The 68,514-nt window shown below is 32.4% G+C and overlaps 3 protein-coding genes across 3 annotated transcripts; all 3 read left to right on the forward strand.

The window, feature by feature from the left end:
* Positions 1-42: 42 nt before the first annotated feature.
* LOC134244128 (serine/threonine-protein phosphatase 6 regulatory ankyrin repeat subunit A-like) lies at positions 43-19,728 on the forward strand. The gene is made up of 9 exons (XM_062726403.1): positions 43-359; positions 924-1,253; positions 3,844-4,155; positions 4,448-4,672; positions 4,972-5,211; positions 8,698-9,024; positions 9,252-9,602; positions 9,823-10,194; positions 19,703-19,728. Exons 1-9 carry the CDS (start codon positions 194-196, stop codon positions 19,726-19,728), a joined length of 2,349 nt encoding a protein of 782 aa, XP_062582387.1. The 5' UTR covers positions 43-193.
* Positions 19,729-20,606: 878 nt separating this feature from the next.
* On the forward strand, positions 20,607-30,766 carry LOC134244127 (putative ankyrin repeat protein RF_0381). The gene is made up of 6 exons (XM_062726402.1): positions 20,607-20,948; positions 23,462-23,689; positions 25,316-25,627; positions 26,014-26,257; positions 29,795-30,205; positions 30,327-30,766. Exons 1-6 carry the CDS (start codon positions 20,627-20,629, stop codon positions 30,505-30,507), a joined length of 1,698 nt encoding a protein of 565 aa, XP_062582386.1. The 5' UTR covers positions 20,607-20,626; the 3' UTR covers positions 30,508-30,766.
* A 24,298-nt stretch (positions 30,767-55,064) lies between these two features.
* Positions 55,065-67,037, forward strand: LOC134244126 (putative ankyrin repeat protein RF_0381). The gene is made up of 9 exons (XM_062726401.1): positions 55,065-56,178; positions 58,145-58,453; positions 62,723-63,067; positions 63,300-63,722; positions 64,352-64,660; positions 64,741-64,878; positions 65,246-65,376; positions 66,321-66,413; positions 66,747-67,037. The coding sequence occupies exons 1-9, from the start codon at positions 55,122-55,124 to the stop codon at positions 66,810-66,812; spliced, it is 2,871 nt and encodes a 956-aa protein (XP_062582385.1). The 5' UTR covers positions 55,065-55,121; the 3' UTR covers positions 66,813-67,037.
* The last annotated feature ends 1,477 nt before the right edge of the window (positions 67,038-68,514 follow it).

Raw genomic sequence — 68,514 nt, forward strand, 5'->3', positions numbered from 1 at the left:
ATCAATGGGGAATATTTTCATTCTTTTTTTTAAAGATCAAGATGAACTGAACAACATTAATGTTGACGATTCGAAGTCAAGTATTCTTAATCTACTTTTGATTTCGGGGGCTTCTGTAAATATCCAAGCAATAAATGGGGAGACGCCTGTGCACGTTGCAATTAGACAAAGATGTGGACACTATGTGACAGAAATGTTAAAACGGGACTTTGAAATTAATACGAAGGATACTGTAGGCCTTACATGCCTTATGGTTTGCATGAAATGGGCTGAAGATACAGTTGTTAAAGAGTTGTTGAAATTTGGTGCAGATGTAGCGTTAGAAGACAAGAATGGGAATACTGCATTACATTACTTATGTAAGTGTGTATATTGTATATACATGTAGATTTTTATCCTTTGATATGTAAAGAGGGATTCTTGTCTGGTTTTTGACTAAATGAAATTATAAAAGTATAATTGCTTATATGTCATATATTTAGATGTAAGAGATTTAAAAGGTCATAAATTTCCTCGTCATAATTGAACAAGTTTATAAAGGAATGGTAAAATGAGTGTGAAATTTAGCAGGAACTTTTTTTTTGACAAATGGTGGCGTATTAAAAAAATCTTTTCTCTCTCTTAAAACTATTATAAAACACTGAATTTAGTTATGATTTTTACACGAGACTTAAACTTTTCAAATGTAAGTCTAATTAATAGTAAGTGATTAAATAGTAAAATCATTTAAAATAAATATGTTTTCCATAGAAACTGCAATAATGTTAGCTTTTTAAGAGCTTCCAATCTACGAGTATAGATTTGAGCCCAAAACCAGAAAACGTGTGGCTTTCTCTCTGTGTGAAATATGAGAAGAATCCCACCTTAAACGTTTCCTGAAACAATGTCGTGTTTCCGTTGCAAATGTTTCAAAATCATTTTAGGTTCTGAGGGGCCAAATTTGAACCTTCTCAATATTTTAATCGAATGTGGAGCCAATGTTAACGCTTGCAACAAGGAGGGGTACAGTCCATTAAATGCACTTATTAAAAAGCGTGATATATTCCACCCAGAAGATGTTTCCATTTTGATATCAAAAGGCGCAGATCCAAGCTGTTGTTCAGAGGGATGCGAGTCTCCTTTGACTAATGCACTGACCAGATTGAAGTTTGATACTGCAAAACTCCTTGTGAAGAATGGAGCAGACGTGAATTATGTCAGTAAATCAGGGAAAACCGCACTATATGCTGTTTTGGCAACTTATGGAGATGAAGGTATAAATGATAAGTTTAAAAGAACTTTTAGTTCAATGCTCCTGGATAACTGAATAGTTCTTGATTTACATTCTTTGTCTTCTTTTTAGGTCACCTGAGTAAACTCAGAATTGTGAATTCCAAGGCCCCAGGGTCAGTGGTACCATAGAGGGGGGGGGGGGGCTGTACTTATATACAAAAATGAATGGTTTGAAATCTGCTCCATGGTATTAATCAAATAGTTTTGAAAGCAAGGATGCCTTTTCAAAAATTATGCAATGTGTGGATCTAGGCCTAAGGGTCAGGGGTTCATGTGTCGTAGGGGCACTACTGATTATAGCTGAATATATTGAAACGCATTTTTTGTTCCCCTACCCTGCCTATGTGTATTAAGTAACCAAACTAAGCAACTGCTAAGTGTATAGTTATGATGATCAATGATGCCTCTTTCAAAATTTTGAATGCCATAGCATCTGGCTTAAAAACATGAATCAAATTCAATCACTGGAAAGTTGTTGCATAATGCTCGGGTGACCTATAAGGCCCATGGGCCTCTTGTTGATTTAAATGAAGAAACTGAACTTGAACCTTAGAGTCGATCGTATTACAATTAACTCCAACATTTGACGTCTTAGAAATACAAACTTAGACATTATTTTTGTTCATAATATCTCTGGAAACGATGGCTAGTAGAGAAATCACCTGATACATGTACGTCCGACAGGCTTTATTTCAGTCCATGGATACTCAAAAATTCCAAAGAATTTTTGGACAATTTTAATTCACACGATTTTATAAAACCAACAGCTTAAAAACTTACGATTTTTCAACTTTATACACAACCATTCCCCCTCGATAAATTAAATTCAAGGCTTTTTAATATTATGGACAACTGCTTTTTTAATAAAAATTGAACTCGTAAATTTACTTACCTGGGCACTGGTCATTTGCAAAATTATTTTGTTAAAACACATTCTGGTTGCACATACAAGTACTCTGAAGTTGACATCAAAAAGATTCTTGAGTTTCTGATTGACAAACTATGTGGTTTTTGGAGACCAGGTCTTCCAACAATTTATTTGAATTCCCATTGAAACCAACTGCGCTCCGTTATTAGCAGACCTATTTTTGTATTCATATGAAGCAGAATTTATTCAAAATATTATGCGTGAAAAGAAGAAAACATTTGTGTGGCCTTCAATTCGACATTTAGATACATTTAGATATATCGACAACGTATTGTCAATCAACAATTGTAATTTCCATTCCTATGTCGATACGATGTATTCTGGTGTGCTTGCGATAAAAGATACCACAGAGTCTAACACATTTGTGTCATACTTGGATATTTTACCTGAAAAAGATGCTAAAGGTAATCTAGCAACCAAGCTCTAAGATAAACGTGAATACTTTAACTTTTCTATCGTCAACTTCCCTTACTTATGCAGCAATATTCCTTAATCACCTGCATATGGAGTTTATCTCTCTCAGTTGATTCGATACGCAAGAGCATGCCCTAATTTTCATATTGACCTAAATTATTGACAAACAAGTTGATGAAATAAGAATATCAGCAGTCTCGTTTAAGTCATCATTTCATAATTTCTATAGTCGATACAATGACCTTGTCAGCAAATACAATTTATCATTGAGTCAAATGCTGACTGGAGTTGTTCATACTAATTGTTAGTCCATAATTTATGCACTGAATTGACATTGGATTTTTCCGTTATTTTCCTATGATGACAAGGAGCATACGGCGGGAATGACCGGTCGGCAGGGGATGCTTACTCCTCCACGGTACCTGATCCAACCTCTGATGTTTTGGAGGTCCGTGTTTGCTTTGCTGCTATTTTGTATTGTTTTATGGACTCTGATATTGAATACTGTTCGTTATCTCCATATTCTCCATGTTTCCGTTTTGTCCGGCTCGTGTATCTATACTGGAGAAAAATAAATAGCTTATATTAAAGAAATAAAAGGTGTCATGAATTCGCCTATTGTCACCGAGCAGAAGAAGAACACAGCTCGGATCAAAGTTATTTCTAGATAGGAAATCAATACATGTTAGGCCTATAACATTATAAGTTGTGAAAAAATATAAGTATTACAAAAAATATCTATATGGACAGCAAGTCCATCAGGTGTTGTGATCTTGAAATTGGCTGGCGGGACAAGTAATTCTAATCGCGCCTGTGTATTTATATCCAGATCTACTGCGCAAGTGGATTGAATTGATTTTAAGAATACGCAAATTGAGTATAATATTGTAAAAGACGGTTCCACAAAAGCCTTTACAAAATGTTAAAATGCCTCTAGGACTTTTTATACTAGTACCAAAGACATAAAATGATTTTAGTGAATGATGTTAGAATGGTATCTGAAATAAAAATTTATGTGAAATACTTTCAAACTGCTCCTCCTCCTACAGTTTTAGTCTGATTGCAATCTTGCAACAAAATAAGACTTAATCAGGGATAATTTTTTACTGTTTGCTTTTGCTCTCGCTACATGTAGCTCTTACTCTCAAAATTGTTTCAGAAATCGGTATGGTATTCAGTATATTCAAAATTCTTTGTAACCATTCTAATTTTTTTTTACTTTGTTGTAGAATCCATTTCAAGGCGAGGAGAAGTAGTGGAGTGCCTTTTAGAGGCTGGAGCTGATACCAATATTTTACTAGAGGGCATTTCACCACTTTCTTTTCTTTTATCTGTTCCGATAGAAAGAGATACTCTCAATATTCTTTCAAATCTTTTGCAATATCAAGCTGATCCCAATATTGGTTTGAAAAATCCTATTTCTTTGGCTGCAAAATATTCAGTTGATGCTGTAAAATTACTCTTGAAAGCACGCGGTGATGTAAACAGAAAGGACACAGACGAAGAAACACCATTGGTTAATTGCTTATCTTCCTCCGTGTGTGAGTAAATTATAAATTTTTGTTTGTTTACCGTTTGCATGGTAAATTCAAACAAAATCTTTCCCAAACAAAGCCAAAAATATAAAATACAAATTAAGGAAATGTCGAAATATTCTCATATTTTTCGCGAAACAAGGAAATGTTCTGTTTACAACATATTACTTCAAAGTATTTCTAGCAAACATAGAATTTTTTTTTCAATGCTGTTGCATTTTAAATAAAATATTTTAGGATGGCATGGATGTAAATACCAGATTTCATATCAAAAGAATAATTAATTTTCTTTTTTAAGGTGACAAGCTTGAAATTTTGAGAGTTTTGATAGAAGCTGGTGCAGACACAAATGTTGCAAGTAATTCCGGAAAAAATCCAATAGAAATTGCTCTTGAGTCTGCTATTTTGCACGAAAATACAAGTTCCATTGTGTTTATAAATTCTGTCAACTCAAACTCTGAGTGTGAAGAAATTGTAAATTTATTACTGGACAATGAAGCTAGATGTAATGTCAGTGAAACAGGTAAAGAATCCCCTCTACATCTTGCAGTATCAGCAAATATCCCAAACGTTATAAAGCTGCTACTTGTAAAAGGTGCTGATGTGAATCATAAGGGAAAATACCAACAGACACCTTTACATCGATGTTTTACGACAAGTAACGTATACTTTATTATCTTGCATATATTGTTTTAAGGGCTTATATCACGAATAATTAAATTGAGAATTATTTGAACTAGTTATAAAGTGGCCTATGAAAATATTTAATATTGTATTTCATGTGGTGAAGTTAATTCATATTTGGTTCAATAAATTAAACAGGTGGAAATTCAAAGAAAATACATTGCATGTACATGAATTATTCATATCCAAATGTCAAGGAAACTACACTGGATCTTTTACTGTCCACTGATGCTATGGTGAACATTGAAGATGAAAATGGGTTAACGCCATTACATTATGCTCTAGAAGGAAATGCTGAGGAATTTCGAAAGTTACTAGAAGTAGGAGCGGATCCCTTTTTTGAAGGAGCAAATATTTTTAAAAACTGTTTTGCCCTTGGTAAAGTATACATTTTAATTCATTTTTATTCAGAAGTAAATATACATATAGGAATGACTCGATTGCAGGAATCTCATTTTCAAAAATTTAATAACGTCTTTCTTTTTGCATTCAATTAATCTCATATGTCTGTGAATTTATATACTGTATACAGGGAAATTTTCGCCCCCGGGGCGAATTCAAAGAAAAAAGGTATGATTTCTTAAACAGAACTGTGACTGGACGAATTTAAGACGGGACGAAATTGATTGCAATTGTAAAAGGGCGAAATAACAGGGACGAAAATAACCCTGTATACAATAATTGAGTATACTTGTTTTTTATATATTTATATTTCCAATGTCTTTGTTCGAGAAAAAATTACAAATAATCAATGTACTTTATTTCTCCATCAATGTACTGGTTCATCGATAGGCGCGGCTAAAACAATCACGTGCAGAACGGGACAAATAAGAGACAAGAAGCGGGGCTTGTAGCACGTGGATTGGCAAAATCAAGGAATAACAAAATAAAGGAATAACTGTCAGATTTTTCAATTTCATGACGATGATTAATTAATTGGCTTGTGTGATAATTTTATGCATAAACGCCTTCGGCGGTTATGCAAATTATCACGCAAGCCAATCGATTGATCACATCATGAAATCGAAAAATAAGACAATTATTCCTTAAATAGAATATTAATAGGCAAACAAATCACGTCAAGGCACTGAATTGTAATTGCTACAAACTGAATTTATTGCTGATTAAAAGTATTAAAATTGCTTTATCAGTACCGAAACCTTTCATTAAGATAAAATAATAGTAAACCAAAAAAATCTTAGTAACAGGACAAGGCAAGTGAAACTTAAAAAAAAAATGAATTCAGAATGTATATCTGCTTATATTTATGTCCACTGTACATTATTCTAAGCACTACTTTGCTGTTTATCTCTACAGATTTTTAAGCGATGGCTTTTTCATTTAAAAAACCTTCAATGACGTTCATATCAATATTGCAATATTTCATCCAGTAATCCTATTTTAAATATTTTTATGCAGATATAAATGTAAACAATTAAAAACTTTTCTTTGTTTGATACCATTAACGATAATTAATTTTTCAGTTTTTCGTCAGAAAAATCACATTGCAGGTTATACATTTATTCTGAAAAAGCTTCAAGATTACTAAATTTTAAACCATCTTGAAAAAAAAGTATTTGCTTGTACTATCGACCGACTGGTTAAAAATGGATCTAAACAAAAAAAAATGACCCCAGGAAGCAAATGTTTATTATTTTTATTACTTTTTTCCTTAACAACGTTGAAACCCTGTTTTAAACTTTTTTGCCAAGTATATTTTTAGTTTCTACATACGTAGTTTAATTAAAAACTTGTCAACAACTGGGGGTCAATATGCTTCTTTTGGCGCTACAGTACATTTAATATGACCTTTTTGCACTAAAATTTGTGTCTTAATTAAAAATTACATCTTCGACGTTTTCCCTCCAATATTTTTATCAAATGAATGCATAAAACAAAATGAACTCTAAGTTTGTTTTAAAAAAGACACTTTAAAATTGTGACTAAGAAAAAGTTTCAAATTGCTTCTCATAAGCAATTATTTGACCTTTCTGCACTAATAAAATGTTATATATCTGGCATTAAAAATTTAATAAGCAAGAAAATCATTTTGAAGGCTTAAACTTTATCTGAATTTAAGTAAATAGGTCAAAGTTACGTTAAATATTTAGATAAGAACATCAGAAGTGGGGGTATATGATGTTAATTTTCAGATATTACGATATAAGTGTCATTTTTACGTTAAAATTGGCTTAATTTTTTCCCGGATTTTCAGATTATATTAATTTACTATATTTGTCACACTTTGTTGAGAGAATTCATAAGAAATAATTTAATAGATATTTCAGAACCAGCATAACACATTTCACCGCAAAAAAACACCTTTTGTGCAACCTGTATGGAAAAATAGAAATCTACAATTAACAGTACTGTTATAGTTCAAAACGGAAAAAATGATCATTTTCTTTTAAAAAAAAAAACCTTCCACCACAAAATTTAGTTCCTGGCTGAATTCTACGTAAATGGAATTTAATCGCGGTTATGTTATTGAATATAGTTCAATTTGCATTGTAGAATTTAGATTTAATGTTAGATCTAAGAAATGATGCAGAATTTTGTAAATAAAGGACAGGACCAAAATGCAGTCAAAAGCGCAGGATCGAACATCCTTATATTATGTCTGGAATTATGTTGATATTTTCTTGATAAAAATACCACCTAGATACCGATCTAATATTTTTACTCTGAGTAGGGAAAGGGCAGGCACACATTATTTTTAGATGGCCTCATTGTTTAAATCAATGCAATTATAAGCCTGTGAGCTTTAAAGAAATATATAGAGATATGTAAGCTGAAGCTCAAAAATCTTTTTAATAATACAAATCAGAGCAGAGCAAGCACGAAACTCTTAAATATGTGAGCTTCCCCTGGTCACACTTCTGTGTGGTTCTTGGCATTAATTTCCGGAATTAACGGAAATATTCATTGACCATTCAGTGTGTAAAAACAAAATGGCCTAACGATTAGTATGAAAAACGTCGTTCAGCATTTGACTTAATGATAAATTGTATTTTTCCCACGTAGAATACCCTCTTGCGTATCGAATCAGCTTAATTATACGTGTAAACCCGGTATACAGGTGACCTACATATCAGTGAAAAATTCTCGAGAGGGGAGTTAAACAATATACAATTAATTAATCAATCAATTAAATGCATAAGTAAGGGACGTTAATGATGGAAACGTTAGTCATCACGTTTATCACAAAGTTTTCTTCGCGTTGTTAGATAGCATTGGTGTCTTTTCTAGTAAAATATCTAAAAATGAAACAGATGATTCAGACTCTATATAATCCTTATAAGAACAAATTATTTGTTTCCCTTGGATATTATCAATCGGCTGACTCCGCTACGCTCCATTCAAACCTCGGACGTGATAGGTGGAGGAATACGCATCAGATCAATACATTTCTCCGCCGGAAACTGCCTTGTCACTCGTTTCATATTTCTCTCTGCAGAAAGTTCTTGGAAAAGGTATCTTAATTTTTCGAATTCTTCATTGTATATTGCTCTTAATTGCAACCATATGTAGGCCGCTAATTTGTAGAACATAATGTTAAGCATGTCACAAAGTAACCCCGATTTCAAAAGTTTATCATTTGAATGAAATTTAAATAAGGATCACATGACTGAATCAGCAAGATGGAAGAACGCCTTTGACGTCCGAGGTTAGTATGCGAGGTACGAGCCACCCGAGGAGCTACTAGTGGGATTTTATAGAGAATCTTATTTTGTGAATTTAGTCGAATCCTAATACAAAAGTTAACTTTAAGTTTGCAAATATAAAAGGGTTTACGAATAAAGAAAGACAATGTATATCATTTGGATCCTTCGCATTCTCTTTAATTGGCATTTTTGCTTCCAGATGATTTATCATTTCTTCATACTATCCTGGAATGTAAAGGATCGTCGCATGTAAGTGATTCACTGTTTTGCACCTTTTGGTCGCGACAAAACGACGAAATAGGCCATGGAAACGGAGAATTGCTTGCAAAAGTAATAATACAAATTTTAGCTTCTCCCCACAAAATCAACGTAAACATTAAGAATCGCTCTGGAAATACCCCACTTACCTTCTTTTGTGGACACACTGAACCAGTTATCGTAGAAAAATTGTTAGAGAGGGGGGCAGATGTCAACATGGTCTGCAGAAGAGGTCAGACAGCGTTACATGCTTTATATTACTCTTCGGGTAATTTTTGTTTTAGTTTTCTCTACGTTATTGAATAAATAATTCAACTCAATATTCTTCTTTGATGCTTAAAGTTTCCCAATCTTTTCTAAGTTTTTCTTTTCAGTCTTGATGTATTTACTGAATATCAATACACCAGTCCGTTATTGTAGATTGTAATTTTTTTCTACTTCATACGCAAAAAAAATGTAAATTCTAACATAATTGTTTTTTTTTTACGATTTTAGACTCAGGTATCAATCGGAAAATTCAGATTCTTTCATCATTAATGCAGATGAGTCCTGATGTTGAAATATTGGATGACTCCTGCATGACTCTGATTGAAAAAGCCAGAGAGGAATATAACGAGCCAATGTACCTTATGTTTGGGAAATGTTATTTTTTGTCAGTATTGATTAGGGAGATATTACTTGCAGGAGGGAAGTGCGAAAAAAATCAACTCCCTATGCTCCTGCAATCAGCATCAAAGCGACAACACTTCAGTTTGATGACCACGCTAATAGAAAGAGGTGTAGATTTAAACATTGGAAAAACCGTTCTACACTCATGCTTTCAGAGGGACAACACCTGTTGTAGAGGTAATATTCTATTTACAGTGAACGACGAAATGTCATCGGTTCAGTCGTAAACGACGCCCCATAAAATTTTTAGTAAAATTTCTACATGCATATTAATATTTTCAAATTAGTACTCAATATTGTAACAAGGTCATCATTTTATAATGATATGGAGGACCCTGTATTTTTTTTTCAAAATCATTCATTGAAATATTTCTTTAGAAAACATTGCAATTTGCAGGAAATGAAAAAGGGTCACGAAAGGAATGTCTGGATTTTTTACTGGTGTATATAAAACATGGAGGACATTTGAATGAAGTGGACTCCCAAGGAAACACGCCTCTCATGTTGTATTTGATGTCCGAAATGTACGACGAACCAAAACAGGAAGACTTAAAAGATTTGACAGATGAAATTGTTTCAGTTCTTGCTTGCGATAAGTATGTTGTAGCAAGAAGAAATAATTCAGGTCTTTCACCTATACATCTCGCTTCATGGAAAGGACGATTGAGCACAATGGAGCTTTTAGAGTGCAAAGGGGCGAATTTCTGCGACAAAGATGGGAAAGGAAATACATGCCTCCACCTTTTGTTATCTAAAGGTAAAATGGCAGGTAATGCTACTTTAATTTACTAAGTCAACACTTGGTCTACACTTTTTTTTTAGTCATGAAATTTAATTTTCCTGTAGGGGCCTAATCTATGAAGCCTGTAAAATTATTTTACATGACTGTTTCCATGTTTTCGCGAGAACGGACCATCTTCTGACTGCGCAAGAGATGGGAGTAATTTTTGTCGACTACGTTTTGTATAATGAAATAATATAGGATTCCCATGTGTAAATAAAAATCAAACTGTACGAAAATTGAAGCGTAGATTTTTAATAAATATCATTTTTAGCTCTACTGGTCAGAGACCAGAAGAGGTTATGCGATAGTGATGCGTCCGGCGTCCGTTCATACGTCTGTCTGTAAACAATTTTTCAAATTGCTACTCCTCCTACATATTTGGTCTGATTTCAATATAACTTAGCACACGAGTAGACTACACTAAGATACACAATTCTGTGTATCGGTTTTTGATTTCGATGAACAATGTTGCCGTGGTTACTAAAAATAGAAATTTCTGTGAAATTGTTTCAAAATGCTACTCCCCTTCCAGTTTTGGTCTGATTTCAATATTACTTAATACACAAGTAGGGTACACTAAGAAACATAATTCTATGTATCAGGTTTGATTTCGATGAAGTGTTGCCGTGGTTACTAAAAATAGAAATTTCTGTGAAATTGTTTCAAAATGCTACTCCTTCTACAGCTTTGGTCTGATATCAGTATAACTTGGCACAGAAGAAGACTACACTAACATACATAATTCTGTATATCGGTTTTTGATTTCGATGAACAGTGTTGCCATGGTTACTAAAAATAGAAATTTCTGTGAAATTGTTTCAAAATGCTACTTGGGCTGATTTCAATATTCTGACTTGGCACAGAAGTAGACTACACTTAGATACACAATTCTATTTATCATTTTTTGATTTCGATGAACATTATTGCCTTGGTTACTAAAGATAGAAATTTCTGTAAAATACTATCAAAATGCTATCCCAAATACAGTTTTAGTCTGATTATAATATATAATGTGACATGCAAGTACACTACACTAAAGAACATAAAGAGACTTTTTTAAAATAATTCTTTATTTTTGTTTTACACATTCTGTTATTTAATACAATAAATGATTAATAACAAATACAGAAGGTGTAATTTTTTCATTTTAGAAAGAGAGGGAAAGAGAGAGAGGGAGGAGGGGGGAAGAAGAGAGGAGTGCATGCATTCACAATATTTATATCAGTCTAAAAATTCATTGAAATAAAAGCTTCCAGTAGTTCCAGCAGGTATCAAACATATCCTTTTCACCATTTTTGTATGCAATATATTTTTGAGTTTCATAAAATGAATTCATAAGCGATATCACAGCAGGTACATTAAGTGTCTTCCCTGTGCACCTCATGTGTAGATATAATATTTAAGCCATAGAAAAAGATTATTTTGTATCTTTTTCCTTTTATCTAAGAATCCAAAAAAGAAATTATTTTTTGTTACTGATAGCTGAAGATTTGTTTTATTTTCAAGGTTCTCAAATTATTCTCAAATTCTCTTAAAAAATCTTGTACATGATCACACTCCCAAAGCAAATGTTCGATTGTTTCTTCTTCTACTTGACAGAAGGTACAATATTTGTTGTCTATGATTTTGATTTTGAATAGATATGAGTTTGAGGCCAAAATTTTGTTCAAGATTCGATACTGGAACCATTGCAGTTTGCAATTGTTTGTAAATTGAAAAGGCAATTTAAAAATCATTTTCCATTCTTTGTCATTTAGTTCAAATATTTCATTCCACTTTCTTTTACCGGTAGGTTCTGTGCTATTTTGGTTGAGAAGATTATAAAATCCTTGATTTTTTGCACTCTAAAAGGGTATTTATATTTTACATAACCAGAGGGTTTTGTCATTTAGTTACATTTCCATCAAAATTTACTTTTTTCATCCATGCTTTAATAGCACTTATAACACTCATGTATTCTAGAAAATTAATTTTCACTTGTGAATATATATCACAAACAGATTCATAAGTCAAGAAAACACCTTCTTCATTTATAACATCATTAAGGTGTCGGATATTAGCATCAAACATGGATTTATTGAAAAATACTTTCCCCCCAACAATGATGTTGGGATTATAAAAAAAGTGGAGCATTTGCTGTAACTGCAGTTGGGTTTTGCTTATGATGTAGCTCAATCCATGAGTCAAATACATCAACCCAAAATTTGTTTTTAGTGATTTTTTAATATTTTTAATATATTTAATTCCACATGTTGTAACTTTATTTACATCTAACATTGGTATAAAATCGTGTATATCTCTATTTGACAGTAGGAGTTTTCGCATCCAAAATAATTTTAAAGAAGATGTAAAAGCCTTTACATTTATCATCTTTAATCCCCCATCTTCATATGTTTTAACAATTACATCCTTTTTTATTCTATGTTGAGAGTGGTTCCAAAGGAAGGAAAAGAATACTTTATCCAACTCTTTATAAAAATTGTCATCCTGGTTTGGAATTGCCATAAAAATATGATTTGATAAAGGCAGAACCAAAGTTTTGATAACAGTGATTTTTCCTATTGGTGTTAAGTGTCTTTTCTCCCACTGATGCAAGATTGAGTTTATTCTGCTTAACTTTGGCTGATAATTCAATTTAGACATATTTTGAAGTTCTACATCAAAATTAATTCCAAGTAAAGTGAATCTATTAGTCCCCCATTTCAGATTAAAATCTCTATAAAGGATATCTTGACTATATTTTTTGGATCCAATCCATACTGTATTAGTTTTCGAAAAATTAACTCTTAGTCCCGATATATCTGAAAAAAGTTCTAATACTTTGATTGTTTCTAACAGTGATTCCTTGCTACCATCAAGGATAATTGAGGTATCATCAGCTAGTTGCGAAATTTTCTTTTCATTATCTGCACAAAATAGAAAAATATATGGTGATAACGGGTCCCCTTGTCTGCAGCCTCTATGGATATTGAAGGATGCTGAGAGATTGCCACCTTGATTAATAGCAGAAGTTATATTATGGTAGAATAATTTCACCCATTTGTGTATATCAGGTCCAAATTGAAAATATGTTAAGGTTTTTTGTATAAATTTCCATGAAACAGTATCAAAGGCTTTTTCAAAATCAATAAGAAGTAGAAGACCAGGAATTTCTTCCTCCTCAGTGTACTGCATTATATCATAGATAAGCCGAGTGTTTTCCCCTATATATCTGTTAGAAATAAAACCTGTTTGATCAGGATTGATAAGTTTATCCAAATAAGTCTTTAATCTATTTGCAATAGCGCCAGAGGCTATTTTATTTAAAAGTGTAATTGGACGCCAGTTTTTCAAATATTGCCTTGGTTTTTCTCCTTCAGGCAAAAGTGTAATGATTCCATGTCTCTGTGTGACTGAAAGACTATTATTTTCATAAGCATAATTAATTGACCTAATAACAAAAACTCCGAGAAATCGCCAAAAGACCTTAAAAAACTCTGCTGAAAACCCATCAGAACCAGGTGATTTATTTGCTTTCATTTTGCTAAGTGTATTAGAAGCCTCCTGTAATGTAATTTTACCCTCCAAAGATGCACATTCATCTAATGATAACTTGGGTATATTTTTGAAATTTAATTCAGAATTTAAGTCATATTTTTTAAACTCTTTGTTAGGTGTAATGTATAAATTTTCATAAAATTGCTTTGTTTTATCCAAAATTTCAAATTGGTTTTGAATTATCTCCCCATTGTTTTTAACAAGTTTGGGAATTATTTTACTAATAAAATTTCTTGATTCTAGACCACAAAAATAGTGAGATGGTTTTTCCCATTCTTCCACCCATTTCTCTACTTCTTATATATGTACCTTGAAGTTTGTGTTTTTCTAAGTTTTTCTAAATTTTGCTTTTTTTCATTTATTTCCTCCACATTGTGTTCAGAAATATTTTCTTCTAATGTCTTTATTTCTTCGAGTAATGCTTTCTCTTCATTAACTTGTTTCTTTTTTAGATATGCAGAGTATGATATGTTTTTCCATCTTATTTCCATAAGTAGAGTTTCTAGAAATAATTGATCGTCAATGGTAAAATAGATGTTTTCATCTAGAAAAGTATCAATATTATGATGATCATAGACAGGAAGTGCATATTGCTTTTTCACCTTTGAGATAACATCTCTGATACAATCTAAGTATTGCTTATCACTAAGTAGGGAGTTGTTAAATTTCCAAAGACCCCTTCCTTTTTTAAAATCATTAAAAGTTAAAACCATAGACATCATAGAGTGATCAGACCTGTAACTTGGTTCAACTGTACATGCATTAAGACAAGGTAGCAATGACTCAATGCTACTCCTTCTACAGCTTTGGTCTGATATCAGTATAACTTGGCACAGAAGAAGACTACACTAACATACATAATTCTGTATATCGGTTTTTGTTTTCGATGAACAGTGTTGCCGTGGTTACTAAAAATAGAAATTTCTGTGAAATTGTTTCAGAATGCTACTCCTCCTACAGTTTTGGTCTGATTTCAATATAACTTGGCACAGAAGTAGACTACACATAGATACACAATTCTATTTATCATTTTTTGATTTCGATGAACATTATTGCCTTGGTTACTAAAGATAGAAATTTCTGTAAAATACTATCAAAATGCTATCCCAAATACAGTTTTAGTCTGATTATAATATATAATGTGACATGCAAGTACACTACACTAAAGAACATAAAGAGACTTAATCAAGGATCATTATTCTATTTATTGCTGTTGTAAAGTTTTAATTCCCAACTACTACTTTTTTCTTTCTTTGCTACATTGTATAAGTAAAAACCAGTAGAGCTTCAGTCTCGAAAGAGACTTCTGATTACTATCCAGTACTAACTTGTAAATTTACTATATCTTAAAACATATTTTCATGAAGCGCTAACACCTACGTGACATGTATTAAACATTCCTTAAATATTTAAAAACATTTTTTAATTTTAGAATCCTTGCGGAAATTTGTATATTCGTTATAACCAAATTCTTGAATTGGTTATAACGAATTCAACAAATCTGTAATAACAGATTAAATTCGTTATAACGAATTCAATCAATCTGAAATAACAAATTCAATTCGTTATAACGAATTCAATAAATCTGTAATAACAGATTAAATTCGTTATAACGAATTCAATAAATTTGTAATAACAAATTAAATTTGTTATAACGAATTCAATGAATCTCTTATAACAAATAAAATTCGTTACAACGAATTCTAAAAATCGTTATAACGAATTCAAAAATATTTTTTGATAGGTCCTAAATGGGCTTCCGTATGTTTCTGTTATCAAGATTTGTATGAGAAAAACATATGAGAAATTTTAAGTTTATGAACGAACGTGATTTCAGTTCACCTGCATCACTGGGTTAACTGATTGCGATCTGTTTTAGTCTGCGTCACACATAGTTCGTCGATGGAAAACTCTGAACATCTTCAGCTTCTTTTCTTGAACTACTGAACAAAATTTAATACCGGATGATGGTGGGGTAAAAAATTGAATTCATTTACAACTGTTCCCCTGAGGCTTTATGAGATAAAACCATCAAAATATATCATGTGACCATTGTTGAAAAATTATGTATATATGTAGTGTCTCAAAGAATAAATTACAAATAATGAAAGAGTCAAAATCGTTTTATATATGAATGCAAATAAGCATGAAAATGTTTTATCCAAATGCATCCTCCTTTTTGTTTATTGAAATTTAAGACAAAATGTTGCTAATTGTAACGCTAATGATGCATCATACATACCAAATGGACCGGTATCATAGTAAGTGCCTTGACACTTGTACTTACGACGATGTAATTTTTATGGACTGTTTAATACCCATTCTCTGTAAGCACTTAAACTTTTGTTGCATGCATAGTCACAGATTTTGTTCTCCAAATTTGGCTTGAATGAAAGTACCACCTCATAAACTATTTCAAAAATTATTATTAAAACACATGGATGTTGAGTAGTTACCATAGAAACAGTGTTTAAAGTTTGTTTTTTTGTTGTTGTTTTTTTTTTTTTTGTTTTGTTTTTTTTTTTTAATTGCAATGGTTGGGAATGTTTTAATGAAATGCGGCTACTCCAATTCATGTTACATAAATAAGAAATAGATCTATGACATCTATTTTTTAAAAGGCATTTTAAGAACTTGTTGGTATTTAGTCTATAAATATAAGATATCTTTGATTACAATAGCAGACATTCACTTTAAAATTGAATTATATCCTTTTAATAATTGTTAGCTCTTCAGTGAGAGAGATAAAAAATCATTGGACAAAACTGACTGGAAGTTGTTTACATATTGTAAACATACAACGCTGTATATCCTAGAATTCAAGTTAAAACATCTGTTTCAAAATAGGGATTAAAGATAAACTTAATATATCAGAATTAGCGTGTCAGAGTGATATACTGCAGTAATATAATGGACACAACTGTAGAAAGCCATTGATTAAAAAACCGAATTTGATTACAGAAACCTAAAATCTTTTGAAAATAAATGAAAATCTGTCCTTGACTCAAAGGAAAATAAATAATCTATCCTTTTTAATGACTACTATTCCCATCCACAGGCACTTATTTCAGTACGAAAGCCCATTGAGCTTACTGTCGTAAGGTCATTCCAAGTTTTTTCTTTGTACTGCGTCCGCGTGCGCCTTGGTTTTTGACACCCCATATAAGAAAAAACACACAACATTAGGAGTCCTGAAATTGATAAATTTAGTCGAAATTTTTTTTAATTTTGTCAATTTCTCCAAATAATTCTGTACAGTAAGTTATATTGGGTGTATTTTAAGCATTCAATCCCTTGTTTTTGCTTTAGAATAGATATTTCTTTTATTGAAGCAGTTTATTTAGATCAAATCATTCGAAGGGCGTCATTTTTATGACTTTAAAGCCCGTGTTTTATGTTTTGGCTTGCGTGTTTTGTTTTGTTTTTTTTTTTTTGCGAATAGGTAGGTAGGTTTTTGAAAGATGGGTGGACGCTAAACAGAGAAAAAACTTGGAAAGGCCTAGATTAAAATAATAATTTTTTCGCGTTATTAAGCGAAACTTTCGCGATTTCACGCAAAACTTTCGCGAACATACGCATAAGTTTCGCGTTATAATGCGAACCAGTGATCCAGTTTATTCATTAAAATCAATAGCAAAAGGCTATTTTGTTCTTGGACCATCACAAGCTACAATTTTAGGTTTTCTTGCTATTGAATGTGTCTTTCCTCTGTCTTTTTTTACTCTCAAATCTTGTCTTTCTCAAAGATATGTAAACAATTCAAAGTCTATCCCAGTTTTCCAAAAGTTACACTTCATGATTATGAATTTCGGGATAAAAATTACCATTTTCTGGCGTCATTTCTAACACTCTTTAGAGAATTTAATATTATTAAGATCAAGATCTCAGAGAATTTACAAAATGAGGTAAATTTGTCTGTTGCGTCCCATCACAAAGGTCAAATCGGATGGCAAATGTTCATTTGTCTCCCTTAGACTCGCTGTAGAAATTTGAAATCGCGCCACGTGGTCATACACTGCTTATAAAAACATTGTTAATATTCAAAGTGTACAAACTAGTTGCTGTTTACCTCAACAGTTCTAATTTATGGCGCTAGTTCAAGAACTCTTCAATGACCCCTCGTATATATAAATATTGGAGAGAATTTAAGTGTAAAGTGGAGATTTTCCTTAAAACAAAATAATCTACAGTATTTCTTGAATTCAACGATTGAAAAAAAAACATGTACGAGATACTAAATTTATTTTATTAATTGGAAGGTTTGATATGAAATGCAAAATTCGGAAAACTAATCAGCTCCTTCGTATTCTCGCATCATTTCTCCTGTACACCTTCTGAGGAAATGAAATTTTATAAATAAACTCATAAAAGTTACCGTCTTCGTTTTCTTATCTCCCTTTCAAGATCAAGGTCCCTGAGTTACATTTCTATATGCATATTTCGCGAAACTAAGCAAAAGTTTCGCGTTATTTATCGAAACATTTGCGTAATAACACAAAACCTGCGTGTAATAACGCGAAAGTTACACGTATATTTGCAAAAGATTGTGTGTTATAATCCGAAAAAAAAATATTTTTAACCTACGGAAATTAGGCCAATGGGCTTTCGTATTTCAGAAAGAAATTTTTAAACCTACAGATTAGTAAAGTATATGTGTGTTAAAAAATTGTTACCAGAGCAAGTGCTGCCCCCTTCCCAACGAAAGAGAGTTTGAGCATTTTCTTTACCTTTTTTTTTTTGGTTCGTCAATTTTTTTTTAGTGTAGCTAAATATAAATAATCTGCCCTAAAGATCATCTTAGAAATAAATAATCTGTACTTCGCTACAATGAAAAAATTCTAACTCGGAAGAATCTCCCTCCTCTTTCTGGATAAAATGATCGTCCCCAAACCCATAGTAAACGCAGACGTGTCACGCGGTTTTAAACATGATAAACAAGTGAGAAATGTTTTGTTTGATTCCTGTTGACCAGTCAAAAATTTAATTCAATTTGATTTTTTGGCATAGTCGCATAAAAATACAAATTGTCTGAACAAAATTTAAAGTTAACGGTTTATCATTACTCTAGACTAAGATACATTAAGATTTAACTTTAGAGCAGTACAATTAATATTAAATCTGTCAAGCTGCATTTTATTAATAATGAAAATAAATTTCTGACACCTCCTACAAACATTCTACCAAAACTAAATATGAATACGAAGTGATTCTTTGAAGTTTACATTTGAACTATATGTGGACTTTCAAACCAATGTATTTATTTTTTCCCATTTGTCCGAAAAAAATATACCAGGTTTTTAAAAGGAGCCTTAAATCTACAATTTTCCCCTAGAAAAATCCTACCTAAAAACGGTGGGGGGGGGGGAGATATTTTTTTCTATGAGGTAGTGTTACTGAAATATTTAGAATTATCTAAAGAACTATAAAATGATCTATTTTGGCAAGGAGGTAAAGTCATGAAAATATCTTGTTCTGTTAAAGAGTTATATGTAAAAAAAAAAAAAAAAAAAATAAAAGAGGGGGTTTCATTTTCAGCAAAATTTAGGGATTTTTAGGGGATGAAAAGTGTATGTTGGTTACCATGGTAACCATGGACCATAGCAACCATTTTATTGCTTCAAACATCAATATAGGAATGTGTGACAAGTTTCATTGAAATCCAAGACATAGCTTGACACACTGCCTACATACAATACATATAAGAATTTAAATGCTTACAGAGAATGGCTATTAAAATGTAGTGAGTAAACAAAACCATTTCAAGCTGATACATATAAATAATTGAAACTTGTGTTTTATTGTTCATGAGTGACATTTATTGTATTTAGATTTGTTTTCAACCTTCAAGCAAAACTACACCGGTACCATAGAACCCCAACGTACAAGTATATTTCAAAGGAATTTACAAATATTTACAAAATATAAGAATACTATACAATTTTTGCTGTTTTTTTAGGACAATACGATGATTTAGCCACCTGAAGAGTGCAATATTCACCGCTCAGACGTGCGAGATGAAAATTGTACTTCGACGGTAGTTAAATCATTGTATTAACCGAAAAAACAGTAATGATTGATTTATTATATGATTTAATGATATGATGATACATCTAATACTTGTTTCCATTTGCTGAAGCCAACATTTGACAAGCAGTTAGAATGTAAATAAACATCATCAGTCATATTAATTTGGTAATATTAAAATCTATAAACTGAATTGACGACGGATTTTTCCGTTATTTCCGGATCATGACAAGGAGTACACGGCGGGTATGACCGGTCAGCAGGGGATGCTTACTCCTCCATGGCACCTGATCCCACCTCTGATATTTTGGAGGTCCGTGTTTTCTCTGCTCCTATTTTTTACTGTTTTGTGGACTTGTGATCTTGAATACTGTTCGTTATTTCCATATGTTTCATCTACGTTTATAAATGTCATGAAAAAAAATATATATCGGGCTCTTTTATACTTTAAGGATAAATTTTAAAAAGAGGGAAGATTATCAGGGGAAATTGAAAGCTGAAAAAAGTTTAAAATTAACATTTCCTAAAAAGTCTCGGGGGTGGGGATTTTTTCTCTGTAGTGCACCCCCTTTAACACCCCTAACCCAAATTATATATTATCTAATGTTATATTAACTTATTAACGTTAGTAAAGTTGGTAGCTTGTGAAATAGCTTTTCAAAATTATTTGAAGCAATTTGGAATCTCCCGTTCTATTTTTAGATCAATGTAGAAAAAATAAATCCTTATATTTACCTGGAACGTCACGTGCAGGTGAATATAATATAGTATTTTTTCTTCATCACTGAATCTCAATCAGTTAACAGTATTTTCATAAAAGATATTAATTTCAGGTTTTACAAAGAATTTGAAAGAAATGGTGAAATATCTAGTTGAAAAGGGCGTTTCTGTGAATGAGATCAACAAAAATGGAGAGACACCTCTTTTTCTTCTCATTAGAAATGAATACATTTCTGATGAATTTGAGACAACTGTAAGATTCCTGCTAGATAGTGGTGCCGATCCAAATATACAGCTGAAACACAACAACCCGCTTGTAGCGGCATTGCAAATTAACTCTGTAAATGTTGCTGCTCTACTTCTAGAGTATGGCGCGAAAGTAAATGAAATTGAAGACGGCCCAACAGCATTGCATGTGTTATTCAAAAATTACCATGGGAGTATTAAAGATATAAAAGGTAAAATATACTACTTTGTAACCATCAAATTTGTTGAAATTATTTATTTTTACGCAACAAATTGTCTAAGGCTTTATGTAACAAGTTATTTCTTGAGATAAGACTGCTGATTGTTTAAGAAAAAGCAGGAAAATGCATACTTAGGTTCAAGACGTAATAATTAGCCTTGAGGAGGTCATACGAAAAATACGATTGTATGGCATTGTTCTTCATACATGGGGTTTCCATGGAGTCAAAAGCATAAATTTTAATTTTTTGGCCACTTTTATATTGACTAGAGGTACTGTGAGCAATGAGCTCACTAAATGATACCCCCGCCTCCCATATGAATAAAATGGCAGTGTCCATGTTTTGCTCTGGAAAATCCAAAATATATGTCAGATCAAAGAGTAAAATAGGAAGTCACAATGGCAAAAAGTAATAAAGATTCTGTGAAAGTTTCATGAAATTTCCTTCGGTGGTATGAGAGAAGTTGCGGTTAAGAGATGGGTACCCCAAAGCGTAACAGACGGACGGACGGACGGACGGACGGAAATACCGATTACTATATACCCTCCCGCTTTTCAAGCGGGGGGTATCAAAATACAGGGCCAAATTTGTTTTAAAACTGTACCTTGTTCTTTTGATGTTGCATTACTAATGAACCATTGGCGGGGCATTTTATATACATTTAAGGGTTCACACTACCAGGCTTTTTGAAGCAGGTCTATTACCAAGCAAATGTAATTATCTTGGATTTATTATGCATCAACGGATGGACACTCAAGAATAGCAATTTGTTCAAATTTTTAGGCAAGTATATCAAAATTGAAACAAAGTCTCAATAATCGCATAACAATATTTTTTTAAAAAATTCAAAAAGAAAGTTATAAAACCTCTTTAAAGCTTAAGGGTTTTTATTTTCAATCTTCAGAAGCTTGACAAAAATGGAGATACAATAGTATCATAGTAAAAGTGATTATAACTTCAAAGTTAGGGGAACATTTAATGTCTATATTATAACGTCATAGATTTCATTATATTTTATCGCTTCCCTTTACGTGTGCTACAATATACAATGTACATTCATCACCTCCATACGGAGTCTCTCAGTTGTTTTGATACGCAAGAGCATGTTTTACGTATGAATAATTTTTCAAACGAGGTAAGTTATTGACAAACAAGTTGATGAAACAAGAATATCAGCAGTCTTTTTTTAAAGCCATAATTTTGTAATTTCTATGGTCGATACAATAAAATTATCGGCAAATACAATCTATCATTAAGTCAAATGCTGACTGACGTTTTTCATTCTAACTGATTTCGAAAATTCTAAACTGATTTCCCGATCATGACAAGGAGCACGTGGCTGGTGTTACGGGTTGTCAGGGGACGTTCCCACCTCAAATATTTTAGATACCTGTGTTTGCTCTGGCCCAAAATTTGTATTGTTCAATGGATTTTTGAATTTGATTACTGTTGGTAATCTCCACATAGTATATTTTACAAGATTTATGATCAACACTTTTCCAGATGTAAAAAGCAATTATTTTGTAGATGTGTGGTTTCCCTCCATTTGATAAATGGAAGTCATATTGACCAAATTTAAAAACACCATGTTTTGTCAACATGGAGCAAGGCTAAAAACATTGTAAAGTCAAAAGCAAGAAAGTTTCTCAAAATTAATTGCTTTTCATTCATATACGGTTTGCAGTGTCTTCCCCAATTATAAAAATGTATCCATAACATTGACATCTAGTTTTCAAATTCTCTACCGCGTAACTTTGTTTTCACAAGTTCTGCAACAGTGAAGCGCATACAACGTTTCATGTCGTTACAAATTCTTTTGACAAGATTTTAAACTATTATCTGTTTTTTCTCAGAACGTTCATCGACCGATTCAAATTATTGACTACTCAAGAACTCTCTTTTCATTTTTTTTTTTTTTTTTTTTTTTTTTTTTTTTTGCCAGATTTTATTTTAGACTTTTCCCAAATGCAAAACCAAATTTTATCGCTATTCGCTGCTTTGTGACGTCCTTCAACGTCTTGTTTGTTTATTCATTTATTTATTTGGATTTTTTTCATCTGTCAAAGTATGTAATAGATATACATTAAATTTTAGCATCTGAAGTAATAGAACAAACTTAATTTGATGGTTTTTGAAATTTGATTTGAAGGCAATCAGTGGGTGGACCAGTCGAATGGTGACTTTAACGCCTCCTTGAAATTGTTCTCATCCCAGTTTTTGTTTGCTTTGCTCATGATTATGTTTCATTCATCCAAATACAATGTTAATATATTTAATAAGGATGGCAACAGCTTTTGCCTATATATATTATACTTTATGAACAGTTTTTTCCAATTTTTTTTTCAAAAACAACTTTATTTATTATGTTAAGAATTCTCAAACAAAATTACTCTGTCATTGTTATCAACACCCGATTAAGTGGGAATTTAAAGGCTCGGGTTGACTTTAGTGTACTTTAAGCTTTTGAATTTAAATATGTTTAAATATTTAGATATTTTTTTCAGATTACGTACAATATACGTCGGATAATGGAAATGTAAACATGGTAAATGCTCAAGACTCTGACGGGGAAACTGCACTAAACCCAGAACTTAATAGTCCCCACACGGTAAATCAAAAAATCAAGATGGAAAATATTATTCAGAAGATTCTTGACTGCGGGGCTGACATTAATGCATTAGATGATTATGGCCATTCCCCTTTATCCATTGTTTGTAACGGAAAAAGTGGTGGTAGGTAATTTAAAATGCAAATAGCCATCATTATTTGTAATATGTCTTTCTCAAGCGCAATTGTAATAATATGTATTCATTTAAGACTAAGTCTTATACTTCTTTTGAAGTCTTACAATCTTATAAACTAGTTTTAAAATAAATTTCCTCGAATATTCAACTTTTTGGCACAGGACATAATTTTAATTTCAAGCCCTGATATTGGAATGTTTTTCTCACGGTGAATAATCAGTTTGTTTTATACAGAACCAGTTTAATTGTCGCAGACACATCGCTATTCTATCATGTCCTTTCATGTATATTTCAAATTATTTCGTGTCTGTATGCCATCGTATCCGACTTAATTATTTCACGATAGCATTTGAAAAACATCTAAATTAAGACATTATAAACTGAAGGGAGCTTTATTGTCCTCAAAATTAAGTGTCTAATTGTGAAAAACATAAAGTTAGATAAATGGAGATATAAATCAAAAGTGATGGATTTCGATAATATTTTATAAGACTTCTCGGACATAACCCTCCCCCTTAATTTGTATACAATCTCATGTAATATAAATACTATAAAATAAAATTGCAGTTACAGATGTACATCTGTTTTTCTATAATGACTATATAAAGATTTTATTAGTTACTCTTTCCTATAAGATTGCGAATGTGAAAGATGTCTTTCATGATAAATTGTTTGATATCTTTACTATTAAAATAAATATTTGTAACCTAGTAAAACCAGGACCATTTGATTAGACAATGAAAAAAAAATTACATCGCAAAATTTTAACAAACTGCTAGTTTTTCCACGCTTTGTTCGAACAGTCAAACTTCATACTCAGTAATCAAAAACTCATTATTATCTCTTTGTCTTCGGATATATCTATGTTGTTTTAGCGTACAAAGGGCAATACCAAGTTGTTCTTGTATAATCAACTTTGTGTCTAAACATGGAGATAGTGTTCATTACAAATGAGATGAAAACTTTTCCCCTTACGACGGACATATAAACATAACAATTAATAAACTTGCAGATAAACTCCGAAACGCTTGCCAGAGTTCATACTTTCTCCATTAGGATTATACTAGGTATAAGGTGATGTCCGTAAACTATATTCAGATTTCACTCGCATAGTTATTATCGTAAAGCAATTGAAATGCTGACAAATACAATGAATGTGCACATTTGCTTCTTTTATCTTTAATGTAAATGGAAACAAAACACCGTAGTATAAAAAGTAATATAATTGTGCAGCAGATCACAAAATATATTTTCTATTATTACCCATAGAACAGTATGACATAGTACAGTATGCAGGTATCAAAAAATGTTAACATTGTTTTATAACATGCGCGTAAAAAGAAACGCTGATATAAATGAAAAAAAGGTATTTTAAAATATAACTCTCCTTTAAGTACAGTGAGTCAATGATCATTGTTAAGTAAATTATCGTCAGCTGAAATTCAATTAAATGAATTAAACTTCGAGATTTTATCTGCTTTCTGGTATTTAAAAAAAGGGTTCTTTAAAAGAATTGCGTATAAAACATGCAAATGAGATCATTTTTGTAAAAAAAAAATATTGACAACAAGTTTAAGCTTACGTCAGTTTCATCACATGTTGCCGTTTTTACAGACCCTGCCGGAAGAGCGCGTATTGGAATCCATTTAATGTCGAAGGGAGCAGATCCGGACAAAGATTGTGCGTTGCATCAGGCCATACTGAACATAAATTATAACAAACCAAACGCTGAATGGAGCGAATTTATACTAAAAATGATGGATATTGGAGCTAATCCAATTACTTACAAAGACAAAAAACCGATCTTGTTATCAGCAATAGAGTCCGGATGTCCAGAAGTAGTGAAAGGGTTATTAGATAAAGGAGTTGATATTCACGCAACTGATAATAATGGAAACACGTGTTTGCATTTAGCCTGCGATTTAAGTAAGAGATTACTTATAATTCATACTTGGTCAATCTTCAAATTAATACATAATTTAATTTTTATATGCATACAGTAGTGTAATCAAGCATATCTTTAAACCTCGTTTTCAAATAAAACTTAGGCTTATGTTCTACGAGCATCTGATAAGGGCTATTCTATGGTTAACGGTATTTTTCCATTTAAAAGTTCCTAGTTAATGATTTCTGTCAGTTAAATTATTTGCATTTTATTTAAAGCTGTGAAATATTTTGAAAAATAGACGTCAAAGTTACACATCTAACAAAGATACGATTAACCTTTAAATTCATGGTTCGAGTTATTCATTGATCAACTTTTTTTATTCTTGAGTTATAAGTTGTAAATTTTTAATTTTCGTCTCTTGCAGAAAAAGACACTGAGAGAAAGATGATAGCTACACTTTTGCTGAATCACGGGTGCAGTGTTAACAAATTAAATACATATGGGACATTTCCTCTTTCAAATCTCATAAAAAGGATCACAAAAGAAAGAAATTCGAAGAAAATTGTTCAGATGGAGACAAGAACATATGCAGAAATTGACCTCTCATTGTTTAATTTGTTAATTTGTGGGGGATCGTTTTTTGGTACAAAAATGAAAACATTGCTCTGGTTAGTTTTTTTACTTCATGTAAATTATAAAGCAACATGATAGTATTTGGAGTGATAATGTTCACTATTTGATGTCTACAAACTTATTGTTTTTCTCAGTTTCTTATTTTCATTTGGTTTTACTCCGTTTCTTCTTGTTATTATTAATTAGTAAGGCCTTTCGTCTTACCTGGCAAAGAGCATCACATATGGATATGCTGATCGACCTTAAGTTTTCATCTTCGACATTGCAAACGAAAGTGAATTCAAATACATGTAGTCCATTTTTTTCTTTTTTGATGTTTTCCCTCTTTTTCTTCGGGGTTTGCTGTGTTTTCTAAGAATTCTTATTATTATGTTTTCAACATCTTGATGCGTGCATTTATTGCAAAGAGATGACCGATCACCCGATTGTCCCCTTGCTGGGAGGTTCGAATTCCACAGGGGCAGTAACTTTTTTCTTTGTTTTCTCTCTTTTTTGGATGTAAATAACATTACTTTCTTTGGAGACATGTTGGGCAGCTGTTAGCTAATTTGAGCGAATACTTGGTAGCTCTTGAGCTTTGCTGCTCACATTTTGTCCGTCGTCCATCTGTCTGTGTGTCCTTCTTTAAATTTTACAAATTTTTACTTCTCAAGAACCGCTGGGCCAATTTCAACCAAACTTTCAACAATCTGTATGTGTACTTTAAAAAGTGGGCTTTATATTTTAGCGGCTTTGGCACAGACAACAATGAGCTAAGTCATGAATAGCGCTAAGAAATAGTTCACATAACTACAAGTACACATTATACCGAACGGACATGTGTAGCACTAATTTATGATGACGCAAACAAGTCTATACCCGGTGATTACGCTGAATTTTGAATAAGCCAAATTAAGTACGCATACAATATCTTTGCATGGGTAAAGGGAATTATTTGTTCAAACGAAGGTCCACTACTTCCATGGGGAAATAATTACAAATTAGTAGCAAAAATAATGACATCTTTTTCAAATATTCTTCTCCAGAACCACTGGGTCATAATAATTGAAATTTATGTGGAAGCATCTTTATTTAATGTAGATTCAAAGAACTATATGCGGTATATTGCATATGTTTGCCCCCACAAAAGTCAAATTTTGAAAACTTCCTGAAATGTGCTGAATTCAATAAATTGTACGAGAAATATAAGTTAACAGAAAATATTATAGTTCCAGAGCAGTGTATTCACAATTTCTGTTTTTATGACGTCACAAACTAGTCCGATTTTATATCCTTTTTCAGAAAGAGGACAAAATGGACAAAATTTCAACAATTTAAGCTTTAGAATTTATAGAGCGCATGTGTGTTCAGGAACAATATTGACATATTTCATTGATATTATCATTCTACACATTATATCAAAATATTAATCCTGAACACACATGCGCTCGGTGACTTTTATTTAAAATATCGACGAAATATGTACATTTTTCTGCAAAATTCATAAAAAACTGAAATTTACGTCATATTTGTGACGTCATTACGTACATATGACGTCATTACTTATGAAATTATTCAGTGCTTTGAAGTCAGCATATACTCCCCTGTTTAAGGACTTAATTGAATATTACTCCATCAAAGTTTGATTTTGGGGGGCAAATGTTGGTTAATACCGCATATAGTTCTTTGTTCAAATCATGACCCCCTGGCGAAGAGTGGGGCCACAATGTATCATCAAAGATTTACACAGGAATCGTAGGAGAAATCTGAGAAAAATTTTCTTCTCAAGATCCACAAACAATTATTGGTCATATTTATATGAAGAAGGATATGGAGATAACGAACAATATTCAATCTCAATGTCCATAAAATAAGAGCAGAGCAAACAAGGACCCCAAAAACATCAGAGGTGGGATCAGGTGCCATGGAGGAATTTGAATCCCCTGCCGACCGGTCACACCCGCCGTGTGCTCCCTGTCATGATCAGGAAATAACGGAAAAAATTTGTCGTCAATTCAGTGTATAAATAATGGACTAACAATTGGTATGAAAAACGTTGTCAGCATTTGACTCAATGATAAATTGTATTTGCTGACAAGGTCATTGTATCGACCATAGAACTTACGAAATGATGACTTTATACGAGACTACTGATATTCTTGTTTAGTCATCTTGCTTGTCAGTAATTTATCTCGTTTTAGAAATTGTTCATACGTGTTTCTTTACGTTATTTTTATTCAGATTTGGGGTAAAGCGGGTTCGCTATGGACGATCTAAGTTTTACATAGGTCTGGGATACAAAGGAGAAATCTTTGAAAATATTCTTCTACAGAACCACTAGACCAGAAAAATTTTAATTTATGTGGCAACATCCTCAGGCTGTGTGGATTCAATTTTTTTTCAAATCATGATCGCAGGGGTAAGGTTGGGCGAATAGAAGATAAAACGTATATGAATATTTTATTTCAAAACTGTAAGAGCCATGAGTTGTCAAAGAAATATGATAAAATACTCAGTGTAAATTCAAGTTTCTTCAAATCCTGCCTCTTCCCTATAGGAATAGGTTGACACTACTAAAATAATACATAACTAGCCAAAGTGATAAGGTCAATGATGTGGCCCATGGGCCTTTTGTCGTTTATTTTTAATGAAAAAAATAGGTATTTAGTAGAAACGAAACATAAGGAGATAACGAAGAGTATTCAAGATCAAAACTCCATAAAACAAAATAAAGCAGGAGCAGAGCAAACACGGACCTCCAAAACATGAGAGTTGGGATCAGGTGAAATGGAAGAGTGAACATCCCCTGCCGACCGGTCACAACCGCCGTGTGCTTCTTGTCATGATCAGGAAATAACGGGAAAAAACCCGTCGTCAATTCAGTGTATAAATAAAGGACTAACAATTGGTATAAAAAACGTCAATAGCATTTGACTCAATAATAAATTGTATTTGTCAAGGTCATTGTATCGACCGTAGGGCTCTCGAAATGATGCCTTCAAACGAGACTGTTGAAATTCTTGTTTTATCAACTTGCTTGTCAATAATTTAACTCGTTTAAGAAATTGTTCATACGTAGAGCATGCTCTTGCTAATCAACTGAGATATATACACTCTGTATGCAGATGATGAAGGTATATTGCTGTATAAGTAAGGGAAGATGACGATAGAAAAGTTAAAGTATTCACGTTTATCATATAGCTTGGTTGTAAGATTACCATCAACGTCTTTTTCAAGTAAAATATCCAAGTATGAGACAGATGTGTCAGACTCTGTCGTGTCTTTAATCTCAAGCTCTCCTGGATATATCGTATCGACGTAGGAATGGAAATTACCGTTGTTAATTAACAATACATTACGTCATTGATATATTTGAAAGTCGAGTTGAAGGTCATAATTTGCTTAATATAATAAATATATAGCAAATGGACGTTAAAAACAGGCTGTAGGGGATCGTTTGGTAACATTTTCAATCTACGTTACAATTAGAACTAGTAAATCATTTAAAATTAACCTTACTTTTGATTACAATTAAAACGATGTTTTAAATTATTTATATAAATTAAAGACATATTTTATTTTTATTTTGACAGCAGTAGCGAAGAATCAATATTGGCCAATTTAACAAAACATGGATACTTAAAAGCAGCAGGAGCACTAATAAAATGTGGATATGACTTCCAAAATGATGAGAATTTCAGGAAGTGTAACCTAGAACAGCCTGAGAGTTCATTTATCTTTAAGAAAAGATGGTATAACAGAGTTTGCTACGAAAATGATAAGAGGGAGTTCTTAAAACTTCTCGAGATATTTCAAGACGTAGATTTTTCCTTGTCGTCTTTATGTAAAGATGTCATACGAAATCATTTGATCAATGTTGGCCAAGGATCTGAAATTGAATCAAAAATAATGCGGCTCCCTCTTCCAGACCGAATTAAGACGTTTCTGTCTTTGAGAGAACACATGGAAGAAGTGGAAACAATACAAATAGAAAAAGAAGAAAGGTATAGCAAAACTCATTCTCTAATGAAATAAGAAATATACAATAATGTGTAATTTTCATGAAAACAGTAATATTTATTCTGATTGTGTTTATTGTTAGATAATAAAAACTTTCTCTTTTAGCATGTCTGCGTACTTTAACACGCCTGAAGACTCTGAAGACGATGTTTATTATGATGAATATTATGATTCGGATTACTTAGATATGTACATGTATGACGATGATTCAGATTCGTATGGTGACGATTTTGACTATGACCTTTACGCTGGTTACCGTTATGAATCTGGCCTTGATTCTTTTTAAGATCTATAGGAAGGTAAAAAAAAAACAAATGGGAGTGGAAGTTTTGCTTTCATTATTGTTTGTGAATGATAATGAAGTCCCACATGCCATTCAGGTGCACGGAGGAAAAAGCATGCAATCTATAATTTTCTTAAACTTTAGTATGTGTGTTTACTATTGTTTCAAAATTTAAATGCCTATTTCCTGTTTTGACAAACACGCAGTTAAAAAAAATTGAAAAATTAATAGAACTAATTTGGAAACTTAACTACATATAAATAAAAATATTTATTGTTTGATTGATTGATTGATTGAATATTGTTGTCGGCAATTTTTCAGCCATGTTATTGTTTGACAAAAAAGTGTGAACTTCAACAGTTCTGGACGATTTCAAAATATGGAAGTCAAGAACGATAACTAAAATTTGCCATTAATATACATCATGTACACGTAATTATTTTTTCTGCCCAATCAGACAACAGCATTTTTACATACTCCAAAACATATTTTAAAAAATACAAAAAGAAAACACGTGCTTTTGTTCTTTTTTTTCTCAAAAAGATTTTTTTAACAAAAAATCTTTTGAAGTAAGATCAAAACTTTTGAAGAATAAGGTATTCCCCACATATTTACCATGAACAACCTTGACATTTAAATCTCGTTAAAGAAAAAAATGCATGATACAATGTAATCGTTTACAGAAGAATAAATCACACCAGCAAGTTCTTATCAAGTTCAATTATAACAATTACCAGCATATACTATTTGTTGGTAAATATAATTTTGCTTAGCCCTACGATTTTCATCGATGATGCTTTTAAATTCCATGTGTATATAGATCCACCTCACACAAGTGTTTATTATAACTATGGACTACCTACAGTTTTAAAATATCACGGATTTTATAAGCGCCGAATACTAAGCTATGCAGACGTTTTACAAATGGGCATAAGGAAAGGCGTACAACGTAGAGAAAAGAGAATATTAATTATGTACATGATTGCGTTTTATCCAAATATCGATATCTTACCTTGCATACCAGAAACTGCATGGACGGTTTTGTTATAAACACTCAAAAAATAATTAAGACTGTTATCCATTTGGTAAGATTTTTTTGTCAGGCTTTAAAACCTGAAAAATTTTCCGTATTTATATCTAATTTTAAGGTAAGTTTAACTTTTGGGATTGCTACCTCTTAGTGACATATCTTTTATCCCACTTAAAACGTTTTCTAAACTTTCAAGTCGTGTTTTTTCACGGTAGAATTGTCGTAAATATTATATTCTACCTAAAAGTGCAAAAAGTTTACAAAAAAATTATTCCAAAAGATCTTTTGAGCAAAAAACTATAAAACCACGTGTTTTATTTATTTTCTCATTGGTTTGTACAAATGCTGATATTTACATTTGCAAATATCTTTCTCAGATGAACCTATTAAAGTGAAAATATATTCAATTCTCTGTGAATGTTATTTGGGGGTCGGAAGTCATAGCGCGACCGAATCACAGAGCGATGTGATAATTATGTGGACATGGTTACATATTTCTGTCACGATGCAACTTGTTTTAGAATGTTTCTAAGTTAATAACGATGAAAAAGAGAAAATGATATACAATATAGATATATTTTCAATAACGTGGTGTACAATAAATGTTGTTCTGATGTGAATAAGGTTTTGAATACTGTAGAGTAGCCTAAAGCTGCACTTACCTTTTTAACTTGAAATTCCTATTGAGTTATGTAAAACAGGCGATACCGCCGCTGTTGACTTCAAATATTGTAAGAACTTATGGAATAATTAGATTATTCTCAGCAGCGATCATTGTTCTTTCACTATGTACAAGTATATTTCCTGAACTGGACTGCTAAACATGAATGTAAACATTCAAATGTTGGAGCGAGGTAAACTAACTTTGACCAAACAACTTCTAGGTCATTGCGCGTCACAACGTAGGAATACGGCGGCCCGTTCGGGTAATACTGCAATTCAACTCGAAATTTATTCGTCTCAAATGTAAATATAAGTAATAAACAACAATGTTAAAAAGTTCACTGGGAAATTAACTTTTAGTTGGTACGTGATCAAATCTACTGAGAAGCACTTTAGGCTTCACAGGATTTGATCACGTGACCAACTAAAAAGTCATTTCCCAGAAAACTTTTTAACATTGTTGTTTATTTCTTAATTATCTGATTGGTCAGAAGGACTAGCACCTTGTTTATCGGTTTATTCTGTGTATTTAATCTATTTAGCGATAAAGAAATCCATTCTTAAAATAGTAAATCCTAAACTAAATATTTATTTTGGTACGAATTTCTGCATGAAAAGTTGCCACTCCATTGAATTAAAAGAACAATTTAGTGATTAATTCTTGTATTGATCTTTAAGAAAATATGCATCTGAAAATCTGTTGTTTTTTTTTACATTGTATCATAAAGAAGTTTGGCTTTATGGTTAAATGTTAACAAATTAATTAGAATTAAAATTAAATTTATCATTGTTGAACCAACTAGGTCCTGTATCAACGCACTTTGAAAAAAAAAATTACGAACTTTGAAAAAAATCGTCGAGGTGTGTTAAATTTGGGACAAAATCAGCGCACTTTGACAAAAACCCAAAGTGCGTTAAATTGGGCCAAATTCAACGTACTTTGCAAAAAAAAATTCAGAATTGTTTTAGAGTGCACATCGCCATTTTTAACTTTGGAGACACTCAACCTACTTTGAAAAAATATGTTAAAAATAAGTATTTTGAACTGAGATTAAATTAATAAATGCATTATTTTATTGTTTCTTTCGAAATAATGATGAACTACATTCATCGAGAAAAAGACAAGTAGAAGGTCCCTCGGCACACCTCCTTATCTTTCCTGCTCAAATATATGTATTTGCATTACTGGTATGACATTAACAAACTATCTCTAAAGAAATTTGAGAAAGAAATTAAATAGATAAAAATTGAGATAAACTATCCTACAAATACAATACACTTGCAGTTATATAAAGGAAGAGAGGTTCAGGGACGATATCTCTGATCAAAGCAATACTTTCCAACTAACTATATTAGTTACAAATCTATATACAATACAAAAAATTGGTATAAAATTCAAAAATAATTATTTCCCTGTTAATACTTAGCAAATATCGGTTTTTTCATCATCTAATCAAATATATATAGGTATGTTATGGAAACAAAATATGGAACGAAATATGGAATGAAGTTATTTATTTATGGAAAAATTTGGGTGACAAAAATAACAGTTTTTATGTAGCATGACATTGTTCGGGATTTTACATTTTATTTTTCAAGCCTATCAAATAACAATAAAACGACCATCCTATTATGCAGTTGGACCCTATTTTGTTATACGTCTAGTACATGTAGCCCTAAAGGTCATATTTGAAAAAACTCAAAATACAATAAAAATAAAGATTGAATTGCAGTTATTTTCAGATTGAAAATACATTAATGTTCATTGTCACCGTACTTACATAAGGCATTTTAGTGCGGGGAGGGGGGTTAATCCCATGCTCCACTCTCACGTGTTTTGCAATGATATGACAAAATATAGGCATTTGCTTGAATATGACCAATCCGTTCACTTTTTTAAAAGTGCGTCAATATGATCTATATTATAGAGCTTTGATAGCAAATATATTATTTTCAAAGTGCGTTAAATTCTTTCGTAAATAGAGGATCTTCTTAATTGTACAAAGAGATTACCTGAACTTTTATAAGTCTATGAGGGAAAAGTAATCATGAAAATTGGTCTGAAAACGCCACTGAGTTGACCGCACTAGGGAAAGTTCAGATTTCTTAATTACATTAGTCCCTTCATCTTTTTCAGTTTTTTAAAATCAATTTTCTGAGTAAATACAACGTTTCCCAAATGGCATTCAGACTTTAATTATCTTTTTCACATTAGCATAAAATTCAATGAAGTGTTGTATGTTTCTTTTGTATAACTCAAATTTCTGTCATCATTTTCACATGACAGGATTGTGTTTCCTGAAGAATTTGATTTTTCGGACAGGAATGGTTTGATAGGTTTCGGAAATTCTTATTAATATACTGCAGTACTGTGCACTATTTTATGTATACAGCTTTTTGTCCACTGTGTGTGTTTGTCTGCAATGTTTATAAATGCTTGTTTAAAATTTTGGAAATTTAGATTTACTTCTTAGTCTCATCTTCGAGAAATGGTCAAATGCAAGATCGAGAGGAGTTCAAACACCAGTGGCGGATTTAAGGGCAAGCGGTAAATCTAGTCTTCCCGACTCCCGACGGTCCCGGATTTTGGGTTTTTAGCGATTTCTTTTTATTGGTGTACAAAATTTATTCAAAATTTTCATAACATTTTCTAGGTTTAAATGAATTCATTAATGCAAAAAACTTTAGGAAACATGCGTATTTATTACTGAATCAGTAGTATGACTATCACCTGAATGTAATATTTTATATCCCAACGTTTTTTTTTTTAATTATTGCTGTAAAGCACATTAATGATATCACATTTATAACTGCTCAATTGTTCATCGCTCAAGCTTAAAATATTATCAACATCTACTCTCTCTTCTACAAATCTATAGATCACCTGCGGACCCATCTTTAGTTCCTCGAGGATGCTTTTCAATGTAATCGCGTTTTTACAATTTTGCGCCATTTTTTCCTTAAACTAGTTTACTAGTTAACAGTATCCCGATCTCGATGCTATACCTATTTGAAATTCATCTTTATATAATGTTGAAGTATCATCATATAATGACAAAGTAGTAGCATATAATGACAAAGTAGTAGCATATAATGAAAATTAGTAGCATATAATGACAATGTAGTAGCATATAATGACAAAGTAGTAGCATATAATGAAAAAGTAGTAACATATAATGACAAAGTAGTAGCATATAATGACAAAGAAGTTGCATATAATGACAAAGTAGTAGCATATAATGACAAAGTACCATCATATAATGTCAGATTACCAGCATTTAAGGAAAGTTCTCCACATAAGGTAGTTACGGCGTTCCATAATCATGGATCCGCCTAATTCATTTATTAACAAATCAATGTTTTCATGAGTAAAACTTAGGGTCAGACTTAATTGTTGAAAAGAATCTATTTGATTGTTAATTTATGTTTTAACAAAATATATCACTCAAAGCTTCAGATTCGGCTTACTTTATAACATGCCAGGACAGAAAAACAATCAAATGTACGTATTGACAGTTATGTGAAACCGAACTTGTTTGTCAAGAATTATTTTTCTCTCACTATTCCAGATGGAGAGGGCATTTAAGAAGTGTTGGGTTTTTTACTAGGGTTGTCCGGTTAAATCGTCGACAAAGCGTTTTTCTTGAAAAAAAATGAACGAACTGAGCTGAAATTTTCAGCAAATATTAATTTATCATATATAAGAGCATATTATTATTTTTTCTTTATAAAATATTGACAAAAATAAAGGTATATTATGCTGAATATGCACAGGGAACGGTCCTACGGCACACGATTAAAAGAGACCAGGCTTTCATTATCAAATATGCGATTATTTTTTTTTTCCGAAATAAAATTATAAATAGAAAACTTTGAAGTAAAAATTATCCCAATTTTAGTTCCTTGACTATTGTGTTGTCTTTTCCAAGGCATTTTTGTCATTTTTGGCAGTTTCCCGAGCATTTGAAATGGGAAACTGATAAAGTCAGCACACGAAAAATGGCAATGTTTTATTACGCACTGGAAAGTATTTCGTTCTGATTTGGATATGGTAATGACGCCCTAAGAGAATATACATGAATTCAGAAGGTGAAAAATTTTATATGTATATAAATATCAGCAGATCGTACGCGAAATCTTTTTTTACCGTGTCCCCAGGTAGAACAAAACGTGCGGGCAAACAGGTAAAGAGCGAAGGACTCTGTCACTGTAGACCGTCGATATAAAATTGTCTTTTTGTTGAATGGTAGTGAGGATAACTTAATAATAAATCATTAGAAAGCTGCATTGGTGAATGAGATTGGTTTCTCGACTGATTTTGGAGGAAGAAAAGGAAATACAACTAGAAAGTCTGCTATTGCAAGCAATAGCGTATGTCGCCCCAAACTGGACAAGACTTTCATCTTTTGTATCATTAAAACAATACACATTAGCTAATCCTGGACAACCATCAATTCGTATCAGTCCTTTCAGTACTTTAACCATCAATTCGTTTCAGTACTTTCAGTACATTGATTTAAAAATCAAAGTAAAGAATTTTCACTTTCCCTTGGTTTCCATGGCAATAATCGATTATTTGAAAATTTTAAATACGAATAGCACAACTACAGATACTAATCATTAAAATAAAAAAAGTTTCATGACGAACGTTTAAGGGACCAGAGAGAACACTCGCGGACAAAATTCGTCGCTTTTTACAGGTTTTCATGACAACGATAGACATATTGGAACTGAACGACCCCACTGCACAACTACAACCAGTGATCGTCCTTTGAGGAAAGTTTCAAGAAGATTGTCCCAGCCATCTCCGAGAAACAGCCTGGATTAAAAAAAAAAACATGCGTACAATCGCAATATGTCGTCCCCGACTTCGTTCGGGGCGACATAATTATGTGCATCAATGAAATTCGTAAAATTAGTGTGACTTATTCAATTATTTATTTTAGCAAAGAGGGAAGGTGACGCTGCTTTAGACACTTTGACGTTATTATCCGTACTCCATAAGGCGATACAACACATACATGTAACATTGCATCATAATTTGTTAATTCATGCAAATTTGCTATGAATATTGATGAAAAACGTACTAAAGAGTATTAAAAATTATAAAACGCAGTGATGATTATTTTTCAGTGCAGAAAGCTGTCACAATTTTATCGGACAACCCTCGTAGATTAAAATTATAAAGTTTCAACCTGATATTTTCCATAATTATTTCCATAAATGAAACATATGGAGATAAAGAACAGTATTCAAGATCAAAAATCCATAAAACAATACAAAATAGGAGCAGAGCAAACACGGACCTCCAAAACATCAGATGTGGGATCAATGCCATGGAGAAGTGAGCATCTTCTGCCGACCGGTTACAACAGCCGGGTGCTCCTTGTCATGATCGGGAAATAGCGGAAAAATCCCGTGTATAAATAATGCACTAACAATAAGTATGAAAAACGTCAGTCAGCATTTGAATCACTGAAACATTGCATTTGCAAGGTCATTGTATCGACCAGAGAAATTGCGAAATGGTGACTTTTAATAATTAAGACTGCTGATATTCTTGTTTCATTAAATTGTTTGTCAATAATTTACCTCGTTTAAGAAATTGTTCATACGTAGAACATGCTTTTGCGTTCCGAATCAACTGAGATAGTAAGGAAAGTTGACGATTGAAAAGTTAGAGCCATCACGTTTTTTATAGAGCTTGGTTGTTAGATTACATTTACGTCCTTTTCAAGTAAAATATCCAAATATGAAGCAGATGTGTCAGACTCTTTGGTATCTTTTATCTCAAGCTCACCAGGATATATCGCATCGACATAAGAATGGAAATTACCATTGTTAATTGAAAATACCTCGTCGATATATCTAAATGTCGAGTTAAAGGCCACAGCAAGTGTTTTCTTCTTTTCACGTTTAAGACTTTAGATAAATTCTTCTTCATATGAATACAAAAATAGGTCTCCTAATAATATAACGGGGCGAAATTCGCGGATCGTGGTTTCATAATTTCAATGGATTGTTGAAAGACCTGGTCTCCAAAAACAACGTTGTTATTCAGAAACTCGGGTATCTTTTTGATATCAAGTTCAGAGTACTTGTATGTACAATCAGAATGTTATTTTACAAAATTATTTTGCCAATGACAAATGACAAGGTAAGTAATCTTAAATTTTATTCGAAAAAGCAGCTGCCAATGATATCAAAAGGCTGAACTTCAATTTATAGAGGGGAATAGTTGTGTATAAAGTTAAAAAATCGTAAGTTTTTAAGCTGTTGATTTTGGTAAAACCTTGTGATTTCAAATTGTCCAAAAGTGCCTTGGAGTTTTTAGCTCACCTGAGCCGAACGCTCAAGTGAGCTTTTCTGATCACATTTTGTCCGGCGTCTGTCTGTCTGTCCGTCCGTCTGTCTGTAAACTTTTCACATTTTCGACTTCTTCTCAAAAACCGCTGGGCCAATTTCAACCAAACTTGCCACAAAGTATCCTTGGCTGAAGGGAAGTCAAATTTGTTCAAATAAAGGGCCACGCCCTCATTCAAGGGGAGATAATTGGGAATTAATGAAAATTTGGTAGCATGTTTTAAAAATCTTCTTCTCAAGAACCACTGTGCCAGGAAAGATGAAACTTATGGGGAAACATCCTCAGGTACTGTAGATTCAAGTTTGTTCAAATCATGACCCCCGGGGGAAGGGCGGGGCCAAAATGGCCGACCAAAGTTTTACATAGAAATATATAGGAAATTTCTGTAAAAATCTTCTTCTCAAAAACAACAAAGCCATAGTTGATCATATTTATATGGAAGCATTCTCAGGTACTGTAGATTCAAATTTGTTCAAATCATGACCCCCAGGGGTAGGGCGGGGCCAAAATGGCCGACCAAAGTTTTACATAGAAATATATAGGAAAATTCTTTAAAAATCTTCTTCTCAAGAATAGCAAAGCCATAATTGATCATATTCGTATGGATGCATCCTCAGGTAGTGTAGATTCAAGTTTGTTCAAATCATGACCCCCAGGGGTAGGGCGGGGCCAAAATGGCCGACCAAAGTTTTACATAGAAATATATAGGAAAATTCTTTTAAAATCTTCTTCTCAAGAATACCAATGCCATAATTGATCATATTTATTTGGAAGCATTCACAGGTAGTGTAGATTCAAGTTTGTTCAAATCATGACCCCCAGGGGTAGGGCGGGGCCAAAATGGCCGACCAAAGTTCTACATAGAAATATATAGGAAATTTCTTTAAAAATCTTCTTCTCAAGAATAGCAAAGCCATAATTGATCATATTTATATGGAAGCATCCTCAGGTAGTGTAGATTCAAGTTTGTTCAAATCAAGACACCCAGGGGTAGGGCGGGGCCAAAATGGCTGACCAAAGTTTTACATAGAAATGTATAGGAAAATTCTTTAAAAATCTTCTTCTCAAGAATAGCAAAGCCATGATTTTTCATGGGACTACTTTTGGATTTAAGCTTTTCAAGTATAAACCAATTCTGCTTTTTCCTAGCCACAGTGCTCAGGTGAGCGATGTGGCCCATGGGCCTCTTGTTAAGTATCCACATCTGATTTACACCGTTTTTGAATATATTGTTGCACAGCACTTTTGAAGCTTCTCCTTTTCTTTATTATTAATCATTTGTATCCATTGTATATTGTAGTACTCTAGAAAAAGAGGAAAATTCGTTAATTTTTGGCATCTTGAAATGCTCTTAAAACAAGACGGTAAAAGTTTGTGTCTCCTACTTATAATGTACAATATAGTATTACTCATCATATATTATAATTTGAGCTAAAAATACTTTGTAGTTTTATAAAACTTGCTTTAAAGTGCGAAAATTGGCACTTCCCCATATAATCCTATAGTAAATATGCCTGCATTTTGAGGCGGTCCCTTAAAAATACCAAGGCGGTAGATTTTCACCAAACTTGGCATGTACACTGAAGTCACTGCAAGTTATATATGGTATTTAAAAATGTTATAGTTTTCACATAATAAAACCATAGTGGGTTCCCTTAATTATTTCATGAATAATACATATGTTTACCTGCTTTTAACCTTTTTTCAATTTGATTTACTGATTGATTGTATATTGTTTAATGTCCCTCTCGAGAATATTTTACTCATATGGAGACGTCACCGTATGCCGGTGAAGGGCTTCAAATTTTGACCGTTACTCGGCACTCAGGGCCATTGAGCAGGGAGGGATCTTCATCGTGCCAACGCCTGCCGCTGACACGGGGCCTCGGTTTTTAAGGTCTCATCCGAAAGACCCGCAACTTTCACTTCAAAGTGCCGAGTGCATGGCGAGGGAACAGTTGCTACCCATTTTTTATCGACTTAGGTCAGTCGGAGCCGAGATACGAACTCACGACCTCCCGATCACGGAGCGAGCGCTCTACCGACTGCGTTTCCGTGAACGGTTTTTTCAATTTTATGTTTTGTATCTGTCAATACACCGATATAACGTCATTATGTAGTTTATATTCCTTGTATCTACACTGCTCTAGATCTTTATGAATTTTAAACAGCCTTTTCAAAATCTTTAACCCCATACCATCTTTTGGTTTATGAATATTTACTTCTTGATGAACATTTTATGGACGATTACGCTATTCGATGGGCTAGATTTAAAAAAAAAGAAGGAAGACTTTGACTCTTTGTCAGAATAGATAAAATATATCATTCAAATGTATGATAAAATCTGGCATTAATTAAGTGATTGAGGGGGCAACATGAAAACCATTTATCAATTGATCATTAGTTAAGGCCATGTTATAGATGTCAACTAGAAGCTCACTTAATTCTAACACACACACCCCTGTCTTTAACATGATTATAATGGTAAAGTCCATTTTTTGGTTTTGGAGACCCGAAATAAGTGTCAGATAACAAAGTAAATAAAATAGGAGATCACAATGGCATTTTGTAATAAAGAATCAGTGAAAATATTTTATATTAAGAGATAGCCAACCTTCATATCATAGAAAGAAAAATATTGAAGGGTATCCATTATCCATCTCTTATCCAAAACTCCTCCTTTACCACGGAATAAGATTTAATGATACTTTTAAGATTCTTTTTTACATAACTCGAGCATAAACACAACACAAAAGTAGATGATATTTATCGAGGAAATAAATGACAAAAAGAACAATGTAGCGATACAAAAATATTACTAAAAACAAGCAATACAATTTAAACAAATAGTATGTTCAATGACTTGGCGATAAAAGAAAATTTTTAGAAATAAAATAAGATAATGATGACAAAAAATTGCTGAAACAGTAGATTTTAAGGAAAAAACTCTCCATCATAATCATCCATCTACGTCAAACTTTATTTTTTCCAGATGCAATTCCTAAATGTTTTTGGTGGCGTAAGCAGCTATTTATGAATCAAGGCACATTTGGGGTTAATCAACTCTCTCGAAAATGTCCATCTAAGTAACTTTTCTGCATTTATAAAATACTTCCCTGTCAGATTATACGGTAGAAATAGTATTGTTGAAAGGTTACATACAGTTGGGACATCGACTGGAGGAGTGTCTAGTAGTACAGAAAAAAGTATCAATGCAGAAACTGTTGACGGCTGAGAAGCAAGAAAATCCAAACAAGAGGCCCATGGGCCACTTCGCTTACCTGAGCACATGGGCTAGTTAAAAACACAAATGAGCTCAGTAATAAAAAGTTTCCTTGTTGGAGAAGGGGGATTTGAATTTTCTATTACTTGAGAATGTCACTATATCAATAAAGCATTCATGTATAATTTTGACATACTTAAAAAGGAGATTTTTAAAGATTTTTCCAACAAATTACTTGATCTTCCATTGTGACCCCTCGCTAACCACCCTTCCGCTCAGGTGAGCTTAAAACAAAGCAAAGCCTAGGAACTCAAAAGGATGTCATGGAAAATCTGCTTTTGATTGTTGCAATTCTTAAGGTTTTTCTTTTTCAAAATTCAATGTAAAAAAAGTACATGCTATGTAGACATTTATTTGGATTTAGAAATATTTCCACTGTTACATTGATTAAACTTGTTCAATTTATGTTGCGTTTATAATAACCCGTTCACTCATTTAACTGTGAATTGCATACGAAAATCTTTTTTCAAGTCAAAAGAATCCTGACTTCGTGTCTTTGAGGATAAAAAAATGAAGTATGGAGAAATGTTATGGTCTGGTTTATATGGACCATGGATTGGCCTGGATACCTTAGTGGTTAGCGCAGCAAATAAAAATGCGGGAGTCCCGGGATAAGTCGCGGTCAACCTTAATCATTCTTGTGTATTTAATCGTTCATCTACTCTTACAATATGTATGAACAGTTAAAAGCATATAATGTATTAAGCTTTTTCAAGACAAGTCATGTTTAAAAAACATAAAATTGAATTTAAATAGGAAAAACGCCTTGAATGTTTCCAACAGATAGTGGTCACAGAATTAACATTCAGATATACAGCTCAACGCACTTTTTAAGCTCACATGGTTTTTCGCACAATTTAAGGTAACTAGGATGTTTTTACTATACGATTCTACCATAGGTTTTTACAAATTGTATAAAACGAGCTTTCCTTGATACCATGTAGTTGAAAATTTTAAAGTTTATTCTTCAAGGTGAGTATTTTTTAAAAATCTTTGTTCATTTACCATACTCCTCTTGGTTTTGTCGAAATGTAGCGCCGAAAAAGGATAACATTGCAGAAGAAAACCACACTAAAGGGTATGATAATGAAGTATTGTTTATTTTTTTTTTTTATTTTATTTTTTTTTTTTTTTTTTTTGAATAGTAAATTCCTTCTATGAAAAGGAAAATTCTTCTGCATTTACGGTTTGAAACGTTAAAATTTTGCAGTGGGATGAATCTCTCATGATTCTAGATTTTAAAAGTTGACTTTGAAAAATCCAACCTTATTAACATAGAAAGCAGTCAAACAGATGGAAAATACTGTTACCACCCCGAGTTAAAGAGTCAAAATGTACAGATAATACAAGTTACAGTAGCTGCACTTGCCGATGTCTACTTCTGCCAAGAGATATTGCTTTCAAAAGAACGGATAAAAAGACAGGTGCAATTAGCAAGAACCCACATAAATTCAAATGAGAATAGTTGTTATTTCTCAGCCATGTATATATCAAAGTTCTACAAATTGATTTGTGTGAACTATGTTTCAGTAAATGAAATAAAACTCAAATTATGTAAACAAATACTTTTAAAATGTATTTTGTTGACTCGATACACAATATTACATCTTAACAATGTGACCTTAATTTGTGCGAAAAACCATGTGAGCTTAAAAATTGCGTTGAGCTGTATTTTATACACAGGTGTAAAAACGTCTCGTTCAAATAGTGTTATATAAGGGCAAACATTTGCAAATGTAAATATACAGCACAAGCGTGAGATAACACATAAATTATTTCAAACATGTTGTTTTGTTTAATGAGAACATCCCCATAATATAATGTTTTTATACCGAGGTGTTTTAAAAAATAGTGCAACCTATGTACCCATGCAGTACAATGGTACATGTTTCTGCATTATAATTGCCACACATATAGTTATGTGTTCACCGTTACATGTTTATATTGCCAAATTTGAAGTATAAAAGCATGTTTTATTCAAAAACTTTTTTTCATGAGAATTTAAAACACTTGATGTGGCTTTCAAAGTGACATTTAGATATACCAAAGTTGGGTATTTCTTACTTATAGTTACTTCCATTCATATGTCGACTTGATATATCCAAGTGAGCTTGAAATAAAAGATATTACAGTCAGATACATCTATTTCATATTTGGATATTTTATTAAAGAATGACGCTTTTGGTAACCTAAAACAAAGCTTAACGATAAATATGATGACAATCATTTTAATCGTCAATTTTCTTTACTAGTAGTAACACACATTTAACAACTGCATATGAGGTTTATGTCTCTGTTGATTTGATACGCAAGAGCACGCTTTAATATGAACAATTCATGAAACGAGACATGCTACACAAATATGTATTGACAAACAAGTTAATGAAAAGATTTCAACATGTTTATTTGCAATCTTCATCTCACATGGTTCTCAGTAGACAATGTAAACTTGTCAACAAAATCAGCCTAACATCGTGTGAATTGTTGAGTGACTTTTTCATACTATATAATTGTTAGGTCCTTATTTACATATTTTATATTCTTCGTTTTTCCGGGGGGGGGGGGGGGGTTGCAATCGCGGGTGTGACCGGTCTGCGGAAAACGCTTGATCTGTCATTTCACCTGATCCCACCTCTTATGTTTAAGCGGTTCATGTTTGCTCTGCTCCTGGTTTGTATTTTTTGAATTGATTTTTGAGCTTGAATACTGTTCGCCATATCCCTATATCTGGTATTTTATAAATCTTTATTCAATTAGTAATTATTGATTACATTGAAATCTGTCCAAACAAATAGCAATTTTCCAAGTAGCAAGCTTTACATTTTACATCTGTTTCATATTTAGATAATCACTTTCGCTGCCAACGTAAATTTTTGAATTGCCAAAAAACGTAACGTCACACGTAAATGACGTTACAATAGTTGTGACGTTATTAAAAATTGCGGGTTTACGTTGTATCAATGACATAAATCGCACCTGCGTTATGTATAATTTTAACAAATTTTAACAAGGCGGGGAAGATCCTGTTTCAGCGCATGATCTGAGACAAAGTATTTTTTTAAAAGAAAGAGACATTTCAAAAAATTGTGTTTTCTGAACGTAACGTCATCTCCAACACGTACATGTACACGGCTGCACGGTCGATTCTTTATTTCTTTTTAAATTAAATTACGCACTGGCTGATAATACTGTGAAGTATATGTAGTGGAAAATGGATGTATAATAGCCATTAAAATTATTTCGGAATATGAATTGGTAAACTTTCCATTTTACATACTGGTATGTATTTACAATGTACGGAATATAAATACATTGTCTGAAAACAAAATTTTAAAGTACTCTGAACGCATTTTGTATGAAATTTTATGGGTTTTTTTCCTAAAGAAAAAAAGACATACCCCAACAAACTCGATTACTTATAGACCAGCTAGTATGAAAATCTACCCTGATTAGGAGACCGTGTAATATAGAGGTTAACTCTTTTATCATGAAATTAAAAACCACAGGCCTTTCGATCGAATTTTGTGTATAAAAAATATACTCAGTATTCAACACCTCAATTTTTTTCTAAGCAATCTAAAGGCCTTTGTTAAAAACCTGACATGAGCGTCAGGAGCAAATTGAAAGTGGGGGGCTAAAACAACAAAAAAGGGTAAAGTCGAATTTTCAATGCCTCTGTTATGTATATATTTGCAAAAAGATGCCTAAAACAAATCACGCGTATTTTATTGCTATATCTTAATTGTTGTTTTGTGAATTCAAATACTGTTAGGATATTTTCGTCTTCCTGACATGCTAAACCTCTATGCCATTAAATACATGAAATAAAAAAAATCAAATGTACGTGTCAAAAACATTTCTGATTATCTATTTTTTGAAAATAATTGTTTTCTAGTACATGTACGAACTTCGAAAACTGAGAGTCGGAAATAGGATAGTCCTCACTTTGTATGCCTCTATTCTTTTCCTCAGTAAATTGTGAATGATTTACCTCAACCCTTATAAGTACTGATACTTTATTTTAAATTATACATCCCAATTTATTTAAATATACCGATCGTATTATGATTTAAAATAAATATTTTAAACATACATGTACGTAAACTCACCCTAGTAAAATTTATATAAAAGAAACTTCACAAAATTCCTATTTTTTCGTATTTTGTATATTAAAAAATATTCATGGTAACATAATTAAAAAGGATTTGTGGTTTAATTAATACAACAAGCTGGAATATTGTAGCCCCCTCCCTTTTTTTGGGGGGGGGGGGGTCCTCTCCAAAAATATCAGGTAAAAAATCGGAGAGAGCTACATTATTGCAGCTAAAATAAAAACATGAACAGTTATTTAATAAATTCAGATTTAACATCCCCCTGAATTAAAGAAAAACACATACACAAACGAAAACAAAAAATTGCTCGGTCACTTTATGCTATACTAATTTATCTGAGAAAATTAACACTTGAGAGAATTACTGAACAAGAGGCCCAGGGGCCAAATCGCTCACTTGAGCACATCCGCTAGGGAAAAAAACAAATCAGATCAGAATTGAAAAGTTTATTTGGGGGGGGGGGGGGGGGTGGCTTGATTTCTAATACTACTTGAGAATGCCTTCGGCTCAGGTGAGCTAAAAAGTCAATCAATAAGTTTAAAGCATTATAATAATGTATTCAAAACGATTCAAACTAAATCGCTATTTTAGTAACTGTGTTTTAAAAATGTATTCTCTCTCTCTCTCTCTCTCTCTCTCTCTCTCGCTCTCTCTCTCTCTCTCTCTCTCTCTCTCTCGCTCTCTCTCTCTCTCTCTCGCTGAAGTCTCTCAGTCTCTCAGTCTCTCTCTCTCTCTCTCTCTCTCTCTCTCTCTCTCTCTCTCTCTCTGGAATTGTATTTGTAATGTATAATTAATTTGTATATATAATGACTTCAAAGGAACAACTACACACATGTAATGTAAATGGAAATCACACCAGTTAGTAAGGAAAAGGTCGATATTTAGAAAAATCGCATATTTCGTATATAGAGTACTCTAAGGGATGGGGGTAGGGGTAGGGATGGTTCGAGTTTCACCCTTTTTAAAAAAAAAAATAGTCATTTGCTATATAATATAATATATGTATTTAGTTTATATTTTTTTAAACTCAAAGACGGCTGTCCCATTGCCGTATTTTATTGTCCCCCGCTTTCGCGAAAGCGAGGGGACATTAAATCTCATTCGTCTGTCTGTCAGTCTGTCCGTCACAAAAACTTTAACCTTGCCCATAACTTTTGATTTAGTGGAGCTATGACTTTCATATTTCACATGTGTATTCCTTGTGACAAGACCTTTCTTTGGGTATCACCAAATTTGACCTTTTGACCTTGACCTTGGAGTTTGACCCACTTAAACACAAAAATCTCAAACTTTTACTTTGGCCATAACTTTTGAATAGTAGGTACTAGGACTTTCATATTTCACATATGTATTGTTTGTGGCAAAACTTTTCATTGGATAACAACAACCTTGACCTTTTGACCTTGACCTTGGAGATTTACGTACTTATGAAAAAACTTTAACCTTGACCATAACTTTTGAACGGTGAGGACTAAGGCTTTCTTACTTCACATATGTAATCCCTGTGAGAAGACCTTTCATTGGATACCAATAACTTGTACCCTTTGACCTTGACCTTGGAGTTTTAATTACTTTTTAAAAACTTTAACCTTGGTCATAACTTTTAAACAGTAGATAGTGGGACTTTTATATTTCACATATGTATTCCTTGTGGTAAGACATTCCATTGGATATCAACAACCTTGACCTTTTGACCTTGACCTTGGAGATTTACGTACTTGTGAAAAATCTTTAACATTGACCATAACTTTTGAACGGTGGGGATAGGGCTTTCGTACTTCACATATGTTTTCCTTTTGAGAAGACCTTTCATTGGATACCAACAACTTTTACCCTTTGACCTTGACATTGGAGTTTTAACTACTTTTTGAAAAAACTTTAACTTTGGTCACAACTTTTGAACGGTAAATACTAGGACTATTATATTTCAAATATGTATTCTTTGTGGCAAGTCCTTTCATTGGATATCAACAACTTTGATCTTTTGACCTTGACCTTAAAGATTTACGTAATTATGAAAAAACTTTAACCTTGACCATAAATTTTGAACAGTAAGGGCTAGGGCTTTCATACTTCACATATGTAATCCTTGTGAGGAGACCTTTCATTGGATATCAACAATGACCCTTTGATCTTGACCTTGGAGTTGACGTACTTTAAAAAACTTTAACTTTGGCCATAACTTTTTAACGGTCAGGATTAGGGTTTTCATCCTTAAAAAAAATCAACTTCAATGTTACTTTCTAAATAAATGACATATGATAGGATGTTCATATTACACACAATATGTCATAAAAGGTAACATCTCACTCACAAAGACACCGAAAGCGGGGGACCACAATTCTTTGAATTTGCTTGTTTCTTCTTGAAGCCGAAAACAATACTGAGAATTAGCAAAATAATCACCTTTAATATCTTGTTTGTTTGGTTTTTTTTTTTTTTTCTTTTTGCTTCTTGTTTTTCATTTTTCTCCCCCCCCCCCCCTTCCACATTCAGGCAAGTTTCTACTGGAGTTTTAAATAGATTTTCAATAATTGATTTATATTTATCTAGTCCTCAATACATCATTTACCTGATGCATGATTTGCATTAATTCAAAGGGAAAAATCAGAAAAATTTATTACAACACTTTGTAATTTGTACACACCTTGATTGTGTATAGTTATCATCAGAGGGAGGTGCAATTGTTACTTCCTTGGCAAAAAATTTAAATAATCTGTACTTCCGGTCAAATTGACACATTAGTGTAAGGAATATATTTAGGATATATCCTACACGATGAAAATAGAAAGATCAATAGCCTTATAACAAAATATAATTAAAAAAACAAATTGACAATCTTTTTCGAAAATAGATTGTCATAAAAACAATTGCATTCATTCGCCGTAAATGTTTATTTACTCGTTAGAGATTTCAATAAAATTGCGCGACGGTCATTATTTCCATTAAAATTCTGGAAGAAAAATTATCATATCAAACATATCAAACTGATCATGATTACCCCTTTCACTGTAATACATTGAATTCATGCGTCTTGTTAATAAAATCTATGAAATATCAAAAGTTATACTGATATGTAATAAATAAAGTCGATACGGAACAAATTAAAAATAAATTTTGATTACTGATTAAAATTAAAATTTCGGAATACAATTAAAGCAAAATCAAACGAACTCATAAGCTTTGGTTATCTTTTCAATGTTTAATTATTAGGTGCTTATAGATGAGTAGCTGAATGTAATATCTGCATTTAGGAAACTTACGAAAATACATCGAACACAGGAAACAAAAAGAAACAGAAAATAAATTTTAATTTGTTCTTTCGAAAATATGTCATGTGCAATGTCTTCATCTGCAACAAAATAAAATAATTAAACCTAACAATATTAAATCACGGAATTAAACAACCAGTCATTCAATCTAAATGCCTGGAATTACTGGTGATCTATAGACTCGGAACGTTCTCTCATGGTTTGGCTTACACGACATGACGTACTTGTTATTATGACGTCATTTACGTAAAATGACGTTGATTCTAACTGTTGCTGCTAAATGGACGAGTAGTTACTCAATATACTGAATTTTTAATAGTATGAAAATATACTTTTGAAACGCAATCGTGTTCATTGAGCATATTCAGTAGTAATAATACCGGTATTATAAGTAACAACTCATTTACGAGGGTTGTCCCGTAAAATCGTGGACAAAGCGTTTTTCTCGAAAAGTAATGGGCGCACTAAGCTGAAAATTTCAGTAAATGTTTATTTATCATATCTAAGTGTATGATATTTTTTTTGATAAAATATAGGCAAAAAAAAAGATTTTATTATGCTTGAATGTGCACGGGGTATTGTCCTACGGCGCACGGACAAAAAACCAAGATTTTATTAAAGAATACACAAGTTTGAATTCAAAATAAAAGTTTTCAATACATAAGATTTGGATTAAAATTATCCTAATTCAATTCCACAATCAATTTTGTAGTCTTTGTAAAAACTTGAAGACATTTGGTTATTTTTTGGTAGTTTCTCGAGCATTCCAAATGGGAAAGTGGAAAACACAACACACGAAGAATGGCGACGATATATGACGTTACGGCGCACCAGAGAGCTGTTCCTTTTTAATACGATGTTAGGATGACACCTTTAGAGACTTGAAATGACCATTGAAGAAAAAAGATTATAAAGATATCACCATATCTTAAGTATACAAATGAAATAGGAGTTTTCTTAGCAAAGTCTTTTTTGATCGAGTCCCTGGGGAGTACAAAACACACGGGCAAACTCCTAATGTAATAGCAAAAGACGCAGTCACAGTAGACCGCCGATATGAGATTTTCTATTAGTTGAATGATTGTGGGAATATTGTCCGTAATTAACTTACTGATAAATCTTCAGAAGATCGCATGAGGGTGCCAACTGGTTCTTCGACTGTTTATGGAGACTAAAGAATGTGAATCAATGAAATTCCTAAATTTAAGTCGGACTCATCCAACTTCATTTTCAGCAAAGATAAAACGTGACGCTGTTTTAGACACTTTGACGTTATAATCCATGCGCCGTAAAGTGATACAATACATGGCATAAAATCACATAATTTGTTTATTTATGCATATATTTATCTGAAATTTGCTGTGTATATTACTAAAATATGTACTAAATAATAGTGAAAATTTCAGAAGGCAGTGATGTTTATTTTTTACACTAAACAACTTGTCCACGATTTTACGGGACAACCCTCGTATTTGAAAAATTCATGGCGTCATCGCTGGTATGAAATTCACTTTATCCATAAATTTGCATGAAATTTTCATGATATCCTACAAATAAGCCATAAAATTTTAATGTTATGCAATGAAAAGATGCAAAAGTTCAATAATTATTTACGGTGAATAGAAGTAAAAGAAATACATAGTCACAATTCATTTCAATAAAATCAGCCCCGTGGCACTCTACGCAACTGTGTGATCGGCCCAAAATCGGCCCTGTGGCACAGAAGTGGTGAGAATTATCAAAATAATCACCTTTAATATATATATATTTTTTTGCTTCTTGTTTTTCATTTTTACCCCCTCCCCCTACCTTTTCCCATTTAGGACCGTAGCATCGATTTTGAAAGTGGGGGGGGGGGGGCAGCCAGTGAATTTTTTTTTTACTTACCTGAAACAGTTGACAAGCAAAAAAAAATAAAAAAAATAAAAAAAAAGGAAAATTACCCAAAGTTGAAAATCCTATTTCGTGCGGGGGGGGGGGGGGGGGGGGGGGGAAGGGGGGGGGTAGAGGCAAACTTTTTCCACTACCAATTCCTTACGATATCCATTTTTAAAGCTTACAATACTATATTCCCTTCATATTACTTTACTTTAGTATAAAGTGGGGGGGGGGGGGCAACCAGCCTTTCAATGAACGTTTTCATTAGTAAAAGTATTCTTGGCAAAAAAAAGTGGGGGGCCAGACCCCCCCCCTCCCCGGTTGCTACGTCCCTGCCATTTTGCGCTTTAGGCCAGTTCAAATGCAGTTTTAAATAGATTTTCAATAATTGTTTTATATTTACCTAGTCCCCACTCCCCAATATATCATTTACCTGATGTATGATTATCATCAGAGGGAGGTGTAATTTTTACTTCCTTAGCAAAAATCTAAAAAAAAATTCTGTACTTTCGGTCAAATTGACACACTAGTGTAAGAAATATATTTAAGATAGATCTTACACGATGAAAATAGAAATATCAATAGCCTTATAAGAAAATAAAATTAAAAAAACAAAAATAAATGAACAATCTTTTTCGAAAATAGAATGACATACAAATAGTTGCATTCATTCGCCGTACATGTATATTTACTTATTAGAGATTTTAATAATTTGTGTCATTATTTTCCATTAAAATTCTGGAAGAAAAATGATCATATCAAACTGATCACCCCTTTCACTGTAATACATTGAATTCATGCGTGTTGTTAATAAAATCTATGAAATATTAAAAGTTATAGGTGATAAATAATGTCAATACGCAACAAATTAAAAAATAAATATTGATTAAAATTAAAATTTTGGAATACAATTAAAGCAAAATCAAACATTTGAACTTATTAGCTTTGGTTATCTTTTCATTCTGAGGAGCTTTTATTTGAGTTGCAGCATGTAATAGATAGTGTTCGATGGACCTAATTTTAGCAAAAGTTATCTCCCGTTGGTCGCCATATTGGAGGTCGACTCGGTGAGTTTTCCTCTTTGTCTTACCAAGTTTAAGAAAATATAGCAGAAATATTTGGTGGAAAATCTTTATTAAATATTTTTTTTAAATAAAGGAGGCTTCCAAAAACTTATATACTTCAGAAAAATAATGATTCCTAATTCAAAATCGCAAATATAAAAATTTAAAATCGGTTGAACAATGAAGCAATATGAGCATTTGGACCTCCAGTTTGGCTGCCAACGGGAGGTAACTTTTGCTAAATTTAAGTCAAGTGAAAACTATCTACATGCATTTAGGAAACTTACGAACGAAAATACATCGAAGTCAGGAAACAAAACGAAACAGGAAATTAATTTTTATTTGTTCTTTAGAAAATATGACATGTGTAATGTCTTCATACGCAACAAAATAGTTTAATAAATAAACTTGACAATATTAAATCACAGAATTAAACAACCAGTCATTCATTCCACATGCCTGGAATTACTGGTAATCTATAAACTCGGAACGTTTCCTCAAGGTTTGGCTTACACATACTTGTTATTATGACGTCATTTACGTTAAATGACGTTGATTCTAACCGTTGCTGCTAAATGGACGCGAGTAGTTACTCAATATACTGAATTTAAAATAGTATGAAATATACTTTGAAATGTAATCATGTTCATTGAGCATATTCAATAAGTAATAATAGCGGTATTATAAGTAACAACTCATTTATTTGAAAAATTCATGGCGTCATCGCTGGTATGAAATTCACTTTGTTTATCCATATATTTGCATGAAATTTTCATGATATTCTACAAATAAGCCAAAAAAACTTTAATGTTACGCAATGAAAAGATGCAACAGTTCAATAATTATTTACGGTGAAAAGAAGTAAGAGAAATACATAGTCACAATTCATTTCAATAAAATCGGCCAAAAATCGGCCCCGTGGCACTCTACGCAACTGTGTGATCGGCCCAAAATCGGCCCTGTGGCACAGAAGTGGTTAAGAAAGATGTCCATGGTAATATAACAACCAAGCTCTATGATAAACGAGATGACTTTTTAATTTTACAATCGTCAACTTCGCTTACTTATGCAGCAATATACTTTCATCACCTGCATACGGAGTTGATTCTCTCAGTTGATTCAATAGGCAAGAGCAGTCAAATGCTGACTTTTTTAAATACTATACAACTATGGACTCTTTTGGTGTTGAATATGGTTTGTTATTCACCAGAAAAATATTCATATTGACCGAGGCGAAGCCGAGGTCAATATGCATATTTTCCTGGTGAATAACAAACCATATTCAACACCAAAAGAGTCCACAATTGTTTTATTATATAGTCGGGACTTGAATGAATAAGACATTGAATGCTGTATGACGGCACCCTTTTCATTTGCAATCTTCCATTGTTGAAAATTAAAAAAAATCTTAAATGTAGTGAAAAATTTTAATGCTCATTGAACTCCTTTACCTAGACTAAGTGCTACGTACATGTATGCACATATGTATAGATTTTTTTTATATAATTTTTATTAATATTTTGGTATAAATACTTTTAAAATTCCATTTTTTTTACTTAGAAAACATTGAATTGCCGTACAGGTAAATTCCGGAAATGAAAAAAAAATTATGTCGGAAATGAAAACAAAAAATGCCGGAAATGAAATAAAAAAAATGTCGGAAATGCTATGCATATTTCCGGAAAGGAAATGCAGCGCACGCCAAATGGTTCTTTTTTTTTTTTTTTACACGGGGGCATATTTTTGTAAACCGAAAACAAAAAATAGTTATTTTTTCGTCATTTTTATTAAGATAACATGTTTAAGAATAGTTTAACATAAAGAGAATCACTAAACCATGGGTATTTGAAATTAAGGTATGTAAAAAAAAAACCGCATTTAACCCTACGATATATTGCATTTTTGCATTGGCTGACAATGTCGTTGTATCGTATAGATCTTACAAAATTATGATCTCATCAACCTGGTTGATAGCAAAACATATTTTACGTGCCAGGAAAACAGGAATATTAAAATCGTGAAGAAGCCTGGAAAACATAAGATTTTCGGACTAATGTACAGCGTGCTCTTGTGTATCATAACGTTCCTGTTATCTCAGTATTACATAATCTCAAAAGATTTTTTTTCTGCAGATGTTTTGCTGCGAACATATAATAATTATGTATAAAGATGTGACCTGACACCTTTGAGATACATGGAACCGACTGCAACAACATAACATGTATTTAGGTGTATTTCAAAGAACTCAAATCGATTAAAGATGAAAAAGGTTTAAAAAGAATCACTGTCTAGTTATTATAGTATGCCAGGACATGAAAGATAGTGGGAAACATGGGATAATTTGCATAACGGGCGAAGCACTATTGTTGAAAAATAATAACAAACAAAACAACAAAGACAAAACCAAATATTTTATTATATTGTGTTACTATTGGCTTTCGTACTATTGCAATACTATTTTGTTTTAACACTTCATCCAGCTGTCAACTTATACACGTTCAGGATAAACTTTCACTAAAGGAACGATTCTTATACAGTCGTTCATTTGTTTCGGATATCATAATATTTAAATGACAACACAAAATACTTTTATATAGGATTTTTATATGAAATAGCAAATTTTATCTCAGTGAAATCAAATTCACATTAGACAGAAACAATTTCGTTTGGCTGGGCTAGTGGGGGTCATTTACTTAAATAATAATCATATCTTCATAATCGTATCTCGAATTAACTATGTAGATAAAGAATTATCAAGCTCACAAGTCTATTTAAACAATGTTTGCTCTTTGTAATCATTACTCGTACTTAGTCATCTGCCCCGTCAACTTTCGGTTTTGATTTCGGTTCAGAACTGTTCTGCGAAATAAGGCTTGTTTGAGTTACCTTTGACCACTCATACTACGTTGTTAAAAATACTTCCGGATTTGATCATTAGTTAACGGGATAACATGGATCGAAACGTCGCCTCATGCGACTCAAATGGGGACAATGAAGTGTTACAGAAAAGATTGATCAATGCAGTTAAAGATGGAAACATTGAAAAAGTTACAGAGATATGTAGATCTCTTCCAAGAAACTTTGATATGAACAGTGTTTTTGAAATACCATATTACGGAATCCGCAAAGGGACACCATTACTTCATCTTGCCTGCAGTGCTAGAAACTCGGGGGAAATTTTGATAATACTGGTTAAAAATGGCGGAAGTCTGTGGTCGAACAAACTAAATGGTTTAAATCTTTTTCATTATGCCTGCAAAAAGAGAAACCTGGAGGCTATTCAGTTTATTCTGGGCGAGTGCCAGGATGTGTTTTACCTTCATACTATATCAGAAGATGGTTATGATGCCCTCTTTTACGCAATAGAATCCTGGAAGAAGGATCCAGAAGAAGGAAAAAAAGTTATTGAACTCCTTCTTCTCCAAGGAAAGTTTAGTATCAATCGATTTCGGAAAGATGGGTCAACTGAAGTGTTGAAGGCTGTTGTGGAAGATAGATGCAAGTTAGTATCAATGCTCTGCAAGCTTGGGGCGGATGTGAATCTTGGACACCATTCGTCTAAAAAAGCAATTCACTGGGCAAGCGAACAAAGTGGTTATCACGATATGATACAAATACTTGTAGACCATGGTGCAAATAAAAACGAAGTATGGCGCCACTGTCAACGACCTATACATCTGGCTCTTAAACATGGTTTAACTAGAAATGCAGAAATTTTGCTCCGATCAGGAGTTGACATATCTGGTTCAATACGACTAAGTAACCCAAAGTACTTTTGGATTTCAACATTTTGTCTTGCTGCTAGGCGATGTCCTTCGTTAATTCCAGAGTTTCTAGCTCGCAGTGCTAACCCTAACGAAATCCACTACACGAGTGGATACTCAGTGCTTGGATTTGCCATAGAAAATGATGGCAAGAGAGAAGCGATAAAATCCCTTATACAAGCGGGCGCTGACATTGCAAAAGGATGTAATGGAAAATCTGCTCTCCAAAGTTGCAACAACTTAGGTATTTTTTTTTTCTTGTAATTCTTAGATTCAGAAATGAAGAAACAGTTCATAATTGAAATCAAAATCGAAATGTCACATGAAACATCATCCTGATATGGATCATATAGTAACACAAATATCATAAAAAAAATTATTGATGTTAAAGATATTTTACCATCTTAGCCCTAATATACTAATTTTTACATATACGTATATATAAACAATGTACATGTACATCACGAGAAGTGTTTTTTTTTAACCAAATTAAATTCTATTTTTTTTTACTTAGAATGGCAACATTAATTCATGGAAGTTTCTTTTATGAAGATTTCATTTAATTTTGTTAAAATGCTACTCCTCAGACAGTTTTGGTCCTTTACTATTTTTCCTTGCTTTCACAAAAGCGAAAGGACATTAAATGTCATTAGTATGTCTGTCCGCCAGTCTTTAAGTCTGTCAATCTGTCCGTCTATCACAGAAAAATTAACCTTATAACTCATGTGTATTATCCGTGACAAAACCTTTTTTTAATACACGAAGGTTTTTGACCCCGTGACTTTGAAGTTTGAACTTCTTTTCAAAACTTTATCTTTGGTCATAACTTTTTGTATGAGAAGAATTTTACATGTGCATTACCTTTGACAAAATATTTCTGAGTATGCTAAGATTTCTGAATCCTTGACACTTATCTTCATTTTTGACCTATTTTTCAGGAAAAATTAACTTTGGTGATAACTTTGAATAAGATAGAGCGTTCATATTTGACACAATATGCCATAAACAGTGACATCTTACCCACATAGATACCGAAAGTGGCGAACCACAATTCTTTGAATTTGCTTGTTAAGTCTTGGTTAAAGTAGACAATACTAAGAAACATAATTGTATTTATCGGTTTTTCGGTTTTTTGTTTGAAAGAAATCATCTTGTCATGGATACCAAAACAAATGGCAAAGAATGTGTTTTAAAACAGTACCAACGATGAAGAAACACCATTATACTAGTATAAGGGCTAAGATGACCCAAATTCTTTATTGATACATGTTTTATTCTATTTTTTTTATAATATGAGATTACCTACCATAATATTATAAATTGACCAAAATTTTGTGTATTGAAACGAAAAAAAAAATGTCTCACAATTAGGAATAACTTTTTCATGGAGGACATTCGTCTGCTTATTTAATTTATTGATTCAAAATAATTTATCAGTGGAGATAATTACATGTACATTGTATTATGTATTTCATAGTGATGTTTATAATTTTATAGTTAGCAAATTTATTTTGCATATGAAACCGAGATTGTAAAGTTAACAAAGAAAAAGGGAACAAGACCGAAAATACGAGTTGTATGTATAGAGAAATAAAAAAGAAACAAGATTGTTTATGAAATATTGATGCCCCCTATGACAGTTTATGGCGAGGATAAAATCTTCTGAAATGTAAGACAATCTCCAAAAGTCAAGATCAAAAGGTAAAAAAAAAGTTCGTATCCAAAGATCTTGTTACAAGGAATACACCTGTAAAGTATGAAAGTCCTAGTGATTACTGTTCAAAAGTAATGACCAAGGTTAAATGTTCAAAGTCGGTCAAACTCTAGGGTCAACATCATAGGGTCGAAATAGTTGGAATCCAAAATATGGTAAAGTTATCACAAGGAACACACCTGTAAAATATGATGGCCTAGATCTAACAGTTCAAAAATTATGGCCAAGGTCAAAGTTTTGTTTTGTTTGTTTGTTTGTTTGTTTGTTTTTTTTTTTGGGGGGGGGGGGGGGGGTAAAAGTCGGTCAAACTCCAAGGTCAAGGTTAGAGATCAAATTTGGTTGTACCCAAGGAAAGGTCTTGTAACAAGTAACACACCTTTGAAATATGAAAGCCAAAGATTCACACACCACAAACAGATACAGAGAACGTTATGTATTAAAATGGTCTTAATTGTTCATTGTCGAATTATGCATTATATTTAAATCTCTTTTTCAGATCAAATACTTGCATTTGTTGACTGTGCAATACCACTGAAGACTATTGAGAGTGAACTTGACACAAATCTCTTAAAAAGAGTTCTATTAAAAGACTATTCATCTGAGGAAACCGTGGTTGAAAATGCTAAATTTTTGTTATCCAAAGGTTCTTCCTTTGATGACCCACGAAATGGTACTATTGCATTTTTGATTCACCACTTAGAGAGAAGAAAGTACAAAGTTGCAGAATTTCTCGTCGAAAATGGCATAAACGTGAATCAAAAAAAGGAAGACGGAAACACAGCTTTACATATTATCTGCGAAATGGGTAAGTTTAATTAGAATGAAATGGGCATTCTTCTTTAGATATGTATGAAGCAATGACAAATGGAGAAGATAGCGAACAGTGATCAATTTCATTAAAACTTCAAATAATTCAAATCTGTGACTGAGGTTCAACACTTACCGAAGAAAATTTAAAAGTGTAGATTAGGTGTCTTAAGCATCCCCTTTCGACCAGCCACACCTGCCATGAGCCCGCTGCATTTCATTTCCGGAAATCTACATAGCATTTCCAACATTTTTTTAGAATTTCTTTTCCGATATTTTTAATTTCATTTCCGACATAATTTTTTTTTCATTTCTGGAATTTAACTGTGCGGCAATTTAATGTTTTCTAAGTAAGTAAAAATGGAATTTTTTAAGTATTTTTTACAAAATATTGATAAAAAATAATCCGTCTAGTATACATATAAATTATGTATACATGTAACACTAAGTCTTGGTAAAAGAGTTCAATGAGCATAGAGCTTTTACACCACATTATGTGGACTATAAATTTAAATGTCAGGGTATTGACAGTCACTTTATTGATAGATTTACAGAACTCAGAAATTGGATTTCAATGATTTATTTGTGATTTATTCCTTTAATTTTTTTTATAGTTGAAGTCTTCAAATCTGCTACTAAAGGTACTTTTTGAAAAATGTCGGAAATGAAAACAAAAGAATTTTGAGAACTGAAAACAAAAAAATATCGGAAATGAAAACAAAAAAAAAATGTCGGAAATGAAAAGTTATTAATTACGCCCACGAAAAATTCCAGAAATGAAATCCAGCCCATGAGCCATATTGATTAAGAGCACGATTGATCAAACAAGTCTTTAAATCATCAACAGCTGGGTGGTGTTTTTGATAAAGAATTTAATTGTTCGTAGTCTCAATATTTTTTTAATATAATTTTTTACATAAGAAAGTAGCAAATTATTTGTTTCAGTCTTGTTCTGACATTTACATAACATATCTTATATGCTAAGAAGGACTAAAGGTATTTAGAAATTGTATTTTGGAATTCCGTTCAGAATAAAACAATAAAATGACATGTTTCCACTGTACGAGTACATCAAAATAACACAGAACTTACATAGTATGTAAACATTTTCACAATCAAAATGTGAATGTCTAATATCTTCAACTCTTCAACTTCATTACATGTTCTGCATTTGCATTTAAAAAGAAACTGTTGCAACACAATTTATTAATTTACAGTTTGAATTAAATTCACATATTTTTTTGTCATAGATGTCTTATTTTTTGTCCATGTATATTATCTCGTGAAAACGACATAAATTCTCGTGAAAACAACTCATTATCTCGTGAAGACAAAAAATAATATTATGTCGTTTTAACGAGAAAATATGACGTTTTCACGAGATATTAAATCGTTTTCACAAGATAATAAGTGGCTTTTCACGATATAAATATTTAGCTCAACATTTAATTTAACTAAAATTTTGTTAGTTTTATTTCCAATAACATGTACATATGTAAATTGTCCTTGAAGAAAACGACAACCATCCTACCCTCAACTCGTGGCTTTCACTGTTCCAAGATTCAAAGAGTTATTCAATATTTTGAATGGTTTTTTATTATGGCTAATGTGATAACTGAACATCGAACAGCGTCATTGGTTACCTGTATATGTATGTCTCCTACGTTGGAGTATTTATCTTTAAGACTATGTAGTAATTTACATTGTGTTTGCTCAAATTAACTTTTGGGCAGGTGTAAAGACGAATAATGACCCCCATCGAATAATGACCGGGGGTCATTTTTCAACGACAAAAAAATGACCCCCTACCCGTAGAAAAAAAATCATTTTTTGTAGAAAAAGTGTCCTAGGGGTCATTATTTTATATGTTAGTCCTATAAAAAATCGACTCCCATTGAAAATCACCCCCTTTAAAGTGAAAAGAGATTCTTTAATTGTCAAGTAAATAAAATTTCTTTTTAATATTCCTCCTTATAGTGTTTGCTTAAAGAATGATATTCCACTTGTTTTTAGAAATCAAACCATGCAACAATCAGGTTCCAATACTCTTTAATAGAAAAATCAATTTTTTTTTCATTTCAACTTTTAGCTTGTATAAGTTTGGCAAAACCTATTTGACAATGAAAGAGGAGGAAATTTTTAACACCCCCCCCCCAAAAAAAAAAAAAAAAATTACGTTAAATCAAAACACACACCAAAAAAATAAATGAAAAGCAAAAATATAAATAAAACTTTATACCTTTCAATAATACTGAAAGAGGCTCTAGATAAAATATTGAAAGGAAGTTAAGCCTTCACACAAGTTCTATCATATCATAATTTACTTCGCCATGATTAAAGCATACTTTAAATGTTGGTGGGGGTATACTTGAAAGTATTGTGGCAAAGTAAAAGTTGAAAATTAGTAGAATAGTAGATTATTTTAAGCTTTTCTTTAGTCCCTTCTTATGGAAAAATAAAGGTAAGGTAGTTTTTTTGTTGCTTTTGTTGATAATCGACTTTCACCTATATAAGTAAGAGAGTGGGGTGGGTATAACACCTAAAATATGCTCTGTAAAGCTATGGGCTAGTGTAAAATACACATTTTAATGCAAAAAATATACATGTAGACTTAATCTTTTGATTTAGCACACAGTATTCATTACATTTCTTAATTCTTGTTTTACTCCACGATTTTACCCAGTCCTGAGTATATTTTTCAGAGAATTTAATGTGAAAATCAGAACAAACATTTTCATTTTTGTAACGTCTTCTTTATACTGTGTCATAATATGAAAAGTTAATAGAAGACCATATCATTTTATGTCCCTGTAATCGAAGATTCGGGGGTATATAGTTTAATCGTGTCCGTCGGTATGTCTGTCTGTCTTTCTGGAGGTCTGTTTCTCCGCAAAAACTTTAAACTTTACCATAACCTTTCATTTATTGTAGCTATGTCTTTCATATTCAATATGTGTACATTCCTTGTGACAAGACCTTACTTTGGGTACCAACAAATTTGACCTTTTGACCTTTACCTTGGAGTTTGTCCCATTTTACACAAAAATGCCAAATTTTTAATTTACTTTGGCTATAACTTTTAAACGGTAGATACTAGTACTCTCATACTTCACAAATGTAACCCTTGTTACATTAAACCTTTCTTAAGAAACCATCAAAAGAAACCATCAACTTTGACCCTTTGACCTTTGAGTTTGACCTACCGTTCAAACACTTATCCTTAGCCATTAATTTTGAACAAGTCCTATTTTGCAATTGTATTTCTTGTGAGAAGACCCTGCTTTGGGTACCATTATATTTAAATTGCCTTTAAGAAAAGTTTAATCTTCGCTATGTTGCCATACAGGGGCATAGCTGTTTTACAAATACACGTTTTTATATACCGGTATAAGAGGAGTTGCGGATAACAGATGGATACCCCAAAGCGTAACAGACGGACGGACATCCCAATCACTATATACCATCCCGCTTTTCAAGCGGAGGATATAATAATATATAATACTGCTGATTTTTTCTATCAGTACGATGATTTCCACCATCGAAAAACAATGTTTACCTAACCCTTTAGGTTCGATAAATCTTTACTCCTTCAGATTCTGAATCATCGCATTGACCTTAAAATATAACTATAATCGTATGTAATGAGATCAACATATCATCAATTTATTCCAAATAAGCTCAGGTGAGCTTTTTGACCAATATGCTTCTTTATCTATTTTTTTTTTTGCCCCCTAAAAATTTCAGCTTTAATCAACAGGGAGTCATTTTTCTACGGGGGTCATTTTTCTTCACGTGGGTTCTGCAAATTTTTAGGGTGGTGACACTTTTTCTACGGGCAAAAGGGTCATTTTTCTACGTCGAATAATGACCGGGGGTCACTTTTCGCTGTCGAAAATGACCCCCGGTCATTATTCGATGGGGGTCATTATTCGTCTTTACACCGGCTTGTTTATGCAAAATTCATTAACAGTTATTGCTGCAATATTCAAAGAGGATATATCTTTTACTAGTAAATCCAGAATGACATTGTCTGCATGCTAAATATTTTGGGATCTCTTTTCATGCTTGATAATATTTCATTGTTATTTTTAATTTTAAGGGCCAATATTTTTGCTACAAATAATTACGATAGAGCTGAAATAAGTCATCCTTGTCTTATACCTCTATTCATGTTACATGTTTTAGAATTCGAACCATTGTTTTTAAGGCTTTGGGTTTTTATTTTCTTTTAAAAAATAACGATTCAGGAATAATTATATTTCTACAGAATCATCTTTCCAAGAAGGACCTTTAACACTAGTTCAAAAACTACTAGCAGCAGGGTGTTCTGTCGAAGAAGTAAACAACGCAGGGGAAACACCATTGCTCGTGGCAATTAGAACATATTATCGCTATCCTTATGGACAAACGTGGAAAACTGACCTAATTAAATACCTCCTCGACAATGGAGCTGACATCAATGTTCAGTTTCCTGATAAAAAAAAATCAACGTTGCTCTATGCTATCGAGTCCCATGACATAGAAATGACAAAGTTAATGTTAAACGCTGGGTACGACATCAACACAAAGGAGGCTGACGGAGAATTGCCTATCTTTCATTGTTTCCCTTTAGGTATACATGTATTATTTCTTTTTCGTTTCAAATTATTAAACTCTTATATTATATTACACGTACTTATTTTGAAATCAATTTTTACAATAATATATGCACATAATAAACTATAACTGAAATTAATTTATTTAATAATTTATCAGGTTTTCATTCTTAAATTACTATTTAAGGATCTTTCTAGAAAAAAGAATATTCAAACAATGTCCAAAACAAATTTAATTTCCCTTTGCAGACAGGCCCAAGAAAAGGGAGCTTTTAACTGTGATTGTGGAGACAGGAAATGTTTCGAATAGCGTCGATAGTAAAGGAACCAGTCTCCTGGAACGCGTTTTTCAGGCTTTAGTCACTGTTCCTCCTGATGTGAGCAATACCTTTTACAAAAGTGGCGAAACAAAAAAGAAAAAAGTTAAAATAGATGCTGAAATAATTCCAGTTTTTAGTCTATTGTTGAAGAAGAATGCTGATCCAAACACAGCAAAAGAAGGTCAAGACTCATTGCTCATGAAGGCTATAAGATTTGAATCAGAAGAAATTGTCACCCTGCTTATTAAAGCTGGAGCTAGCATAACGCACATAGGAGAAAATAAAAACACACCACTGAATGTGTGTTGCAGGTTGTCAAAGAAAAAAACCATGAAAGGATCCCAGGAGAAAAGTAAGTGACTCAAAGTTTTTGTCACAAACAACCGATGCCAGTTTTCAAGAACAAAGAGGATGCATAGTATACATACAAATGTTGCAATGACATAATGATCACAACATGTTCAGCAAAATTGACGGACAACGTCTTTTCAAAGCTATCTTATTTAACATTGCTGTTTTAAGTATGTTTAAAGATCCTCTTTAAGTCATCCTAAAGCATCATTAAACTAGGTCCTCAAGATGACGTCTACATATCTGCAATATTTCAGGCCTAATGGAGCAGTCTGTAGGCGAGTCAAAGAGGATGCATACATATCAATGTTGCAATGACATTGGGATCACAACATGTTCAGAAAAAACCTGATCACGAAGCAGCACTTCAACCGACTGAGCTACCGTGAACAGTCAAATAGCAAAAGAATAATCTTTTTTTTCTTAGGAACTCAATGCACGGCATACAGCGTCATTGATTCCTAATGCTAATAGCGGCTGAATGTAACCCAAAAAAAGTAAAAAGTAAACGCCCAGAAATCTAAATGCCAGCACAGTAACTGAAAAATAAAAAAAAGGTTGGGCAAAAACAAAAAGTGTTTTCATAGTTTTTTTTGTAAATTATTTAAAATAAATCGGTTTTTTTTTCAGTTTATAGGTTGAAAGAGGAAGGTCTGAGGATAATAAACATTTTATTTGACAACAATTTACCCTTGGATGCTCCAAACGCGAAAGGAAAATACCCATTAGAAGTTTTAATGCTTTTTGACAACACTGAGGCTGAAATTCAAACAATGTTGTCTAAGGGTGCAGATCCAAACAAATATGACGTCAATGAAGAATGCCCACTGGTCAACTCAGTTTATGGAAATCCTTCAGTAACGTTGGCCTTAATAAAAGCCGGAGCCGATGCACAGACGACAGCAACAGATGGGAGAAGTGTATACGATTTGTTTTCTGGTTTGTTCTGTAGAAACATTGTTGTAAATAGTAATACATTTGTAATATATTTATCCTCCTGTTTGATTTAATATAATTAGATTTGATAAATGTAAGTTTGTTACAAATGCTTAATTTTATTAACCGCACGAAAAAGCAGAGTTTAGAATGTTATGTTATACTGGTGTGTTGTTACTTTGCAGAAAGAGCCTTTTATGATGACAATTTGTCTTGTCTTGGTGAGTATAATGATTTATCCTTTTGTAATGAACTTCCATCTTTAGATTTTCATCATAGTTTTAATCAATCAATGTTTTGGTTAATATGTCTCCTCTGAAGTAAATACTGAGTACATGTAGCTATGTGATGAGCAGAATTTTTAAAAAATATTTGAAGTTGTTTATTAAAGTCTGTCTAAATTGTACGGATATTATTTCTGTTGTATCATGAATCAAATAGGTTTTTTTTATATTACAATTGATTCAAAGCTAAATATTCTAAGCAAAATTGCATTTTGATCGTAACAACCGAGCGGTTTTCGTGCAAGATTTCCTTAATTATTTTGTGTGGCATGTTCTAATGCGCTTTTAAAAATGTTTCTTTAAGATGAAAGATTTGCAGCGGAAATTCAAATGAGAGCTCTCGTGAGAAACCAAACACCCCTTGTTAAAATAGAAGACATCTGCAATACCCTCACCATAGGAAAGAAAATAAAACCGTTTTTAGGACAACTTCAAGTAAGATGCTTTATTATAAAGGCATTTATACATGTCCAATCTTATAAAAATGGAACTATTTGTGTGTATGCATTTGAGAAGAAAGCTTTACTCTTTATTCAATGTGATGTAATGCCGGTGTTGTACACACTTCTCACAAAAGGGAGCCACCTCTAGAAGTCTTGCTTCAAAGTGAGTCTTACCCCTAGGGAAAATCATACGAAATAGCCATAACACCCCCCCCCTGCAAAAATATCAAAAGAATGTCCGTCTACCTAAGGTAGATGCCTCATTTTAGAGCCTTAATTCTAAAAACTTTCCCCAAGTGATATTTTACCGTAGGAGAAAGCCCATTATAAGACCTTTCCCCCCTTAAAGTTTAGCTATAGGTGAACCATGTAGCAAACAATGAAAACTCTGAATTGGTAAACCTAATGGAAAAGAAAAGAAAGATACTTTTTAATACTTGAAATAAAAATATTTAAATAACAGTAGTGCTCAGACTGTTTTACTGACTTTTCTTGTACAAAATTATGATATGAAGTTTATTAAGATAACGAACATATTCAATTTCAAAAGTCCATTAAACAATTCAAATTTAGGAGCAAAGCAAAACAGGCTTCTTTTACAAAATTAATTATTGTAAGATGACAGATGTTTTCAGATAATGTTCAGAAACGAAAAAGTTTCGAATAAACAAGGAATGTTCACTAGAGAGCCGAACTTCCTTACTCTTTGGCCAGACGTCCGGGGAAAGTCTGACTATGCAGGAAGCCTCATTCAAAAGACAGTCGAAACTTCATCCTTAAAGCGATATGTGTGTGTTTAAGCGAATTTGAGGTGTATGTGAAGGAGGGTGAAGATAAGGAAGGGTATGTGTGAGGGTGTGTGTGTGTGTGTGTGAGGGAGGGTGTTTTTGTGTAATGATATTTTCCTCATATACACATGTATTCAAAATATTCTAGAAAACGCCAGCGATTAAAGTATCTGGAAAATCAATGCTTGTCAAATTTGGAGATAGTTTTTCCTGCTGGAAAACAGTGCGATGGCTTGAACAAGTAATACATGTTTTTTTTTCTCCATTACAATAATTATTTTGTTTTAAATTGATTGACTGATTTTCTGATAAACAAACTCCAATAAGCGAGTGATCTACCTCAGGTCCTTTCAAAGATTTTGAATATTTGTAAATAAAGTCGTTGTTAACTGTCTAGAAAAAATAAATGACCGATCACTTCTCTAAAATTTTATTTAGTAGCTAAATAAAAAGCATCAAAGACATATACATGTATATACTTTTCCTTAATTGGTTGTACATATAATAATCATACTCTATATTCATTGAGGCAAGAATTTTTTGCCAAAAATGTATTATATCTTATCCTTTTCAGTTAGTAAAGAAAGGTGAAGTACGGAATTTGAAAGCCAAAGACGATCAAATTTGTATGTACATCTAAGATGCATTTCTTTAAATTTAAGAATGTACAAAATCCATTTTTAGCTTGTTTTAATCACTCAGGTGACCTATAGCTATCCGCTTTTGCCCTTGTTGTACGACGTGCGTCCTGTTGACATTTGAAAATTTTGGGTTTTTCTCTGCAACTGCTGAACCAAATTCAACTAATTATGGCATGGAACATTAATGAAAGAAGGGAAATAACAACAAATTTTAATTAAATGGTCCCTCCGTAACTATACTTTTTATTATGTTTAATACAAAAAAATAGAGCTTTGACATTGTAAATGGTCAGGTAGATGTTTAAATAAATATATAAATTAAAATGTGGAAATATGATTGATAACAGTATACCAAAATTCTTTAAGACTAAAATAAATCAGTGCGAAGATAAATAATATGTGTCAATTAATTATGCTCTAGAACAATTTGAGTTTGGGTATTTTCAGTCGCTTGGATTCATCTGCTTCCTTTTTAATAATAAATCGCGTTTAAATGTTTTAACTCGAACATTAGCCAATTGTATGTAGTTTAATTAGTATTAACATAATATGTCCAAAAAAATTCATTATAACTTCATAATAAATTAATTTTCCTAGGGTAAAATATTTTTAATCCATTTTGTTATATAATTGTATCTCAATAGAATACATCTTCAAGTTAAACTATATTAGTTACTTAAGGAGGGCTTCTTGTCTGGTTTCTGTCTAGATGAATATATTTCATTCAAAGTATATTTACTAATGGGTCTTTTAAATTAAAATGTAGGAGAATACGCGGGTTTCGAGATTGTAACTCTCCTACGATAGAGGCGCAAAAAGTATCCATTTCAGCATGGAGGTGGGACAGGTTGTTTATGCATACAAACGTGTATAAATAAATAAACGATGTTTAAAACTTTTAGAATTTATTTAATGTTATAGAAAGATAATAATGTTAAGTAGTGATGCATTTCATGATTTTATCAAGCTCAACTATGAATATTTACAAATCTACTATCAATTATAGGGTACTTGAAAAAAAAAACGTCGTGGTGTTTATAAAAAGCAAAAGATTTTCTTGATTGTAAAAGCATTTTCTAAAGAGTAACAGGGTTTTATTAAGTTATAATAAGGAAAAAATCAATGTGTCATTTAGATTGCCGACATGCAATGATCAGATTCATGTTTACTGTATTTATTAGAGGTCCATATATCTCTTCCCTCGTCTGAAAAGTCTGACACGCACTGATTTTTCTTTTTTGTTCCGATTTTTTTTGCTTTAAAAAATGACGCCTTTACTTCAATTCGGTTATTCTCGAGTTGAACAGTGCATCCTGAAAATCATGTAGTTACGATAAACCAGTACAGTGTATATGGATGATGCGATATATTCAATATGAAAATATCTGTCCCACCTGTTTGTTTACGCGGCAACCAAACTCCCCTCCTCAACAAAAGAGCGCATCAAGGGAGATAATCTCGAAACTTGCGTTACTTTGTTTTTTACATTTCATTATTATAAAACTTGAAACAAGAATGGTAAACTGAGATAGAACCAAGCAGGGATAATATTTTTGGTGGAATGGCGGCGTATTGAAGTATCTCCAATTTTTTGTTTTTTTCAAAACTACTACTGAACAATGAATTTTGTTTCAAATTTTATATAATCAAATACTTAAAGAAATTTCAACATGTAACTCAAAGTATTTATTATGAATTAGA

The sequence above is a fragment of the Saccostrea cucullata genome, unplaced genomic scaffold, assembly GCF_032062105.1.
Source record: "Saccostrea cucullata isolate Sc308-1 unplaced genomic scaffold, CSIRO_AGI_Scuc_v1 ctg2300, whole genome shotgun sequence".
NCBI classification, from domain to species: Eukaryota; Metazoa; Mollusca; class Bivalvia; order Ostreida; family Ostreidae; genus Saccostrea; species Saccostrea cuccullata.

Excerpts from the sequence above, each read along its gene's own strand:
- LOC134244127 (XM_062726402.1), top strand. The coding sequence starts at position 20,627 with ATGGTGAAATATCTAGTTGAAAAGGGCGTTTCTGTGAATGAGATCAAC. Across the intron at positions 20,949-23,461 it reads GAGTATTAAAGATATAAAAG|ATTACGTACAATATACGTCG; the intron begins GTAAAATATACT and ends TATTTTTTTCAG. Across the intron at positions 25,628-26,013 it reads GCATTTAGCCTGCGATTTAA|AAAAAGACACTGAGAGAAAG; the intron begins GTAAGAGATTAC and ends CGTCTCTTGCAG.
- LOC134244128 (XM_062726403.1), top strand. The coding sequence starts at position 194 with ATGTTAAAACGGGACTTTGAAATTAATACGAAGGATACTGTAGGCCTT. Across the intron at positions 9,603-9,822 it reads GGACAACACCTGTTGTAGAG|GAAATGAAAAAGGGTCACGA; the intron begins GTAATATTCTAT and ends TGCAATTTGCAG. Across the intron at positions 10,195-19,702 it reads ATCTAAAGGTAAAATGGCAG|GACAATACGATGATTTAGCC; the intron begins GTAATGCTACTT and ends CTGTTTTTTTAG.
- LOC134244126 (XM_062726401.1), top strand. The coding sequence starts at position 55,122 with ATGGATCGAAACGTCGCCTCATGCGACTCAAATGGGGACAATGAAGTG. Across the intron at positions 63,723-64,351 it reads GAAAGGATCCCAGGAGAAAA|TTTATAGGTTGAAAGAGGAA; the intron begins GTAAGTGACTCA and ends TTTTTTTTTCAG. Across the intron at positions 64,879-65,245 it reads TGACAATTTGTCTTGTCTTG|ATGAAAGATTTGCAGCGGAA; the intron begins GTGAGTATAATG and ends TGTTTCTTTAAG.